Source organism: Coregonus clupeaformis, chromosome 22, assembly GCF_020615455.1.
Source record: "Coregonus clupeaformis isolate EN_2021a chromosome 22, ASM2061545v1, whole genome shotgun sequence".
In the NCBI taxonomy this organism is placed as follows: domain Eukaryota; kingdom Metazoa; phylum Chordata; class Actinopteri; order Salmoniformes; family Salmonidae; genus Coregonus; species Coregonus clupeaformis.
Window position 1 is genome coordinate 3,021,862 of NC_059213.1, and position 72,089 is coordinate 3,093,950.

Consider the following 72,089-nt stretch of genomic DNA (forward strand, 5'->3'; position numbering starts at 1 on the left):
AGAGAGGATAGGTTTTTAGACAGGTTGGATTTCTTGCGTTTATAGCCATGGTGATCAGCTGCACTGCACTTATAGAGCGGAAAACACAGAAATTAAAGATGTGGTAGTTGCAGCAGCAGAGAAATATTTGGGTGTGAGAGATTTTAGCACAGAAGATCTACATGGAGTTGAGAGAAGGGGTTCCATCCTCCCAGGCCGGCGGCCTGGTGTAGGATCTCTTAGGGCCAAAGTTGTGGGATGGGGTGGTGGGTTTTTGGGCATAGTGTATAGGTGCAGGGTTAGATGGTGGTGCAATTTAAACGTTAACCCTTTTCTCTTTTTTTGGGGACCAGAATGTGCAATTCGCACTCCGACCTGTGAATGGCAGCAATACCCAACACAGCGTCCAGTCTGCTGTAAAATCACACGGAGAAGAAGTAAACGACCCAGATAGTGGACATACATGAGCAGGCGTATACATTCCTGAATTAGATGTGCAAATACTGTATGTAGAAGACTAACAGATGAACTGTCTGTATACGCTGTTGAACTGTTGGTGATAGTAGTTGCCCTCCAGTGGGTGGAGGGTGTTCAACCTGTCAGAATTGTATGATGCTCAGATTATCTGTCTATTGAATAGTTTATCATCTGGCAAATCTAATAGGAGTGATCTACTATTGGAGCCATTAATATTATTGTGGAGAATCGAGAGACTGAGTGTAGTAGTGTGATTCTGCTGGGTCCCCGCCCACTCGGGTGTGGAAGGGAATGAAATTGTAGACCAAAGGGCTTTAAAACTAGATATAATTCATATTCATACCCCACTGGGTTGAGGCCAAATGTAAGATCAGAGCCATTTTGATAGATGTGTGGCAGAAGAGGTGGGACTCCGAGCCCAAGGGCCGGCATTTATATGCCTTCAAAAGAAAGGTTGGTGGACCAAGATTCAAAAGGTCAGATTAGGAAGGAAGAGGTGGTGTTTGGCAAGCATATTAATGCTTTGTGCCTGGAGTGCATGGTCGATATAACGGTGGAGCATGTGTTGTAAGTATGTTGAGGAGAGGGAGAGATTGATGTTGGATGGGGTTGGGGGATGGGAAATTGTCTGTTGGAAGTTAGTAGGGCTCTTTTTTATTTTCTCAGAAGTACTGAGTTAGGTAGGAGGATTTAGAAATGTGGAGCTAATGTTGTAAACCGTGATTGACCACACACTCCAGCACGGTAGGTGGTGGCATGCACCTTAAACGTTTGTTTGCAGACCGCCAATCTACCAAAGAAGAAGTAAACGGAAACGAACAGTGACCAAGAACAATTTCCACGTTAGCGTTTTTGTTGTTATTTAGACGTTTATTAACCTTGGAACTCAAAATATGACAGGACTTGGTTGATATATGTTATCTAGGTAACGCTAGCTAGCTTCTAACAATGGCTAACTGTGTGGTTTTTCACACTCAAATAGCCTCCGTTATGGAGGTGCTAGCGAATGCAGCCGTGGCAGAGATCTGTAAACTCGTAGACGACGACTATGCAGTGTTTCGATTGGAAATAACTCAAAGCCAGAAAGAAAACAGGACATTGCGGAGGAAACTACAGCTACTGGAACTGAAGGTGGCACGGGAGCGCGCAGAGAGGACAATGCGAGAGCGCGTCCTCGCCAGTCGTCCAAGTAGTGTCAAGATCCTCGACCAATACAGAGGGATGGCAAGAGGTACATTTTGCAGAAGGACGAGGCTTCGGGGCCTGTCGCCCCGTTTGCCTCTGCGCATGTGTGACTTTAGATGCGTTATGAACCACATATGGTTAACCAGAATTGGGTCTTGGACAGTTTTGGGATATTTTGCAATAATTCCCCTGATTACTTAGCTATCTTGCACAAAGACACTATCATATTCTAACCAGATTTGATTTACTGCATTTCTTATTATTTACTCAATGAAAACAAGATGATGCATGGAACATAATCAATCTATAAATAGTATATCAAATAGTTATGTGAAATGTTACCTTACATCCGTGACAATTCTAGACAGTGCCCGTGTCCGAATACCCATACTACATACTTTAAACTGCATACTGTTTACTCATCGTCGCATACAATTTAGCAAGTACCTTTAGTAAAAAAGTATGCAGTATGCTACGGCCGCAACGCAGTAGCTGCTCCTGACTCGCTGAGTAGGTGGGGCAGGCCGAGTGCGCATGGATTTTTACAAATTCAACAGACATTACATTAACCAACCTTATAATGGCTAATTTCCAATTCGTTTAATTTCTCTAAACTCTAAATAGAATAGGAATAGAGTTATAGGCCTACTCAGACTGGTTATAGGCAACTTAACAGTCGACCTACACTGTAGCCCAGGGGTCAGCTTGGTCTCATAGTCTAGACCTAACATAGTAAATGTAAATCTGGGGGACCAAATTAAAATCATATGTTATGTTTGGTATGGTTACATAAGGCAGATGGTTACTTAAGGCAAAAACGAAGGTGGGTTGGTTGGTCGGATAATGCAAACATCTAGCAATCCGAAGGTTGCGAGTTCGAATCTCTTTACGGTCAACTATAGCATTTTAGCTAATTGGCAACTGTAACTACTTATTACTTTTTAGGTACTTTGCAACTACATAGCATGTCCTCCCGAGTGGCGCAGTGGTGCCACTAGAGATCCTGGTTCGAATCCAGGCTCTGTCGTAGCCGGCCGCGACTGGGAGACCCATGGGGCGGCGCACAATTGGCCCAGCGTCGTCCAGGGTAGGGGAGGGAATGGCCGGCAGGGATGTAGCCCCCCTTATCAAGCGACACAATACCCCATAATGACAAAACAAAAACAGGTTTTTAGAAATGTTTGCAAATCTATTCAAAATAAAAAACGGAAATATCACATTTACATAAGTATTCAGACCCTTTACTCAGTACTTTGTTGAAGCACCTTTGGCAGCGATTATAGCCTTGAGCCTTGAGAATGACGATACAAGCTTGGCCAACCTGTATTTGGGGAGTTTCTCCCATTCTTCTCTGCAGATCCTCTCAAGCTCTGTCAGGTTGGATGGGGAGCGCCGCTGCACAGCTATTTGCAGGTCTCTCCAGAGATGTTAGATCAGTTTCAAGTCCGGGCTCTGGCTGGGCCACTCAAGGACACTTCACTCTGCGGGCAGAGTGGAGTGAAGGTTCACCTTCCAACAAAACAACGACCCTAAGCACATGTCTTGGTTGTGTGCTTAGGGTCGTTGTCCTGTTGGAAGGTGAACTTTCACCCCAGTCTGCCTTTTACTGAGGAGTGGCTTCCGTCTGGCCACTCTACCATAAAGGCCTGATTGGTGGAGTGCTGCAGAGATGGTTGTCCTTCTGGAAAGTTCTCCTTTCTCCACAGAGGAACTCTAGAGCTCTGTCAGAGGCCCTTCTCCCCTGATTGCTCTGTTTGGCCGGGCGGCCAGCTCTAGGAAGAGTCTTGGTGGTTCCAAGATCTGTGCCTCAACACGATCCTGTCTCGGAGCTCTACGGACAATTCCTTCGACCTCATGGCTTGGTTTTTGCTCTGACATGCATTATCAACTGTGGGACCTTATATAGACAGGGGTGTGCCGGTCTTAATACATTTGCAAAAATGTCTAAAAACCAGTTTTCGCTTTGTCATTATGGGGTATTGTGTGTAGATTGATGAGGGGAAATGTTTTTATTTAATCCATTTTAGAATAACCAAATGTGGAAAAAGTAAAGGGGTCTGAATACTTTCCGAATGCACTGTATATACAGTACCAGTCAAAAGTTTGGACACATCTACTCATTCCAGGATTTTCACACACCTCCAGGCTGTGAAAGGGCTATTTTACCAAGGAGAGTGATGGAGTGCTGCATCAGATGACCTGGACTCCACAATCCCCCGATCTCAACCCAATTGAGATGGTTTGGGATGAGTCGGACCGCAGAGTGAAGGAAAAGCAGCCAACAAGTGCTAAACATATGTGGAAAAGCATTCCAAGTGAAACTGGTTGAGAGAATGCCAAGAGTGTGCAAAGATGTCATCTAGGCTAAGGGTGGCTATTTGAAGAATCTCAAATATAAAATATATTTTGATTTGTTTAACACTTTTTTGGTTACTACATGATTCCATGTGTTATTTCATAGTTTACAATGTAAAAAACAGTAAAAAATAAAGAAAAACCCTTGAATGAGTAGGTGTGTACAAACTATTGACTGGTAGTGTAAATTAAATCAAATAGCCTCGTACACACACAAACTTTTCAAATGTTCAAATCAAAAGGCTATTGCACAGAAAAACGTGGACAGTCGGGTGCATCGCAATTTCCGAACCCCTGGACAGCAACATAAAACTAAAGCACTGATCATTGGGAACGAGATCATAATGACTGGTAAGGCTTCATCCATACATTAAATAATTAAATAGGTAGCCTAGCCTACAAAACTAAAACAATCCATATGTTAAAATCAAAAGGCCTGATTAACATGACGTCAATAATGCAGCCGCATCCCGAGTCTCCGGTGCCGACACGTTCAGAAATCAAAAGATGGTTTAGTATTTTGTTTAAAAGCCCTGACGAAGGCCAAGAAACACTTTTCAATGAGAAAACAGAAATCCACTTTGGCTGATAAAAATACTTGTTTTCAACGATGTAGTGCCTACGATTCAATACTCGATCATTTTAAGGATGACAAAATCTACTTAGCCTGCATTTGAACACCACCGCAGAAGCTTCGCTATTACATTTTGTCATCTTACCAATTAAGTAACTTAGTTTTGTTGTTTGGCTACTCAAAGAGAAATAGGGCTCTTCACTAGCAGCCCACCTCTTCCAATGCATTGTGGAAAAGTGTGCATCAAATTCTACTAGATGAAGAGCTGAGATGAGTATAACATCCTGGCATTTAAAACATCTCGATTTTCGCAAAATGCACATACTATAAAACGTTCTATTTTCACATACTGAGAATCCGTCATGCGCGATTGCCTTGTTTCCCTATATTCGTTGATTTCGGTAGCGCATCCCCTTATCTAATTGATCCGCTGTTGTCAAAGACGAAATTAGTATTTAAAGTATACTCGATTTTCGAAAAGTCGCATAGTATTAAACTTAATGTTTTCGCATACTCAAACGGCATACTATTTAGGACGCAAGTATGGGCATTCGGACATGTGTAACGGTAGCTAACGCACTTTTGTACATCTCGCTGTTCCGTACATTGAACCTTATTTTAGCGCCCCAAAAACGTAATACTTCCAGGTCACTGTAATATGAATACCATTGTAAAGCACAATTTCTCCCCTTTCCAGCAAAATCAATGACGAGACCTTCATGCTGCCGGTCTCTGCATGATTGAAGAAAGCAATGGAGCTCCGCCGGGTCTTTTAAAAAATGGCGGGTTGGGAAGCTAAAGCGTCTGCGTCATAGTGAAAGGGGGAGTTATGTCGTGGCTTTTTTCACCCGATTTGTCACCTCTAAAATGTAAATAAAACACTATAAAGAGTTTATATAATGTCTCATCACATACCTATTTGAAGGGTTGTGTCGAATTTGAATAGGGTTTTTAGGGCGGCACTAAATGTATCTTCAGAATTAAACTGTGGGTGTCATGGTTTTTGAGAGTCATGATGGCTTGCAGTAATTCCTCGAAAAATTAACAATTGATTGAATTAACTATTGATGAACTCACGAGTAATTAACTTTACACTCACCATTGATCATTTCTTGTTTTTAATATGCGAGAGAAGCGCTACACCTGGTGGAAAGAGGCTGTATGGCACAGAATGAGTTGAATAATGCGTGCCGTACATTAATGTGACACTTCAAAGTACAGCGTCAGCCGGGTCAGTTTGTTCAACTATTTACATTTACATTTACATTTTAGTCATTTAGCAGACGCTCTTATCCAGAGCGACTTACAGGAGCAATTAGGGTTAAGTGCCTTGCTCAAGGGCACATTAACGTCATTTAGCAGACGCTCTTAGCCAGAGCGACTCACAAATTGGTGCGTTCACCCTATAGCCAGTGGGATAACCACTTTACAATTTGGGGGGGTTAGAAGGATTACTTTATCCTATCCCAGGTATTCCTTAAAGAGGTGGGGTTTCAAATGTCTCCGGAAGGTGGTGAGTGACTCCGCTGTCCTGGCGTCGTGAGGGAGCTTGTTCCACCATTGGGGTGCCAGAGCAGCGAACAGTTTTGACTGGGCTGAGCGGGAGCTATGCTTCCGCAGAGGAAGGGAGCCAGCAGGCCAGAGGTGGATGAACGCAATGCCCTCGTTTGGGTGTAGGGACTGATCAGAGCCTGAAGGTACAGAGGTGCCGTTCCCCTCACTGCTCCATAGGCAAGCACCATGGTCTTGTAGCGGATGCGAGCTTCAACTGGAAGCCAGTGGAGTGTGCGGAGGAGGGGGGTGACGTGAGAGAACTTGGGAAGGTTGAACACCAGACGGGCTGCGGCATTCTGGATGAGTTGTAGGGGTTTAATGGCACAGGCAGGGAGGCCAGCCAACAGCGAGTTGCAGTAGTCCAGACGGGGAGATGACAAGTGCCTGGATTAGGACCTGTGCCGCTTCCTGTGTAAGGCAGGGTCGTACTCTCCGAATGTTGTAGAGCATGAACCTGCAGGAGCGGGTCACCGCCTTGATGTTGGCGGAGAACGACAGGGTGTTGTCCAGGGTCACGCCTAGGCTCTTCGCACTCTGGGAGGAGGACACAGCGGAGTTGTCAACCGTGATGGCGAGATCATGGAACGGGCAGTCCTTCCCCGGGAGGAAGAGCAGCTCCGTCTTGCCAGGGTTCAGCTTGAGGTGGTGATCCGTCATCCATACTGATATGTCTGCCAGACATGCAGAGATGCGATTCGCCACCTGGTTATCAGAAGGGGGAAAGGAGAAGATTAGTTGTGTATCGTCAGCGTAGCAATGATAGGAAAGGCCATGTGAGGATATGACAGAGCCAAGTGACTTGGTGTATAGGGAGAAAAGGAGAGGGCCTAGAACTGAGCCCTGGGGGACACCAGTGGTGAGAGCACGTGGTGCGGAGACAGCTTCTCGTGTCAACTATTACCATGTCAATCAACGCTGAATCGAAACTTGGCTCACACCACAGATTTTGATGCCAACACAATCGCTACAGTCCCATTAGTTTTCATTGTAGCCTCGTTTGAATGCCGCGGTTGCCCACATATGTACGGAACGGAGTTAGCTACCGTACAATATAGCATTGAGCATTGACAGTAGCTAACCTAACCACCTCTTTTCCCCCAATCCGTCTCCGGTGAAGGACATCTCACTGGAGGCCACAGGAGTTTTGTGAAGCCAGCGAGAGAAAACACATGGAGAGATGACCAACCAATCACAGTTGATGAGGGGAGTGGAACCTCAACCCAGCACGTTATTGTGATAGAGGTTAGTGTCATAGTGTAACATAAAAAATTACAGTACATGAAATGTGGCCAGCTTATTTTAGAAAGGCTCCCCTCAGCTATTCACTTGCTTACATGTACATCCTAATTTATAGCTTGCGAGACTTCCCTATGACATTGTTATCCAATTCAACTCATGTACCGGTAATAACCTCCTCTCTTCTTGTGTCAGTCTGAAGATGCAGAGGCTGCAGGTCCTGGAGGATTGTCTCTGGTCAAGCAGGAGAGGACTGAAGGAGAGGAGGACCCACGACACACCAGAGACATCCAGATTGGAGCAGCGGCTGGAGTGGCGCCCCCTGTAGCCACGAAGGACCACACCGCCTCGCCCCAGCCCAGGACCAAATGCAACATTACAGAGGACAGTGGAACGCTGAACACTGTCCTCAAGTCAGAGAAAGACACAGAGACTTTAACTGTAACACAAAGGCTTTTACACACAGGATCTGACCACAGGTCAGACTCAGAGAGATTGGGGCTGGGGCCACTGGGCTGTCCTCCTGCTCCCAGCTCAGAGTATTTACTTTACGGTAACCCGAGCCCAAGGACAGTTCATTCCCATCAGGACTCAGGTGACGCATTAGAGACTGGCAATGATCCGTCTTGCTCTTACACTACAGAGATAGAGCCTGGCAACATGCCCTTGGGTTTAGAGACTCATAATAATCTGTCTAGAGGGGACTGGAACCGGTACAGTAGTAGTGTATACTCTGAAGGGTGCCTAGATAAGAAAGAGGTGGTTATAGTCGTAGATGAGGTGAAAGTGGAGGGCGACGCTCCTCCCACATGGAATGTAGATAGTCATCTAGGAGACGGACACTCGCAGGGCAGTGATTTCTTAGATTACAGGGGAAGTTTAGGGACAAATCTAAATGTCGCCACCCACTCCCCTTTACACGCGTTCGGGGATCGCGACCCAGTGTCCACGACGATGGGGCCTTCCGATTCACATGGCAGCATCCTTTTCGATCAGGTATTGAACTCAAAGGACCAAAGGGCCAAGGCTCAGGGTGGGGAAGCAACATCAGACAATAGTAATGAGAAACGTTTCCTCTGCATGTTCTGTAACAAAGGCTTCAGCTGCCTCCAGAAGGTGGAGATCCACCAGAGGGTCCACACAGGGGTGAAACCATTCAGCTGTACCCAGTGTCATATGCACTTCTCCCACTCGTCCAGCCTTAAGAGGCACCAGAGGGTGCACACAGGGGTGAAACCATTCAGCTGTACCCAGTGTCACATGCGCTTCGCCCAGGCTGGTGACTTGAAGAGGCACCAGAGGGTCCACACAGGGGAGAAACCCTATAGCTGTACCCAGTGTCACATGCGCTTCGCTCAGGCTGGCAACCTGAAGATGCACCTGAAGGTCCACACGGGAGAGAGGCCGTTCGCCTGTACGGACTGCGGGAAGAGGTTCTCAGAGAGGAGCTACCTCATGATACACCAGCAGAAAAACCATTCCACTCTATAACATAGAAAGTAATCTTTCCACTCGTTAGACGTTTAGATCAAACCCTGCATTAAAGACAAAGATACATTTTAATTGATCCACAGATGCATTTGGAATAACGAGAGTAACAGATTTAAGTGTTGAATATTCCAGGGTAGAATATTGCAACCATACATAGGAGATACAGTGCATTCGGAAAGTATTCAGACCCCTTGACTTTTTCCACATTTTGTTAAGTTACAACCCTATTCTAAAATTGATTAAATAGTTTTTTCCCCTCATCAATCTGCACACAATAACCCATAATGAAAAAGCAAAAACAGGTTTTTAGACATTTTTGCACATTTATAAAAAATTACAAACTGAAATATAACATTTACATAATTATTCAGACCCTTTACTCAGTACTTTGTTGAAGCAGCTTTGGCAGCGATTACAGCATTGAGTATTCTTGGGTATGACGCTACAAGCTTGGCACACCTGTATTTGGGGAGTTTCTCCCATTCTTCTCTGCAGATCCAAGCTCTGTCAGGTTGGATGGGGAGCGTCGCTGCACAGCTATTTTCAGGTCTCCAGAGATGTTCGATCGGGTTCAAGTCCGGGCTCTGGCTGGGCCACTCAAGGACATTAAGAGACTTGTCCCGAAGCCACTCCTGCGTTGTCTTGGCTGTGTGCTTAGGGTTGTTGTCCTGTTGGAAGGTGAACCTTCAACCCAGTCTGAGGTCCTGAGTGCTCTGGAGCATGTTTTCATCAAGGATCTCTCTGTACTTTGCTCCGTTCATCTTTCCCTCGATCCTGACTAGTCTCCCAGTCCCTGCCGCTGAAAAACATCCACACAGCATGATGCTGCCCCCACCATGCTTCACCTTAGGAATTGTGCCAGGTTTCCTCCAGACGTGACGCTTGGCATTCAGACCAAAGAGTTCAATCTTGGTTTCATCAGACCAGAGAATCTAGTTTCTCGTGGTCTGAGAGTCCGTTAGGTGCCTTTTGGCAAACTCCAAGCGTGCTGTCATGTGCATTTTACTGAGGAGTGGCTTCTGTCAGGCCACTCTACCATAAAGGCCTGATTGGTGGAGTGCTGCAGAGATGGTTGTCCTTCTGGAAGGTTCTCCCATCTCCACAGAGGAACTCTGGAGCTCTGTCAAACTTCTTCCATTTAGGAAAGATGGAGGCCACTGTGTTCTTGGGGACCTTCAATGCTGCAGACATTTTTTGGTACCCTTCCCAGATACAGTGGGGGAAAAAAAGTATTTAGTCAGCCACCAATGTGTGCAAGTTCTCCCACTTAAAAAGATGAGAGAGGCCTGTAATTTTCATCATAGGTACACGTCAACTATGACAGACAAATTGTGAGAAAAAAAATCCAGAAAATCACATTGTAGGATTTGTAATGAATTTATTTGCAAATTATGATGGAAAATAAGTATGTGGTCACCTACAAACAAGCAAGATTTCTGGCTCTCACAGACCTGTAAATTCTTCTTTAAGAGGCTCCTCTGTCCTCCACCCGTTACCTGTATTAATGGCACCTGTTTGAACTTGTTATCAGTATAAAAGACACCTATCCACAACCTCAAACAGTCACACTCCAAACTCCACTATGGCCAAGACCAAAGAGCTGTCAAAGGACACCAAAAACAAAATTGTAGACCTGCACCAGGCTGGGAAGACTGAATCTGCAATAGGTAAGCAGCTTGGTTTGAAGAAATCAACTGTGGGAGCAATTATTAGGAAATGGAAGACATACAAGACCACTGATAATCTCCCTCGATCTGGAGCTCCACGCAAGATCTCACCCGTGGGGTCAAAATGATCACAAGAACGGTGAGCAAAAATCCCAGAACCACACGGGGGGACCTAGTGAATGACCTGCAGAGAGCTGGGACCAAAGTAACAAAGCCTACCATCAGTAACACACTACGCCGCCAGGGACTCAAATCCTGCAGTGCAGGACGTGTCCCCCTGCTTAAGCCAGTACCTGTCCAGGCCCGTCTGAAGTTTGCTAGAGTGCATTTGGATGATCCAGAAGAGGATTGGGAGAATGTCATATGGTCAGATGAAACCAAAATATAACTTTTTGGTAAAAACTCAACTCGTCGTGTTTGGAGGACAAAGAATGCTGAGTTGCATCCAAAGAACACCATACCTACTGTGAAGCATGGGGGGTGGAAACATCATGCTTTGGGGCTGTTTTTCTGCAAAGGGACCAGGACGACTGATCCGTGTAAAGGAAAGAATGAATGGGGCCATGTATCGTGAGATTTTGAGTGAAAACCTCCTTCCATCAGCAAGGGCATTGAAGATGAAACATGGCTGGGTCTTTCAGCATGACAATGATCCCAAACACACCGCCCGGGCAATGAAGGAGTGGCTTCGTAAGAAGCATTTCAAGGTCCTGGAGTGGCCTAGCCAGTCTCCAGATCTCAACCCCATAGAAAATCTTTGGAGGGAGTTGAAAGTCTGTGTTGCCCAGCGACAGCCCCAAAACATCACTGCTCTAGAGGAGATCTGCATGGAGGAACGGGTCAAAATACCAGCAACAGTGTGTGAAAACCTTGCGAAGACTTACAGAAAACGTTTGACCTGTGTCATTGCCAACAAAGGGTATATAACAAAGTATTGAGAAACTTTTGTTATTGACCAGATACTTATTTTCCACCATAATTTGCAAATAAATTCATTAAAAATCCTACAATGTGATTTTCTGGATTTCTTTTTCTTCTCATTTTGTCTGTCATAGTTGACGTGTACCTATGATGAAAATTACAGGCCTCTCTCATCTTTTTAAGTGGGAGAACTTGCACAATTGGTGGCTGACTAAATACTTTTTTCCCCCACTGTACGTGCTTCGACACAATCCTATCTCGGAGCTCTACGGACAATTCCTTCGACCTCATGGCTTGGTTTTTGCCCTGACATGCACTGTTAACTGTGGGACATTATATAGACAGTTGTGTGTCTTTCCAAATCATGTCCAATCAATTGAATTTACCACAGGTGGACTCCAATCAAGTTGTAGAAACATCTCAAGGATGATCAATGGAAACAGGATGCACCTGAGCTCAATTTCGAGTCTCATAGCAAAGGGTCTGGATACTTATGTAAATAAGGTATTTCTGTTTTTTATTTTTAATACATTTGTAAAAATTTCTATAAACCTGTTTTCGCTTTATCATTATGGGGTATTGTGTGTAGATCGATGGATATTTTATTTAATCAATTTTAGAACAAGGCTGTAACGTAACAAAATGTGGAAAAGGGGAAGGGGTCTGAATAATTTCTGAATTCACTGTATATAAGCCTAAAAAGTTTGTTACATATTGTGTTTGTACTGTGTAGGCTAGTTGATGTTCACAAATGCTTATTCCATTACTTTAATTAAATTACTAAAAATAATTCCCAAGACACTTTTAATGAGAATTCATGCAGTTTATTAAGTTCATGCAGATGTTTTGTTGAGACATGTATGTGTGGTTTTCATATGGTGTATTTCAAACTTGTTTATGTTTAATAAACACAAAATGGGACTTTTCATTCTAAGACTTTCATTGAGACTGATCTCACCCTTTTCTGCATACACAAAACAGTGCTTTATAAGCAAATATCTTACTAAATAATACTAACAAACCTACTGTACACATCAAAATAGTTTAGTCAGGTTTGTCTGACTTTTGACTTATCATAGCTGACTTATTTTTACTCACATCATATGTATGTCCTCCTGATTCCTGCTTATAAGCAAAAACTAAAGCAGGAAGCACCAGTGACTCGGTTAATAAAAAAGTGGACAGATGACGCAGATGCTAAGCTACAGGACTGTTTTGCTAGCACAGTCTGGAACATGTTCCGGGATTCTTCAGATAGCATTGAGGAGTACACCACATCAATCACTGGCTTCATCAATAAGTGCATCGATGATGTCATCCCCACAGTGACCATACGTACATACCCCAACCAGAAGCCATGGATTACAGGAAACATCCGCACTGAGCTAAAGGGTAGAGCTGCCGCTTTCAAGGAGCGGGACTCTAACCCGGATGCTTATAAGAAATCCCGCTATGCCCAATGACGAACCATCAAACAGGCAAAGAGTCAATACAGGACTAAGATTGAATCGTACTACACCGGCTCTGACGCTCGTCGGATGTGGCAGGGCTTGAAAACTATTACAGACTACAAAGGGAAGCACAGCCGCGAGCTGCCCAGTGACACAAGACTTCCAGACGAGCTAAACCACTTCTATGCTCGCTTCGATGCAAGCAACACTGAAGCATGCATGAGAGCACCAGCTGTTCCGGATGACTATGTGATCACGCTCTCCGTAGCCGATGTGAGTAAGACTTTTAAGCAGGTCAACATTCCCAAGGCCGCAGGGCAAGACGGATTACCAGGACGTGTACTCTGAGCATGTGCTGACCAACTGGCAAGTGTCTTCACTGACATTTTCAACATGTCCCTGACTGAGTCTGTAATACCAACATGCTTCAAGCAGACCATCATAGTCCCCGTGCCCAAGGACTACCGACCCGTAGCACTGACGTCTGTAGCCATGAAGTGCTTTGAAAGGCTGGTCATGGCTCACATCAACACCATTATCCCAGAAACCCTAGACCCACTCCAATTTGCATCCCGCCCCAACAGATCCACAGATGATGCAATCTCTATTGCACTCCACACTGCCCTTTCCCACCTGGACTAGAGGAACACCTACGTGAGAATGCTATTCATTGACTACAGCTCAGCATTCAACACCATAGTGCCCTCAAAGCTCATCACTAAGCTAAGGATCCTGGGACTAAACACCTCCCTCTGCAACTGGATCCTGGACTTCCTGACGGGCCGCCCCCAGGTGGTAAGGGTAGGTAACAACACATCTGCCACACTGATCCTCAACACGTGGGGCCCCTCAGGGGTGCATGCTCAGTCCCCTCCTGTACTCCCTGTTCACCCATGACTGCATGGCCAGGCACGACTCCAACACCATCATTAAGTTTGCCGACGACACAACAGTGGTAGGCCTGATCACCGACAACGATGAGACAGCCTATAGGGAGGAGGTCAGAGACCTGGCCGTGTGGTGCCAGGATAACAACCTCTCCCTCAACGTGACCAAGACAAAGGAGATGATTGTGGACTACAGGAAAAAAAAAAGAGGACTGAGCACGCCCCCATTCTCATCGACGGGGCTGTAGTGGAACAGGTTGAGAGCTTCAAGTTCCTTGGTGTCCACATCACCAACGAACTATCATGGTCCAAACACACCAAGACAGTCGTGAAGAGGGCACGACAAAGCCTATTCCCCCTCAGGAGACTGAAAAGATTTGGCATGGGTCCTCAGATCCTCAAAAAATTATACAGCTGCACCATCGAGAGCATCCTGACTGGTTGCATCACCGCCTGGTATGGCAACTGCTTGGCCTCCGACCGCAAGGCACTACAGAGGGTAGTGCGTACGGCCCAGTACATCACTGGGGCCAAGCTTCCTGCCATCCAGGACCTCTATACCAGGCGGTGTCAGAGGAAGGCCCTCAAAATTGTCAAAGACTCCAGCCACCCTAGTCATAGACTGTTCTCTCTGCTACCGCACGGCAAGCGGTACCGGAGTGCCGAGTTTAGGTCCAAAAGACTTCTCAACAGCTTCTACCCCCAAGCCATAAGACTCCTGAACATGGCTACCCGGACTATTTGCACTGCCCCCCACCCCCACCCCCCACCCCATCTTTTTATGCTGCTGCTACTCTGTTAATTATTTATGCATAGTCACTTTAACTCTACCCACATGTACGTATTACTTCAACTACCTCAACTAGCCGGTGCCCCCGCACATTGACTCTGCACCGGTACCCCACTGTATATATAGCCTCCCTACTGTTATTTTATTTTACTTCTGCTCTTTTTTTCTCAACACTTTTTTGTTGTTGTTTTATTTAACTTTTTTTTATTAAAAATAAATGCACTGTTGGTTAAGGGCTGTAAGTAAGCATTTCACTGTAATGTCTGCACCTGTTGTATTCGGCACATGTGGCCAATACACTTTGATTTGATTTGATTTGATTTGATGTCCACCATGATGGGTTTAACAACAATGAAGTCATTCTGTAACTACAGTACAGGACTCAAATGTAGTGGGGATGGGTAAACACTCCATGTTGAAAGTGTGTTTATTATCTATGTGTGTGTGTACGTACCTGAGGGAGTGTATGTCTCCTCTTCCAGGAGGAGGAGGGTCCAGAGGTGCTGCTGGTGAAGGAGGAGGGTCTGAGGAGGGTCTTGGGAACCATGGTCATGGAATCTTTATACAATTTAAGGTAATTTACTGCATTTCTACACAATTTAAAAACTCTAAAATGCAATTTGGAGAACAGCAAAAACAAATCTACATTTTCATCTTGTTGCTGTAGCTTCAAAGGGACTTAGGGTTAAGTGCCTTGGTCAAGGGCACATCAAGTAGACATGGAGGATGGGAAGCCTGATCTGCTGCTGGTTAAAGAGAAAACAATAGAAGGGCCAGAGGGAATTTATCTGCTGAGTGGACTAAAGATGGGGGAGCAAGGTAAGGGAGAAATACAGTACACTCACCAGCCAGTTTATTAGGTACACCCATCTTCTACCGGGTCTAACCCCCCTTTGCCTCCAGAACAGCCTGAATTCTTCGGGGAATGGATTCTACAAGTCGGAAACGTTCCACAGGGATCTTGGTCCATGCTGACGCGATGGCATTGCGCAGTTGTTGCAGATTGGACGGCGGTACACCACCGCTACCAGCCTGTACCGTTGACACCAGGAAGGATGGGTCCTTGGACTCATACTGCTTATGCCAAATCCTGACTCTGCCATCAGCATGATGCAACAGGAACCGGGATTAGTCAGACCAGGCAATGTTTTTCCACTCCTCAATTGTCCAGTGTTGGTGATTGCGTGCCCACTGGAGCCTCATCTTTTTGTTTTTAGCTGATAGGTGTGGTCGTCTGCTGCAATAGCCTATCTGTGACATGGATTGACGAGTTGTGCGTTGTGAGATGCCGTTCTGCACACCACTGTTGTACTGTGCCGTTATTTGTCTATTTGTGGCCTGCCTGTTTGCTTGCACGATTCTTGCCATTCTCCTTCGACCTCTCTCATCAACGATGTTTTCGCCAACATGACTGCTGCTGACTGGATGTTTTTTGTTTGTCGCATCATTCTCGGGAAACCCTAGACACTGTTGTGTGTGACAAGCCCAGGACGCCCAGGAGGCTCTTCCTGCAGGTTGGCTGGAGGTTAACAGAGGACACTGGGTGGCCATATTGGATTCCCAGACCCAGACGGGTGCAGCCAAGGGCCCAGGGGACGGCATCACCGAGCAGGCCAGGACCAGAGGCGACATAGTGGAGGTCAGTGGATGGGACAACTCTGGGCTGGGGAACAACAACACAACCAGAAACAGACAGTCAAACACAAAACAACATCCAAACTTAGTCTGCATGACAACAGACTGGCTGAGACCAGGGCGAGGCTGCCTTCAGCCTGCCTTCTATAGGATCTATCAACTGGAACATGGACCCTGTGACAACACTCCCTGGCCTTCATCCTCCTCACGCTCTCCTTATGTTAAACCAGACCTCAGACAATGCCAGTGCCTCAACACTAAATAGCTACACAAGCCCATTGACAAATGACAGTAGTAGTAATGCTATCAGTAGATCCGGTGGCAAAGAGAAGCACTTCCCATGTTCGTTCTGTGGGAAAGCCTTCAGTTTCCCCAAACAGGTGTAGATCCACCAGAGGATGCACGCAGTGGAGAAACCTTTCGGTTGCCACCTGTGTCCGGACAGTTTCTCCCACTCGTCCAGTCTGAAGAGGCACCAGAGGGTCCACACAGGGCAGAAATCCTACAGCTGTCCCCGGTGTGAGAAGAGGTTCTCCCACCAGCACCAGCTAAAGATACACATGAAGATCCACACGGGAGAGGCCGTTCGCCTGTACCCACTGTGGGAAGAGGTTCTCAGAGAGGAGCTACCTCAGGATACACCAGCAGAAAATGCACACGGCCCATGTATAGAGTATAGTGACATGTAATGTATTACTAGTTAGTTTGTAGTTAATTATGTTGGTTTTAGTTGTAGTAGGGAACTGGATGAAGTGAACTGAGGAAAGAATGAGTATGATGAGGCAGAGTAGATGATATGGTGATGGTTGGTGTGATGGCGTCTGTAAAAATGCTTCACTGATGAAAAGTGACAACCTTGTCCTGTTTGATGCTGGTGTTTTATAATGAGGAAATGATAGTGCCTTAATTCATGTTTACTTGACATGAAGTAGTGAAGATGTGTGTAATGTAATGTTGAACCTTTTCCAAAGTATTCTAAAATTAATTTGATCAAAGCGGGGGTAGAAGATTTACAGAAAATGTAAGTTATTCTACTTCTGTGTAATTCTACTTTATGTGAGTGCATGACCATTTTGTTGAAATTAAATACAAAATGGACTCTGTGCTGATTGACTTGGTTATTTTTGTATCATTGCAGGGACTGAGGTTTCCTTATCTCAGTCGAACCAAAACATTATACTTCATTCTTGAATGAACACATATGGAGCATTTTTTATAATAAACTCCAATGGCTCCATATTGTTAGATACTTGAATCACCGTGTTAGAGATCGGTATTGATTGTGGTTAATATTTTATAATATCATGTCATGTTTCTGTGTGTACATCAAAGACTATAAACCTTTATATGCTCTTCTGTACAATTTGTGTTTACAGTCTGCAGTCCATGAGGACCTGCTGATATTCGGTGTTACTGGTGGGATAGACTGGACCTCAGCTGGCTGGTCACAAACCCTGGCCCCGGATCAGAACCCTGGATCAGGAGCCTTCGCTCTTCCTTCCCGAGTCAGAACCAGGACCAAATCACGAGGGACAGAGAATCCACCACAACCACCACACAGAACACAACAGGTGGACTGAACAACCTCAGTCCTGGTGGTCATCAGAGAGACAGAGGGGTAAATCCATTTAAATTCAATAACTTTTTGACAGCATCCCTTTTGATTGAAACAAAACTTTCCATACATGTTTTCCAATGGAAGATGTGGTCAGAAAGTGACTTTTTGGACCTTAATGTCAAAACATTCAGGAGATAAAGGTGCTCAAAGTTTACCTATTTTGCATACCCCACCATACCATGAGACATCCATGTCTTCATCATTGGAAAAGTTTAACGGTTGAGTTTGATATTATTAAAAAGCTTACAAACAGTGCTGTCAAACTATTTTATTATTTCTATAAAAAAAATTGTTTTAATAAAAATTGTAATTTTTAAAACTAAAGGTAGACTGAGAAATAACGTAGATCCAAAGTAAACAGCATAGTGGGTCAATTTCCGCAACAACTAAGAGCGTTGAAGCGCAAAGGGTCAACTCCTCCGCTGTTTTGGTGCCCTGGCTATCACGCTGTGAACAACGTGAAATGAACCCTTGCGCATATGCAGATACTGTGTGTGACTGTGTGAGAGCGAAGTCTTGCATCTCGCTCATCTCAATATCTGTGGTCCTGGTGCTACTCGTGGCAACTTCATTTCGCTGAGTCTACCTTTAACGTAAATGATCTAAAAACGCGTAAACAAGCTTTTAAATTATATAAATCTCAACCGTTTATCTTTCGAGTGATGAAGACATGGATGTATGGAGCGAGAGTTGCACCCCTTCTCAAAAAACCAACACTCGATCCCTCTGATGTCAACAACTACAGACCAGTATCCCTTCTTTCTTTTCTTTCCAAAACTATTGAGCGTGCCGTCTTTAGCCAACTCTCTTGCTATCTCTCTCAGAATTACCTTCTTGATCCAAACCAGTCAGGTTTCAGGACTGGTCATTCAACTGAGACTGCTCTTCTCTGTGTCACGGAGGCTCTCCGCACTGCTAAAGCTAACTCTCTCTCCTCTGCTCTTGTCCTTCTAGACCTGTCTGCTGCCTTTGATACTGTGAACCATCAGATCCTCCTCTCCACCCTCTCCGAGCTGGGCATCTCCGGCGCGGCTCACTCTTGGATTGCGTCCTACCTGACCGGTCGCTCCTACCAAGTGGCGTGGCGAGAAGCTGTCTCCGCACCACGTGCTCTCACCACTGGTGTCCCCCAGGGCTCAGTTCTAGGCCCTCTCCTATTCTCGCTATACACCAAGTCACTTGGCTCTGTCATATCCTCACATGGCCTCTCCTATCATTGCTACGCTGACGATACACAACTAATCTTCTCCTTTCCCCCTTCTGATAACCAGGTGGCGAATCGCATCTCTGCATGTCTGGCAGACATATCAGTATGGATGACGGATCACCACCTCAAGCTGAACCTTGGCAAGACGGAGCTGCTCTTCCTCCCGGGGAAGGACTGCCCGTTCCATGATCTCGCCATCACGGTTGACAACTCCGTTGTGTCCTCCTCCCAGAGTGCGAAGAGCCTTGGCGTGACCCTGGACAACACCCTGTCGTTCTCCGCTAACATCAAGGCGGTGACCCGATCCTGCAGGTTCATGCTCTACAACATTCGGAGAGTACGACCCTGCCTTACACAGGAAGCAGCACAGGTCCTAATCCAGGCACTTGTCATCTCCCGTCTGGATTACTGCAACTCGCTGTTGGCTGGGCTCCCTGCCTGTGCCATTAAACCCCTACAACTCATCCAGAATGCCGCAGCCCGTCTGGTGTTCAACCTTCCCAAGTTCTCTCACGTCACCCCGCTCCTCCGCACACTCCACTGGCTTCCAGTTGAAGCTTGCATCTGTTACAAGACCATGGTGCTTGCCTATGGAGCTGTGAGGGGAACGGCACCTCCGTACCTTCAGGCTCTGATCAGTCCCTACACCCAAACGAGGGCATTGCGTTCATCCACCTCTGGCCTGCTGGCTCCCCTTCCTCTGCGGAAGCATAGTTCCCGCTCAGCCCAGTCAAAACTGTTCGCTGCTCTGGCACCCCAATGGTGGAACAAGCTCCCTCACGACGCCAGGACAGCGGAGTCACTCACCACCTTCCGGAGACATTTGAAACCCCACCTCTTTAAGGAATACCTGGGATAGGATAAAGTAATCATTCTACCCCCCAAATTTTTGTTTAAAAAAAGTAAAAATTGTAAAGTGGTTATCCCACTGGCTATAGGGTGAATGCACCAATTTGTAAGTCGCTCTGGATAAGAGCGTCTGCTAAATGACGTAAATGTAATGTAAATGTATGGTGGGGTGTGCAAAACAGTGTAACCGAAATTATTTTCCAATCGTTTCACTCTGAACAGAACCACTATTTTTTTCATTCCGTTCCACAGTTCCGACCAGCAAAAGAAAGTTCTGAACCCGTCAAAATAAAGTTTGAAAATACAGGTTTATATCGTTCCTTTCTGTTCCTTTTGAACTTGTGAAATCAACATAAATTATACATTTAGATTACTCCACCAATCAGAGCAGCTTGCTATAGACCAGGCAAGCTAATTGTTTACATGCTTGATGGACAGACAAGCGTAGGGATCAAGTGACATTTTGCGGGTGGGGAGAGAGCAAGAGAGATGGGTAGCCATCGAGGAGGCTTGGCTTGAAGCGCTTATCATCATGATATGACATGCATTATAACGTCTTTAAGATATTAGTAGTAGGCCTGTCATTCCTACTTCACTGAATTACATAATTATATACTAGCTAGTTTCCTATGGAGGAGCGGCTAATATGGAGGAACTTTGTGAAACGTGATAGCTAATAGTATCCTTAACTAGCCTAGAAAAAGCTGGCAGGCAGACACTGGAAGGATACGTTTCTGAGTGACAGTGAGTGCTTTGCATAGATGCTTTGATGCCATTTTCTGTGGGAATGAAAAACATACTGAGAACTTAAAATAATGTTATTAGCCGGTTCTCAAGATTTGAAAATAACGGTTCTGTTCCGGAACACTAGAGATTACTTTTCCCCCGATTCTGTTCATTTCCGGTTCTGTTCCCTGAACCGGTTCCAAACCTCTTGAATGTTTTTGCATTCAGCTCCAAAAAGTCACTTTCTGAGCACTTCTACATTGGGCAAATATGTATGGAAAGTTTCATTCCAATCAAAAGGGGTGCTGTCAAAAACTGATTGAATTCAAATGATTTACCCAGAGGCTCCAATCAGGTATTCAGTCTGCAGCCCAGACCCTTCTCTTCACAGTCAGTGGAGGGAGGAAGCTGATAGATATAGACCCTCCTGTTACTATGATACAAACACCACAGTATCCATGATGAACAGAGCTTAACAGGAAGTTGGTCTTCTCTTTCAGGATCTGATCTAATGCCTGGTGAATGGGTTCATACAAAGCCTGGGCCTGGATCTAACCTTCCTCAGCTACCTCAGAGTTACCCAACCAATACAGACAGGGTCAGGATGGGCGTTCACCACAAAAGGTACCTAGCCTATAACATATCACACAATCTCTACAACACCCAAACAATGGCTAGAGGTCAAGGAGGGAGCTTAACGACTAACCACCTGATTGTGGTGGCTCCTACTTCTACCTCCTCTGGTGTCATTTGGTCAAAATGTGGGAGGCCGAACATTAGGACAGACGCCGACAAGCCATAGTCCTACTCCATGTGTGGGAAGTGCTTCATTGAGGGGAACTATATGGAGACGCAGCAGACCGTTCACACCAAGGAGAGGCCCTTCAAGTACAAATTATGTTACAAGAGCTTCTCCTTCCTGACTAGCTTTACCAGACATAGGAGTGTCCACAATGGGGTGAAATTGTTGCAGTGTGGCTTGAGATGTACACAGGGGATATCTGGGAACCATTCTTTAGCTGACATATTATAGTTATCATGTGAAGTGTCTTGGGGTAAGAGGGTAATTAACCACATACCCCTTATTGACCCTTTGTTAACTTGTCATTTGAAACAGGCTTGTGTAAATACCTGTTTTTAGAGAGACAGTAAATCTAGGCTAGAACAAGGATAGTTTAATTACCTTACTGGGGTGATGTAGATGGAATAAAGTCAATATATTATTTTCTACTCTATTCTTGCTAACATGCTGTTTTTTTTAAAACAAGTCTGCTCTCATCTTGAAAGATACTGATTTAAGGAGATTTTATGTGTATTGTAATAGATGGGTTGGTTGTTTAGCAACAAAACCAACGCATGCACAACTATGGGGCAAAACAGATGGGGTTGGCTTAGATTGTTGACAACATGTAAGCTATATTTTGTCTCCAATGTTTATTGAAAACATAAATACATTTGTACAATGAGCACTTGTATCTCAAATACATCGTTACAGTTGTTGGTTAGCTAGCCAGGGACTTTTAGCCATATTAGTATTGACATGAAATAAGTCAAAACAACTCAAAACAAGACATGGTATCAAGAACAAGATGAAACGAGCTACTTATTATTCCACATAAGGCAGTTTCTTGTCATTCCTGGTAACAATCTGGCCATCCAGAATCACAACACGCTGACTTCTGCCCCATGGAAGCGCGCACATAGTTTTCGTGACTTTGTCAGCTAACTCGCCTATAAGCAGTACCGTAAATCAAATGACAGCGCGCGTACCTTTCTCATTTAACCACACCCTTTGAGCTATGACGCCTACCAATAAGGTCCTTTCTCTTCAGTTTAAACGGAAGTGAACATTGACCATGAACTATTTCCATGTTAGCGTTGTTATTTCGACGTTTATTGAAACCATGTAACTCCAAATATGACTAATTTAACTGCACAGCATCACATACTTTTCCCAGGTAGTGTTTAATTCGTGTTGGAGACAGGACTTGGTTGATAGACGGTAACGCTATCTAGCTGCTAACAATGGCTAACTGTATGGTTTTTCACACTCAAATAGCTTCCATCATGGAGGTGCTAGCGAATGCAGCCGTGGCAGAGATCTGTAAACTCGTAGACAACGACTATGCAGTGTTACGTTTGGAAATAACTCAAAGCCAGAAAGAAAACACGGCATTGCGGAGGAAACTACAGCTACTCGAACTGAAGGTGTCACGGGAGCGCGTCCTCGGCAGTCTTCCCAGTAGTGTCAAGATCCTTGACCGAAACAGAGGAATGGCAAGAGGTACATTTTTCAGAAGGCAGAACTGCCTATCGCCCCCTTCCCCTCTGCGCATGTGTGACTTAAAATGTGTTAACCAATATTGGGTCTTGCTCAGTTTTTGGATAGTATTCAATAATTCCCTTGATTAGTTAACTATATTGCACTAAGACACTATCATATTCTATCCACATTTTTGATTTACTAAGTTCCTATTATTTACTAATTGAAAACAATGACGCATGGAACATAATCAATCGATCTATAAATAGTATATCAAGAAGTTATGCAAAGTGTTACCTTACATCCTTGCCAATTCTAGACAGTGACAATAGTGTAGAACATACCAAAAACTGTTGATAGTGTACAATATAGCATTGACAGTAGTTAACCTAACCACCTCTCCTCCCCCCCCCCCCATCATTCTCTCAGGTGAAGGGCATCTCACTGGAGGCCACAGGAGCTTTGCGAAGCCAGCGGGACGCAATACATGGAGAGATGACCAACCAATCACTGTTGATGAGGGGAGTGGAACCTCAACCAAGAACGTTATCGTGATAGAGGTTAGTGTAATAGTGTTGCATAACAAATTCCAGTTACTTTGTAAATAAAATGTGGCCCGTTTTTTTTTCCAGAAGGGCTTCCATCACCGATTCACTTGCTTACATGTACATCCTAATTTATCTGCCATAGGGGAGCTTGTGAGACTTCCCTACCACATTGTTATCCAATTCAACTCATGTACCGATAATAACATCCTCTCTTCTTGTGTCAGTCTGCAGATGCAGAGGCTGCAGGTCCTGGAGTCAAGCTGGAGAAGTCTGAAGGAGAGGAGGACCCACGGCACAGCAGAAACATTCAGACTGGAGCAGTTGGAGCGCCCCCTATAGCCACGGATGACTCCACCACTGCCCCAGCACCGCCCAGCACCCGATGCAGCATCACGGAGGTCAGTGGAACGCCGAACGCGGTCCTCAAGTCAGAGACAGCCACGGAGACTTTAACTGTAACACAAAGGCTCTTATACACAGGATCTGACCACGGATCAGACCCAGAGAGGCTGGGGCCACTGGGCTGTCCTCCTTCTCCCGGCTCAGAATACTTTCCGGTATTTCACCAGAGCCAGAGGACGGTTAATTCCTGTGGTGATGGTGACACGTTAGGCCCTAGTGGTGATGATCTGTCTTGTTCTTACACTACAGAGATGGACTCTGGCAACATGCCCTTGGGTTTAGAGACACAGACTGAGACTGATCTGTCTAGAGGGGACTGGAACCGGTACAGTAGTAGTGTATACTCTGAAGGGTGCCTAGATGAGAAAAGGGAGGTTATAGTCGTAGATGAAGTGACTGTGAAAGTGGATGGAGACGTTCCTCTGACATGGAATGCAGACATGACTCACTTAGGAGAAGGACACTCACAAGGCAGAGATTTCTTAGATTATAGGGAAAGCTTAGAGACAAATCCAAATGTCGCCACCCACTCCCCTTTACACGCGTTCAGGGATCGCGACCCAGTGTCCACGTCAATGGGGCCTTCGGATTCACACAGCCGCGTCCTTTTCGATCAGGTATTAAACTCAAAGGACCAAAGGGCCAAGGCTCAGGGAGGGGGCGCAACATCAGGCAATAGTAAAGAGAAACGGTTCCTCTGCATGTTCTGTAACAAAGGCTTCAGTTGCCTCCAGAAGGTGGAGATCCACCAGAGGGTCCACACAGGTGTGAAACCCTTCAGCTGTACCCAGTGTCACATGCGCTTTGCCCAGGCTGGCAACCTAAAGATCCACCAGAGGGTCCACACAGGGGTGAAACCCTTCAGCTGTACCCAGTGTCATATGCACTTCTCCCATTCGTCTAGCCTGAAGAGGCACCAGAGGATCCACGCAGGCGAGAAATCCTACAGCTGCTCCCAGTGTGAAAATAGGTTTTCCCACCAGAACCAGCTGAAGATGCACCTGAAGGTCCACATGGAGAAAGGCTGTTCGCGTGTACGCACTGCGGGAAGAGGTTTTCAGAGAGGAGCTACCTCAGGATACACCAGCTGAAAAACCATTCCACTAGAACATAGAAAGTAACCATTCCACTCAATACCTGAAACCCTGCATTACAGTAGAATATTCTTTTTCATTTCATTGTCAGCAGAAAAGATCCACAGATGCCTTTGTAATAATGAGAGTAACAGATTTCAGTGATGAATATTCCTGGGTAGAATTCATTCAGCCATTGTGTGATATATAAGGCATATATATAAACATGTACACTACCGTTCAACATTTGGGGTCACGTAGAAATGTCCTTGTTTTTGAAAGAAAAGCAATTTTTTTGTCCATTAAAATAACATGAAATTGATCAGAAATACAGTGTAGACATTGTTAATGTTGTAAATGGCTATTGTAGCTGGAAACGGCTGATTTTTTATGGAATATCTACATAGGCGTACAGAGGCCCATTATCAGCAACCATCAGTCCTGTGTTCCAATGGCACGTTGTGTTTGCTAATCCAAGTTTATCATTAGAAAACCATTTTGCAATTTTGTTAGCACAGCTGAAAACTGTTGTGCTGATTTAAAGAAGCAATAAAACTGTCCCTCTTGAGACTAGTTGAGTATCTGGAGCATCAGCAATTGTGAGTTTTATTACAGGCTCAAAATGACCAGAAACAAATAACTTTCTTCTGAAACTCGTCAGCCTATTCTTGTTCTGAGAAATGAAGGCTATTCCATGCGAGAAAATGATAAACTTGGATTAGCAAACCCAACGTGCCATTGGAACACAGGACTGATGGTTGTTGATAATGGGCCTCTGTACGCCTATGTAGACATTCCATAACAAATCAGCCGTTTTCAGCTACAATAGCCATTTACAACGTTAACAATGTCTACACTGTATTTCTGATCAATTTGATGTTATTTTAATGGACAAAATGTTATTTTCTTTCGAAAACAGGGACATTTAAGTGACCCCAAACTTTTGAATGGTAGCTTGTGTGTGTGTGTGTGTGTATGTGTATATATATATATATATATATGAGAGAGAGTTTGGACACACCTACTCATTCAATAGTATTTCTTTATTTTTACTATTTTCTACATTGTAGAATAATAGTGAAGACATCAAAACTATGAAATAACACATATGGAATCATGTAGTAACTGAAAAAGTGTTAAACAAATAGCCACCCTTTGCGTTGATGACAGCTTTGCACACTCTTGGCATTCTCTCAACCAGCTTCACCTGGAATGCTTTACCAACAGTCTTTGAAGGAGTTCCCACATATGCTGAGCACTTGTTGGCTACTTTTCCTTCACTCTGCTGTCCAACTCATCCCAAACCATCTCAATTGGATGGAGCTCCTTCACTCTCTTTCTTGGTAAAATAGCCCATACACAGCCTGGAGGTGTGTTGGGTCATTGTCCTGTTGAAAAACAAATGATAGTCCCACTCAGCGAAAACCAGATGGGATGGCGAATCGCTGCAGAATGCTGTGGTAGCCATGCTGGTTAAGTGTGCCTTGAATTCTAAATAAATCACAGACAGTGTCACAAACAAAGCACCCCCACACCATAACACCTCCTCCATGCTTTACGGTGGGAACTACACATGCAGAGATCATCCGTTCACCCACACCGCGTCTCACAAAGACACGGCGGTTGGAACCAAAAATCCCCAATTTGGACTCCAGACCAAAGGACACATTTCCACCAGTCTAATGTCCATTGCTCGTGTTTCTTGGCCCAAGCAGGTCTCTTCTTCTTATTGGTGTCCTTTAGTAGTGGTTTCTTTGCAGCAATTCGACCATGAAGGCCTGATTCACACTGTCTCCTCTGAACAGTTGATGTTGAGATGTGTCTTGAACTCTGTGAAGCATTTATTTGGGCTGCAATTTCTGAGGCTGGTAACTCTAATGACCTTATCCTCTGCAGCAAATCTGGGTCTTCCATTCCTGTGGCAGTCGTCATGAGAGCCCGTTTCATCATAGCGCTTGATGGTTTTTGCGACTGCACTTGAAGAAACTTTCAAAGTTCTTGAAATGTTCCGTATTGACTGACCTTCATATCTTAAAGTAATGATGGACTGTCGTTTCTCTTTGCTTATTTGAGCTGTTCTTGCCATAATATGGACTTGGTCTTTTACCAAATAGGGCTATCTTCTGTATATCCCCACTACCTTGTCACAATACAACTGATTGGCTCAAACACATTAAGAAGGAAAGAAATTCCACAATGTAACTTTTAACAAAGCACACCTGTTAATTGAAATGCGTTCCAGGTGACTACCTCATGAAGCTGGTTGAGAGAATGCCAAGCTTGTGCAAAGCTGTCATCAAGGCAAAGGGTGGCTATTTGAATAATCTCAAATATAAAATATATATTTTGATTTGTTTAACACTTTTTTGGTTACTACATGATTCCATATGTGTTGTTTCATAGTTTTGATGTCTTCACTATTATTCTACAATGTAGAAAATAGTAAAGATAAAGTAAAACCCTTGAATGAGTAGGTGTGTCCAAACTTTTGACTGGTACTGTATAAGCCTAAAAAGTATGTTGCATATTGTTTGTATGATGTTCACAAATGCCTATTTCATTACTTCCATTCAACTACTTAATTATTTTCCCAAGAAAATTAATGCAGTTGATCAAGTTCATGCAGATTTTTAGTTGAGACATTACATTTAACATTTACATGTTAGTCATTTAGCATACGTTCTTATCCAGAGTGACTTACAATTAGTACATTCTTCTTAAAAATCCTCAAAGTAGTGCTAGTAGGAAAATAAAAATGTTTCCACTGGGAGGGGGCTTCATTTAAGATGGGATTTATTTAAGATACTCTTTGAAGAGATGTGGTTTCAAACATTTTCAGAAGATGGGCAGGGACTCTGGTGTCCTAGCTTCACGTGGAAGCTGGTTCCATTATTGGGGTGCCAGGACAGAGAAGAGCTTTGATTGGGCTGAGCGGGAGCTGATCCCCCGTAGGGGTGGGACAGTCAAGAGACAAGACGTGGCAGAACGGAGTGTTCGGGTTGGGGTGTAGGGTTTGAGCATAGCCTGAAGGTAGGGAGGGGCAGTTCCCCTTGCTGCTCTGTAGGCAAGCACCATGGTCTTGTAGTGGATGTGAGTTTTGACTGGAAGCCAGTGGAGGATTGGGGTGACTTGGGAAGGTTGAACACAGGCAGGCTGCGGCGTTCTGGATAAGTTGCAGGGGTTTGATGGCCCAAGCAGGGAGCCCAGCCAACAGAGTTCCATTAGTCTAGATGGGAGATGACAAGAGCCTGGATTAGGACCTGCGCCGCGTGAAGAAGGGTCGTACTCTACGGATGTTGTAGAGCATGAACCTGCAGGAGCGAGTCACTGCTTTGAGGTTTGCAGAGAATGACAGGGTGTTGTCCAGGGTCACGTCAAGGTTCTTTGCACTCTGGGAGGAGGGCACTGTGGTGTTGTCAACCGTAATGGAGAGGTCTTGGAGCGGGCAGGCCTTCCCTTGGAGGAAGAGCAGCTCCTTCTTGTTGAGCTTGAGGTGCTGGGCCGACATTAAGCTGGGATGTCTGCCAGGCACGCAGAGAGATGTGTATTTGTAGTTTTCATATTGTGTATTTAATACTTGTTTTATGTTTAATAAAGGCAAAATGGGACTTTTCATTCTAAGACTTTCATTGAGACTCTTACGTATACATCACATCTGATCTCACCCTATTCTGCATACACCTGACAGCGCTTTATAATCAATACACACTTTCTAAATATACCTACACATACCCACACACTAACAAACACCTACTGTACACCTCAACATAGTTTAGTCAGGTTTGTCTGATGATGACTTGACTTATCATAGCTGACTCATATTTACCCACAACATCATATTTATGTCCACCATGATGGGTTTAACAACAATGAAGTCATTCTGTAACTACAGTAAAGGACTCAAACATAGTGGGGATGGGTTAACACTCCATGTTGAAAGTGTGTTTATTTTCTGTGTGTGCGTACCTGAGGGAGTGTTTGTCTGTATCACTTGTCTCTTCCAGGAGGAGGAGGGTCCAGAGGTGCTGCTGGTGAAGGAAGAGGAGGGTGAGGTTCTGGGGAACACCACCTCCTGAACCCACAGAGGAACCAGCTGAGCAGCACTGAGGTGAGCCCACTGTGAACTACTGTCTGAATGGTATTAGGTCAGGGCCCGTATCCACAAAGCCTCTCAGAGTAGGAGTGCTGATCTAGGATCAGTTTAGCCTTTTAGATCATAATGAATAATGGGCTAGTGGCAACGCCCCCACATTTTTTAGATAGTAGTCAGTAGTTCCACCTACAGTTGAAGTCGGACGTTTACATACACTTAGGTTGGAGTCATTAAAACTTGTTTTTCAACCACTCCACAAATTTCTTGTTAACAAACTATAGTTTTGGCAAGTCAGTTAGGACATCTACTTTGTGCATGACACAAGTAATTTTTCCAACAATTGTTTACAGACAGATTATTTCACTTATAATTCACTGTATCACAATTCCAGTGGGTCAGAAGTTTACATACACTAAGTTGACTGTGCCTTTAAACAGCTTGGAAAATTCCAGAAAAAGATGTCATGGCTTTAGAAGCTTCTGATAGGCTAATTGACGTCAATTGGAGGTGTACCTGTGGATGTATTTCAAGGCCTACCTTCAAACTCAGTGCCTCTTTGCTTGACATCATGGGAAAATCAAAAGAAATCAGCCAAGACCTCAGAAAAACAATTGTAGACCTCCACAAGTCTGGTTCATCCTTGGGAGCAATTTCCAAACACCTGAAGGTACCACGTTCATCTGTACAAACAATAGTACGCAAGTATAAACACCATGGGACCACGCAGCCGTCATACCGCTCAGGAAGGAGACGCGTTCTGTCTCCTAGAGATGAATGTACTTTGGTGCGAAAAGTGCAAATCAATCCCAGAACAACAGCAAAGGACCTTGTGAAGATGCTGGAGGAAACGGGTACAAAAGTATCTACAGTAAAACGAGTCCTATATCGACATAACCTGAAAGGCCGCTCAGCAAGGAAGAAGCCACTGCTCCAAAACCACCATAAAAAAGACAGACTACGGTTTGCAGCTGCACATGGGGACAAAGATCATAATTTTTGGAGAAATGTCCTCTGGTCTGATAAAACAAAAATAGAACTGTTTGGCCATAATGACCATCGTTATGTTTGGAGGAAAAAGGGGGTTGTTGCAAGCCGAAGAACACCATCCCAACCGTGAAGCACGGGGGTGTCAGCATCATGTTGAGGGGGTGCTTTGCTGCAGGAGGGCCTGGTGCACTTCACAAAATAGATGGCATCATGAGGAAGGAAAATTATGTGGATATATTGAAGCAAAATCTCAAGACATCAGTTAGGAAGTTAAAGCTTGGTTGCAAATGGGTCTTCCAAATGGACATGTGTTCATGTTTTAAATCTCATTCACACACATACAGTATCAACAATGGGCAATTCTGCAAAATACAGTGCATTTGAAGGTTTTCAGAACCCTTGACTTTTTCCACATTTTGTTAGTTTTTTCCCCTCATCAATTTACACACAATACCCCATAATGATAAAGCAAAAACACGGTTTTAGACATTTTAGCAACTTCATTTAAAATAAAACACGGAATTATCACATTTACATAAGTATTCAGACCCTTTACTCAGTACTTTGTTGAAACACATTTGGCAGCGATTACAGCCTCGAGTCTTCTTGGGTATGACGCTACAAGCTTGGCACACCTGTATTTGGCAAGTTTCTCCCATTCTTCTCTGCAGATCCTCTCAAGCTCTGTCAGGTTGGATGGGGAGCGTCGCTGCACCTCTATTTTCAGGTCTCCCCAGAGATGTTCGATCAGGTTCAAGTCAGGGCTCTGCTGGGCCACTCAAGAACATTCAGAGACTTGTCCCGAAGCCACTCCTGCGTTGTCTTGGCTGTGTGCTTAGGGTCGTTGTCCTGTTGGAAGGTTAACCTTAGTCTACGGACAATTTCTTCGACCTCATGGCTTGGTTTTTGCTCTGACATGCACTGTCAACTGTGGGACCTTAAATAGACAGGTGTGTGCCTTTCCAAATCATGTCCAATCAATTAAATGTACCACAGGTGGACTCCAATCAAGTTGTAGAAACATCTCAAGGATGATCAATGGAAACAGGATGCACCTGAGCTCAATTTCGAGTCTCATAGCAAAGGGTCTGAATACTTATGTAAATAAGGTATTTCTGTTTTATCTAAAAACCTGTTTTCACTTTGTCGTTATGGGGTATTGTGTGTAGATTGATGAGGGAAAAAAATAATGAAATCCATTTTAGAACAAGGCTGTAATGTAACAAAATGTGGAGAAGGGGTCTGAATACTTTCTGAATGCACTGTAGTTACTGCTGTACAAGCCTGGTCTATTCATATATTGTCCATACTGTCTATACGCATCATTCACATACATATTTATTTATATTGCTGGGTTATGCATAAGGTTAGTAGTGTGGTTAAGGTTAATAGGTTTAAAATCAGATTTTAAGAAGAGAAATTGTAGAAATAGGCAGGGTTTATGACTTTGTGACTGTAATAAACAGAACCGTATTTCAAAGAACAGCGCGCATAACTTGTTTATTTAACCACACCCTTTAAGCTATGACAACAACCAATAGCTAAGATCCTTTCTCTTCAGTGTAAAAGGAGTTGGGTGAAGTTGAATCAGTGAAGGTAACCTGTAGTGGACTTGTGATATTTGTTTGTGTTTCTTCTGATCAGAGGGAGCAGGCGCTCCATGTCACGCAACTTGGGTCAAAATCTGTTTCTTGCTTTGCTCTTAGGAATAGGGCACCATTGAAAGGAGTGATTTCTGCGGTAGTGTTAAGTGTAGAGATGGAGCAATTGAAGTTGAACATTCCTGGTGTTTGTGACGCCCGCCATTTTGTGTGTCGCAGACCCGGTGGGGAGGGTGGTGAAACAGGAGTCAATGTCAGTCCTTTTTGAGTTTTGAGTCACTCTCCCCGACAAAGTCATGTTAGGATATATCAGTTATCTTGTTAGCGCTTTTGTGCTAAATCCACTGCGTTGTTTCCGGTGTAGCAGTGTGTAGGAAGGAGATTCCAAGATGTGGGAAGTGTGCAGGAGGGCATGGGACAGAGGATTGTGTAGTTGTGTGTGTTAACTGTAGGGGTGCCCATGTTGCTGTTGATCGGAAGTGTCCGGTGCGTGAGAGACCGATTGAAGTGGCCTGAGTCAGAGTAGTGCAGAGGTTGTCGTATGCTGAGGCAGTAAAGAAAGTGGAGGAGGATGGGTCAAGGGTGAGGTATCCTGAGAGGATCCCAGTGGGTAGTAGATTTGTTCAAGTACAGACGGATAGGGTAACGAGTGAGTTATGCTTCAGTAAGGTTGGCTTCTTAGCGATGGTTATCAACTGTACCACAGAAATGGAAAGTAAATTACAGAAAATAGATGTGGTGGTAGCTGCAGAGATGTATTTGGGTATATGAGATTTGACTTTAGAAGAGTTACTGGCAGTGTTGAGGGGTGGTGTCCTGTCCTCACAGGCCGTTAGTATGGTGCAGGAGACGATGGGGTCAAAGTAGTGGAATGGGGTAGTGGGTTTTTAATGAGTAGATGTGTAGGGCTATTTTTTACTTTCTTAGAGGACCCGGACTAATTAAGATCATTTCATTTAATGTAGCTAGGCTGTGACTGGCCTCACACTCCAGTACTGTAGGTGGCGGTGTAGGCACCTACAATTTGGATGTGATCCGCCAACCAAATTCCAAAGACGAAATAAACGGAAGTAAACGTGGCCAAGAACAATTTTCACGTTTGCGTTTTTGTCATTTAGACATTTTAACAACCATGTAATTCAAAATATGACTCATTTAACTGCACAGCACTACATACTTACCCCATATAGTCTTTAATTCGCGTTGGAGACAGGACTTGGATGATAGATGTTAACGTTATCTAGGTAAGGCTAGCTAGCTGCTAACAATGGCTATGGTTTTTCACACTCAAATAGCCTCCATCATAGAGGTGCTAGCGAATGCAGCCGTGGCAGAGATCTGTAAACTCGTAGACGACGACTATGCAGTGTTTCGTTTGGAAATAACTCAAAGCCAGAAAGAAAACACAGCATTGCGGAGGAAACTACAGCTACTTGAACTGAAGGTGGCACGGGAACGCGCAGAGAGGACAATGCGAGAGCGCGTCCTCACCAGTCATCCCAAAAGTGTCAAGATCCTCGAACGATTCAGAGGGATGGCAAGAGGTACATTTAGCAGAAGGCAGGGGCTGGAGGGGGTGTCTGTCGCCCGGTTCCCCTTTTCGCATGTGTGACTTTAGATGTGTTAACCAGAAATGGGTCTTGGTCAGTTTTGAGATGGTATGCAATAATTCTCCTGATTACTTAGCTAGCTAAGTTACAGTATCTTGCACAAAGACACTATCATATTCTACTGCATTTCCTATTATTTACATTTACATTTTAGTCATTTAGCAGATGCTTACTCATTGAAAACAATATGATGCATGGAACATAATCACTCAATATATAAATAGTATCTCCAGGGGTGTAGTGGTGCCTGGAGAAGTGGGTACACTCTAATTTTGCCCAAACGGCCAGCCCAGCGAAGGAAAGGTGCCCTTTGTGAAAAATGATGATAAACAGTGACATACACTCTGAATGACCTAAAATCATAAATCCCATATTGGTCTTTCACTGTCAGGCCAACCCAAGCTGTACTGTGCAGTAGGCTAATAGTAGGCCTACTATTGAAACCGATAAATGAGGCTGTCAACTGATTCAGAAATGACCAGGTTTCAGATTTCCCCCCCATTTTTTTTGCTCTCAAAGTCACACTTTTTTAAACAGGAAAACGACAATTGTATGTTCTAAGTCCATAACAATACTTGAACCACATCAGGAGACCACTTTCAAGGTCTGGGAAAAATCTAAGAAATGTATTATTTTTGTGTAGTTATCCTTTAATTCAAGTGTGCAGGCACCTAGCACTGTTTGGTTAGCTGTGTTTCTGTTGCACCTGATATGGAGAATAAAGGGCCAGTGGATTGATGCAAATATTCATATCACTCTGACAGGTAGGCATAGCCTACTTTGTAGCTAGTTAACATTTAATACAGAAGGTTTTTGGGAAAGCCTATCATTAGCATTGCTATATTTTTCCTGTTCCTTAGTTGTTTGACACCTGGACATTTTATTTCATACTATGCTTCAAAGTAGCTTATAGACAAAATCCCACCATAGGTGGAGGTAATTATTTTTTATAAAGACTTACTCGTATGCGTTCTCCTGTTCTATTGGTTTTCTTTCAACTTTATTTAATTGTCTAGCAGCCAAAGGCATTATCCTAGTCATATTAGCAACACATAATAGTTGTTGCATCGTTAAATCCCCCTCTTTCAGAATTTGTAATGGATATTTCCATTTCTGTCCATGAAACGGCTCAAATATGCAGCGCATTTTAGAACAGTGTTTTCCCACCATTACATATTGGAACATTCACGCATAGGCCTACCGCCGTGTGTACATTGCTGCGCCTAGAAGGTTAAGAAATAATAGTTTATCAACATTTTAAGCGAAACATTCTGATCTGTTCCATCAGCCTTATTAATTGATACGGCGTATACTTCCACTACACTACTTTGATACGTATCAGTGGGGATTAAGAAGTGAGTATATGCAATGCCCACTGAAAAATACGTGGGTATACGCGGATACCCTCCACTACACCACTGAGTATATCAAGAAGTTATGCAAAGTGTTACCTTACATCCTTACCAATTCTACAGTGTCAAAACTGTCAAAAGTGTTCACTGATTGTACAAAACATTAGGAACACCTGATCTTTCCATGACATAGACTGACCAGGTGACTCCAGGTGAAAGCTATGATCCCTTATTGATGTCACTTGTTAAGTCCACTTCAATCATGAAGGGTTAAAGAATGATTTTTAAGCCTTGAGACAAATGTGTTCCATTCAGAGGGTAAATGGGCAAGACAAAAGATTGAAGTGCCTTTGAACGGGGTATGGTAGTAGGTGCCAGGGGCACCGGTTTGAGTGTGTCAAGAACTGCAACGCTGCTTGGTTTTTCAAGATCAACAGTTTCTCGTGTGTATCAAGAATGATCCACCATCCAATGGACATCTAGCCAACTTGACACAACTGTGGGAAGCATTGGAGTCAACTGGGGCCAGCATCCCTGTGGAACGCTTTCGACACCTTGTAGAGTCCATGCATGCCCCGACGAGTTGAGGCTGTTATGAGGGCAAAAGGGGGTGCAACTCAGTATTAGGAAGGTGTTCCTAATGTTTTGTACACTCAGTGTATAATATAGCGTTGAGTATTTACAGTAGCTAACCTAACCACAACTTTTCCACCAATCACTCTCAGGTGAAGGACATCTCACTGGAGGCCACAGGAGCTTTGTGAAGCCAGCAGGACACAATACATGGAGAGATGACCAACCAATCACTGTTGATGAGGGGAGTGGAACCTCAACCCAGCACGTTATCGTGATAGAGGTTAGTGTAATAGTATTACATCCAGGGCCTAAAACATAATGTATTTGTATACTAGGCACTGTGGCAGGTAGATTTTTTTTTTTAGCCGGCAAAATATTTTTTGCGCCATTATAAATGTAATAAAACAGATGAGCATGCTTAGTAATGTTTCTAAAACAAGAAATGTATTACTAGTAAGTATTAATGTGGTATATTATTTGATTTAATGTAATATTATGTGACCAGAGTCTTCAGAGACAAAAAAATTTTGCAACCCTTGGTAACAGGGACACTGGAGTTGCCTGTGACAATCTCACTAGTAGAGACCGACCATGTCTCTTTTTGCAAGCAGTGGAAGCAAACTCAAACATTGAAAAGCAACCTAGCTAGTGAACAAAACAATGTAAATGGAAAAGAAACACGAGGACAAAGTCTCACTTTAGTAGACTTTCAAGTAAATTAGACCAACTTTTAAGGCTGACCAACCTTTAAACTTTTTGCTTCTAAAAACACATATTTCAGCACTTTACTCACAGCCCCCCAGACAGGCAGTGTTGCTTCACTGGGTGGGATAGCTATAACATTTTGATTTTGATTTATTTTTGCATTACCAGATATGAAACAAAACGGCAGAAATACTTTCAAAACAGCTACTGCAGCATGTATTTAGCTATAAATCACAACTCGCACTTGCGCCCATACTTGACTTAACTATTTTTATGAAATGCTCGCACTGTAGAGCCCTGAGTGTGACCACCCGCCAACGTGGCCGGTGAATTAGACATTGTTACCCGCCAATGTCAAAATCTACACGCATTTGGTGGGTGTTCATTTTAGACCCTGATTACATCAAAATTACAGTCAATCAAATGTGTCCCGTTTTATTTCAGAAAGGCTCCCCTCAGCTATTTACGTGCTTACATATACATCCTCACTTATCTGCCATAGGGAAGCTTGTGAGACTTCCCTAGGACACTGTTATCCAATTCTACTCATGTACCGAAAATGACCTCCTTTCTTCTTGTGTCAGTCTGAAGATGCAAGTCCTGGGGTCAAGCTGGAGAGGTCTGAAGGAGAGGAGGACCCACGGCACAGCAGAGACATCCAGACTGGAGTGGCTGGAGTAGCACCCCCTGGAGCCACGGAGGATCCCACCACCGCCCCAGCACTGCCCAGGGCCCAATGCAGCATCACGGAGGTCAGTGGAACGCTGAACCCCGTCCTCAAGTCAGAGACAGACACTGAGACTTTAACGGGGCTGGAGCGACTGGGCTGTCCTCCTGCTCCCCTCTCAGAGTATTTACTTCACGGTAACCTGAGTCCGAGGACGGTTTTGTCCCATCAGAACTCAGGTGACGCGTTACAGACTGACAATGATCCGTCCTGTTCATACGCTACAGAGACAGAGATGGTAGCTGGTGACATGCCTGTGGGCTTAGATACACAGACTAATCCAATGAAAGCGGACTGGAACCAGTACAGTAGTAGTGTATACTCTGAAGGGTGCCTAGATAAGAAAGGGGAGGTTATAGTCGTAAATGACGTGACTGTGAAAGTGGAGGATGACGCTCCTCTGACATGGAAAGCAGATGAGACTCACTTAGGAGAAGGACATTCACAGGGCAACACCAGTGACTTCTTAGACTACAGGGAAGGCTTAGAGACAAATCTAAATGTGACGACCCACTCACCTTTACACACACTCAGGGATCGCGACCCAGTGTCCACGTCGATGGCACCATCCAATTCACATGGCCACATCCTTTTCGATCAGGTATTGAACTTAGTGGTCCAAAGGGCCAAGGCTCAGGGAGGGCGAGCAACAACAGTCGGTAAAGAAAAGAGGTTCCTCTGCATGTTCTGTAACAAAGGCTTCAGCTGCCCCCAGAAGGTGGAGATCCACCAGAGGGTCCACACAGGGGAGAAACCCTTCAACTGTACCCAGTGTCACATGCGCTTCGCCCAGGCCTGCAACCTGAAGAGGCACGAGAGGGTCCACACAGGGGAAAAACCCTACAGCTGCCCCCATTGTGAGAAGAGGTTCTCCCACCAGCACCATCTGAAGATGCACCTGAAGGTCCATACGGGAGAAAGGACATTCGCCTGTACGCACTGTGGAAAGAGGTTCTCAGAGAGGAGCTACCTCAGGATTCACCAGCAGAAAAACCATTCCACTCTATAACATAGAAAGTAACCATTCCACTTGAAAGCTTCTGACATTTAGATCAACCGCTGAATTAAAGACAAATATGAATTTTCAGTGTTGTCAGCAGAAAAGATCCACAGATGCCTTTGGAATAACGAGAGTAACAGATTTCAGTGTTGAATATTTCTGGGTAGAATATTGCATCCAGACATTGTGTGATATATAAGGCATATACAGTTGAAATCGGAAGTTTACATACACCTTAGCTAAATACATTTAAACTCAGTTTTTCACAATTCCTGACATTTAATCCTAGTAAAAAGTCCCTGTCTTAGGTCAGTTAGGATCACCACTTTATTTTAAGAATGTGAAATGTCAGAATAATAGTAGAGAGAATTATTTATTTAAGCTTTTATTTCTTTCATCACATTCCCAGTGGGTCAGAAGTTTACATACACTCAATTAGTATTTGGTAGCATTGCCTTTAAATTGTTTAACTTGGGTCAAACGTTTCGGGTAGCCTTCCTCAAGCTTCCCACAATAAGTTGGGTGAATTTAGGCCCATTCCTCCTGACAGAGTTGGTGTAACTGAGTCAGGTTTGTAGGCCTCCTTGCCCGCACACGCTTTTTCAGTTCTTCCCACAAATGTTCTATAGGATTGAGGTCAGGGCTTTGTGATGGCCACTCCAATACCTTGACTTTGTTGTCCTTAAGCCATTTTGCCACAACTTTGGAAGTATGCTTGGGGTCATTGTCCATTTGGAAGACCCATTTGCGACCAAGCTTTAACTTCCTGACTGATGTCTTGAGATGTTGCTTCAATATATCCACATAATTTTCCTTCCTCATGATGCCATCTATTTTGTGAAGTGCACCAGTTCCTCCTGCAGCAAAGCACCACCACAGCATGATGCTGCCACCCCCGTGCTTCACGGTTGGGATGGTGTTCTTTGGCTTGCAAGCCTTCCCCTTTTTCCTCCAAACATAACGATGGTCATTATGGCCAAATAGTTCTATTTTTGTTTCATCAGACCAGAGGACATTTCTCAAAAAAGTACGATCTTTGTCCCCATGTGCAGTTGAAAACCGTACTCTGGCTTTTTTATGGCGGTTTTGGAGCAGTGGCTTCTTCCTTGCTGAGTGGCCTTTCAGGTTATGTCGATATAGGACTCTTTTTACTGTGGATATAGATACTTTTGTACCTGTTTCCTCCAGCATCTTCTCAAGGTCCTTTGCTGCTGTTCTGGGATTGATTTGCACTTTTCGCACCAAAGTACGTTCATCTCTAGGAGACAGAATGCACCTTGAGCAGTATGACGGCTGCGTGGTCCCATGGTGTTTATACTTGCGTACTATTGTTTGGACAGATGAACGTGGTACCTTCAGGCATTTGGAAATTGCTCCCAAGGATGAAACAGACTTGTGGAGGTCTACCATTTTTTTTCCTGAGGTCTTGGCTGATTTCTTTTGATTTTCCCATGATGTCATGCAAAGTGGCACTGAGTTTGAAGGTAGGCCTTGAAATACATCCACAGGTACACCTCCAATTGACTCAAATGATGTCAATTAGCCTATCAGATGCTTCTAAAGCCATGACATAATCTTCTGGAATTTTCCAAGCTGTTTAAAGGCACAGTCAACTTAGTGTATGTAAACTTCTGACTCACTGGAATTGTGATACAGTGAATTATAAGTGAAATAATCTGTCTGTAAACAATTGTTGGAAAGATTACTTGCATCATGCACAAAGTGGATGTCCTAACTGACTTGCCAAAACTATAGTTTGTTAACAAGAAATGTGTGGAGTGGTTGAAAAACAAGTTTTAATGACTCCCGACTTCAACTGTATAAGCCTAAAAGGTCTGTTACATATTGTGTTTGTACTGTGTAGGCTATATGATGTTCACAAATGCCTATTTCTTTGCTTCCATTCAACTACTTACACTGACCAAAAATATAAAGGCAACATGCAACAATTTCAAAGATTTTACTGAGTTACAGTTCATATAAGGAAATCAGTCAATTTAAATAAATAAATTAGGCCCTAATCTATGGATTTCACATGACTGGGCAGGGGCGCAGTCATGGATGGGCCTGGGAGGGCATAGGCCCACCCACTGGTGGTCCTTGGCTGGCGTAGTTACACATGGTCTGCGACTGTGAGGCCGGTTGGCCGTACTGCCAAATTCTATAAAACGACATTGGAGGTGGCTTATGGTAGAGAAATTAACATTCAATTCTCTGGCAACAACTTTGGTGGACATTCCTGCAGTCCGCATGCCAATCGCACTCTCCCTCAACTTGAGACATCTGTGGCATTATGTTGTGTGACAAACCTGCACATTTTAGAGTGGCCTTTTATTGTCCCCAGCACAAGGTGCACCTGTGTAATGATCATGCTGTTTAATCAGATTCTTGATATGCCACACCTGTCAGGTGGATAGATTATCTTGGCAAGGGAGAAATGCTCACTAACAGGGATGTAAACAGATTTGTGCACAAAATTTGAGACAAATAAGCTTTTTGTGCGTATGGAACATTTTGGGGATCTTTTATTTCAGCTCATGAAACATGGGACCAACACTTTACAAGTTGTGTTTATATTTTTGTTCAGTATATATGTGTGGTTTTCATATGGTGTATGTAATGTTTATTTTTAATAAACACAAAATGGGACTTTTCATTCTAAGACTTTCAATGAGGCTCTCTTTAGTATACATCATCACATCTGATCTCACCCTATTCTGCATACACCCAACAGCGCTTTATAACCATTATACACATACTAAATATACACTATCGTTCAAAAGTTTGGGGTCACTTAGAAATGTCCTTGTTTTTGAAAGAAAATCATTTTTTTGTCCATTAAAATAACATAAAATTGATCAGAAATACAGTGTAGACATTGTTAATGTTGTGAATGGCTATTGTAGCTGGAAATGGCTAATCTTTAATGGAATATCTACATAGGCGTAGAGAGGCCCATTCTCAGCAACCATCAGTCCTGTGTTCCAATGGCACGTTGTGTTTGCTAATCCAATTTTATCATTTTATAAGACTAATTGATCATTAGAAAACCCTTTTGCAATTATGTTAGCACAGCTGAACACGGTTGTGCTGATTTAAAGAAGCAATAACACTGTCCTTCTTGAGACTAGTTGAGTATCTGGAGCATCAGCAATTGTGGGTTCGATTACAGGCTCAAAATGGCCAGAAACAAATAACTTTCTTCTGAAACTCGTCAGTCTATTCTTGTTCTGAGAAATGAAGGCTATTGCCAAGAAACTGAAGATCTCGTACAAACGCTGTGTACTACTCCCTTCACAGAACAGCGCAAACTGGCTCTAACCAGAATAGAAAGAGGAGTGGGAGGCCCCAGTGCACAACTGAGCAAGAGGACAAATACATTTGTGTCCAGTTTGAGAAACAGATGCCTCACAGGTCCTCAACTGGCAGCTTCATTAAATAGTACCCGCAAAACACCAGTCTCAACGTCAACAGTGAAGAGGCGACTCCAGGATGCTGACCTTCTAGGCAGAGTTGCAAAGAAAAAGCCATATCTCAGACTGGCCAATAAAAATAAAAGATTAAGATGGGCAAAATAACACAGACACTGGACAGAGGAAGATTGGAAAAAAGTGTCATGGACAGACAAATCGAAGTTTGAGGTGTTCGGATCACAAAAATAACATTTGTGAGACGCAGACCAAATGAAAAGATGCTGGAGGAGTGCTTGATGCAATCTGTCAAGCATGGTGGAGGCAGTGTGATGGTCTGGGGGTGCTTTGGTGGTGGTAAAGTGGAAGATTTGTACAGGGTAAAAGGGATCTTGAAGAAGGAAGGCTATCACTTCATTTTGCAACGCCATGCCATACCCTGTGGACGACGCTTGATTGGAGCCAATTTCCTCCTACAACAGGACAATGATCCAAAGCACAGCTCCAAACTGTGCAATAACTATTTAGGGAAGAAGCAGTCAGCTGGTATTCTGTCTATAATGGAGTGGCCAGCACAGTCAACGGATCTCAACCCTATTGAGCTGTTGTGGGAGCAGCTTGACCATATGGTACGTAAGAAGTGCCCATCAAGCCAATCCAACTTGTGGGAGGTGCTTCAGGAAGCATGGGGTGAAATCTCTTCAGATTACCTCAACAAATTGACAACTAGAATGCCAAAGGTCTACAAGGCTGTAATTGCTGCAAATGGAGGATTCTTTGACGAAAGCAAAGTTTGAAGGACACAATTATTATTTATGTTAAAAATCATTATTTCTAACCTTGTCAATGACTACATTTCCTATGCATTTTGCTATATTTCCTATTCAAACTCATATCATGTATGTTTTCATTGAAAACAAGGACATTTCTAAGTGACCCCAAACTTTTGAACGGGAGTGTACCTACACATAAAATAAAATGTTATTTGTCACATAACATGTGCTTCGTAAACAACAGGTGTAGACTAACAGTGAAATGCTTACTTACGGGCCCTTCCCAACAATGCAGAGAGAAAAATGTACATAGATATTAACATGAGGAATAAATTCACAATGAGTAGCGATAACTTTGGTATATACATGGGGTACCAGTACAGAGTCAATGTGCAGGGGTACGAGGTAATTGAGGTAGATATGTACATATACAGTGGGGAAAAAAAGTATTTAGTCAGCCACCAATTGTGCAAGTTCTCCCACTTAAAAAGATGAGAGGCCTGTAATTTTCATCATAGGTACACGTCAACTATGACAGACAGAATGAGAACAAAAATTCCAGAAAATCACATTGTAGGATTTTTTATGAATTTATTTGCAAATTATGGTGGAAAATAAGTATTTGGTCAATAACAAAAGTTTCTCAATACTTTGTTATATACCCTTTGTTGGCAATGACACAGGTCAAACGTTTTCTGTAAGTCTTCACAAGGTTTTCACACACTGTTGCTGGTATTTTGGCCCATTCCTCCATGCAGATCTCCTCTAGAGCAGTGATGTTTTGGGACTGTCGCTGGGCAACACAGACTTTCAACTCCCTCCAAAGATTTTCTATGGGGTTGAGATCTGGAGACTGGCTAGGCCACTCCAGGACCTTGAAATGCTTCTTACGAAGCCACTCCTTCGTTGCCCGGGCGGTGTGTTTGGGATCATTGTCATGCTGAAAGACCCAGACATGTTTAATCTTCAATGCCCTTGCTGATGGAAGGAGATTTTCACTCAAAATCTCACGATACATGGCCCCATTCATTCTTTCCTTTACACGGATCAGTCGTCCTGGTCCCTTTGTAGAAAAACAGCCCCAAAGCATGATGTTTCCACCCCCATGCTTCACAGTAGGTATGGTGTTCTTTGGATGCAACTCAACATTCTTTGTCCTCCAAACACGACGAGTTGAGTTTTTACCAAAAAGTTCTATTTTGGTTTCATCTGACCATATGACATTCTCCCAATCCTCTTCTGGATCATCCAAATGCACTCTAGCAAACTTCAGACGGGCCTGGACATGTACTGGCTTAAGCAGGGGGACACGTCTGGCACTGCAGGATTTGAGTCCCTGGCGGCGTAGTGTGTTACTGATGGTAGGCTTTGTTACTTTGGTCCCAGCTCTCTGCAGGTCATTCACTAGGTCCCCCCGTGTGGTTCTGGGATTTTTGCTCACCGTTCTTGTGATCATTTTGACCCCACGGGGTGAGATCTTGCGTGGAGCCCCAGATCGAGGGAGATTATCAGTGGTCTTGTATGTCTTCCATTTCCTAATAATTGCTCTCACAGTTGATTTCTTCAAACCAAGCTGCTTACCTATTGCAGATTCAGACTTCCCAGCCTGGTGCAGGTCTACAATTTTGTTTCTGGTGTCCTTTAACAGCTCTTTGGTCTTGGCCATAGTGGAGTTTGGAGTGTGACTGTTTGAGGTTGTGGACAGGTGCCTTTTATACTGATAAGTTCAAACAGGTGCCATTAATACAGGTAACGAGTGGAGGACAGAGGACCCTCTTAAAGAAGAAGTTACAGGTCTGTGAGAGCCAGAAATCTTGCTTGTTTGTAGGTGACCAAATACTTATTTTCCACCATAATTTGCAAATAAATTCATTAAAAATCCTACAATGTGATTTTCTGGATTTTTTTTCCTCCATTTATCTGTCATAGTTGACGTGTACCTATGATGAAAATTACAGGCCTCTCTCATCTTTTTAAGTGGGAGAACTTGCACAATTGGTGGCTGACTAAATACTTTTTTTCCCCACTGTATGTAGTAGTGATTGGGGGAAAATATTAAGTTACATATCGGGAGATTATCTTTGACAATATTGCAATATTTTTGCACTAGTTAGCTGTACCTGCACCAAAATGCCAGTATTCTTCCCTCAAAGCTTGTTCTCCATCTTCTTTTTAAATAGGGAGCCAATTTGATTTCAGCACTTTTATTTCCATGACTGATCAAAACTCGTTTTCTCGTGGCACTATCTTGTCCCTCTGCAGCAGACATATGGTGAGCAATATGTTTGGAAAATCGAATCGCAATAAAATCACAGTATCGAATCAAAATACATATAGAATCGTGAGAATTGCAATACATACAGTGCCTTACAAAGTATTCATCCCCCTTTTATTTGGATTTCATGTAATGGACATACACGAAATAGTCCAAATTGGTGAAGTGAAATGAAAAAAATAACTTGTTTAAAAAAATTCAAAGAAATAAATAACGGAAAAGTGGTGCATGCATATGTATTCACCCCTTTGCTATGAAGCCCCTGAATAAGATCTGGTGCAACCAATTACCTTCAGAAGTCACATTATTAGTTAAATAAAGTCCACCTGTGTGCAATCTGAGTGTCACATGATCTGTCACATGATCTCAGTAAATATACACCTGTTCTGAAAGGCCTGAGAGACTGCAACACCACTAAGCAAGGGGCACCACCAAGCAAGCGGCACCATGAAGACCACAGAGCTCTCCAAACAGGTCAGGGACAAAGTTGTGGAGAAGTACAGATCAGGGTTGGGTTATAAAAAAATATCCGAAACTTTGAACATCCCACGGAGCACCATTAAATCCATTATTTAAAAATTGAAAGAATATGGCACCACAACAAACCTGCCAAGAGAGGGCCGCCCACCAAAACTCACAGACCAGGCAAGGAGGGCATTAATCAGAGAGGCAACAAAGAGATCAAAGATAACCCTGAAGGTGCTGCAGAGCTCCACAGCAGAGATTGGAGTATCTGTCCATAGGACCACTTTAAGCCGTACACTCCACAAAGCTGGGCTTTACGGAAGAGTGGCCAGAAAAAAGCCATTGCTTAAAGAAAAAATAAGCAAACACGTTTGGTGTTCGCCAAAATGCATGTGGGAGACTCCCCAATCATATGGAAGAAGGTACTCTGGTCAGATGAGACTAAAATTGAGCTTTTTGGCCATCAAGGAAAACACTATGTCTGGCGCAAACCCAACACCTCTCATCACCCCGAGAACACCATCCCCATGGTGGTGGCAGCATCATGCTGTGGGGATGTTTTTCATCGGCAGGGACTGGGAAACTGGTCAGAATTGAAGGAATGATGGATGGCCCTAAATCATTTTACATTTTAGTCCTTTAGCAGACGCTCTTATCAAGAGCGACTTACAGTTAGTGAGTGCATACATTTTTTCATACTGGTCCCCCATACAGGGAAGTTCTTGAGGGAAACCTGTTTCAGTCTTCCAGAGATTTGAGACTTGGAGGGAGGTTCACCTTCCAGCAGGACAATGACCCTAAGCATACTGCTAAAGCAACACTTGAGTGGTTTAAGGGGAAACATTTAAATGTCTTGGAAAGGCCTAGTCAAAGCCCAGACCTCAATCCAATTGAGAATATGTGGTATGACTTAAAGATTGCTGTACACCAGCGGAACCCATCCAACTTGAAGGCGCTGGAGCAGTTTTGCCTTGAAGAATGGACAAAACTCCCAGTGGCTAGATGTGCCAAGCTTATAGAGACATACCCCAAGAGACTTGCAGCTGTAATTGCTGCAAAAGATGGCTCTACAAAGTATTGACTTTGGGGGGGGTGAATAGTTATGCACGCTCAAGTTTTCAGTTTTTTTGTCTTATTTCTTGTTTGTTTCCTTTTTTTTTTGCATCTTCAAAGTGGTAGGCATATTGTGAAATCAAATGATACATACCCCAAAAAAATCCATTTTAATTCCAGGGGCGGTGAATACTTTCGCAAGCCACTGTATGTGATGAGTCGAAAGAGTTAGTGCAAAGGGGGGTCAATGCAGATAGTCCGGGCAGCTATTTGGTTAACTATTTAGCAGTCTTATGGCTTGGGGGTAGAAGCTGTTCAGGGTCCTGTTGGTTCCAGACTTGGTGCATCAGTACCACTTGCCATGCGGTAGCGGAGAGAACAGTCCTGGGTGGCTGGAGTCTGACCATTTTTAGGGCCTTCTTCTGACACCAACTGGTATAGAGGTCCTGGATGGCAGGGAGCTCGGCCCCAGTGATGTGATGGGCCGTACTCACTACCCTCTGTAGCGCCTTGCGGTTGAATGCCAAGCAATTGTAATACTAAGCGGTGATGCAGCCAGTCAAGATCCTCTCAATGGTGCAGCTGTATAACTTTTGGAGGATCTGAGGGCCCATTCCATATCTTTTCAGCCTCCTGAGGGGGAAAGGTGTTTTGGTGTGTGTGGACCATGTTAATTCCTTAGTGATGTGGACACCGATGAACTAGAAGCTCTCGACCCGCTCCACTACAGCCCGTCGTTGTGGATGGGGGCGTGCTCGGCCCTCCGTTTCCTGTAGTCCACGATCAGCTCCTTTGTCTTGCTGACGTTGAGGGAAAGGTTGTTGTCCTAGCACCACACTGCCAGTTTACTGACCTCCTTCCTATAGGCTGTCTCATCGTCGTCGGTGATCAGGCCTAACACCGTCGTGTCGTCAGCAGACTTAATGACGGTGTTGGAGTAGTTCGCACCCGCGCAGTCGTGGGTGAACAGGGAGTATAAAATGGGACTAAGCACGCACCCCTGAGGGGCCCCCGTGTTGAGGGTCAGTGTGGCGGATGTGTTGTTGCCTACCCTCACCACCTGGGGACTGCCTGTCAGGAAGTTCAGGAGAGGGGAGGGTGTTCACATACCCACACACTAACAAACATCTACTGTACACTTCAAAATAGTTTAGTCAGGTTTGTCTGATGGATTTTGACATAGCTGACTTATTTTTACCCACAACAATATTTATGTCCACCATGATGGGTTTAACAACAATGAAGTAATTCTGTAACTACAGTATAGGACTCAAATGTAGTGGGGATGGGTAAACACTCCATGTTTAAAGTGTGTTTATTATCTGTGTGTGTGTGTACGTACCTGAGGGAGTGTATGTCTGTGTAATCTGTATCACCTGTCTCTTCCAGGAGGAGGAGGGTCCAGAGCTGCTGCTGGTGAAGGAGGAGGGGTGTGATAAGGGTCTGGGGAACCCTGAGGGAAGCATGGTCATGGAGGACAACCAGACTACACCTCCTGAACCCACAGAGGAACCAGCTGAGCAGCACAGGACCACACACAGTCTCACTGAGGTGAGCCCACTGTGAACTACTGTCTGAATGGTATTAGGTCAGGGTCCGCATCCACAAAGCCTCTGAGTACAAGTGCTGATCTATGATCAGTTTTGCTTTTTAGATCATAATGAATAAGACTATGTAGACAGGCAGGGACCTGATCTTCAATAAGCATTTCTACTCTGAGACTCTTTTCGGATACGGGCCCAGGTCTTGATTCATTTTGTCTTAAGTGTGGGACCATGCCTTTGAATTATCAAACCATTTTAAAGAGTGTCATGTAATCAAATCAACTAATTTGTTTGCATAATACTCATAGCAATCCTTCATTGCCCAATCAGAATATGCTCCATAGCAGGGTGCTCATGTCAGATTTCTTGTCCAACATCCTCTCACTCTGTATCTCTTACAGTCAGTAGACATGGAGGATGGGAAGCCTGATCTGCTGCTGGTCAAAGAGGAGACAATAGAAGACGGACCAGAGAGCATTGACCTGCTGAGTGGACTAAAGATGGGGGAGCAAGGTAAGGGAGAAATACATATAGCCTACACACAGTAATAGATCTTCAAGGGCAAGAGTGATGCGCCTGGCTATTATTCTATCTTCATTTATCAAATTTAATCAATACCACTTATGTTTACATACAAAAACACACATTATAATGTATGAACTTGACCAGGTAATTGACAGAAAAGTCACACTCGCGACTCCGGTTGAAAGACCTAACAAGGCCAATGAAATCCGTACCTCGCTGGAAGCCCCGCCTTCCACAGGTGATAAGCGTCAGGTGATTCATTCCTTCAGTTATTCTGCTCTTCACCTCGGTGTGAACAGGAAAGATTCACGCTACTAAAACAAACAGTTGAAAAACGACACTCTTTCGTTGCGCCAACTAAACTGTCCCATAGTGGTAGAGCGTGCTCACCCTCTGGACGTTGTGTGCTTTAGTTTGTATTTGTTCTCATACATTTCCTAATCACGAACAATTAGTTATTTGTCAATTTGCTGGAAGAAAATCTGTGAAATGGTTAAGAAAGCGACTGAGACGAAGATGGCTAAGCCAGTTTCAGTGTCACGATCATTCCCCCAGTCTTGCAGTTATAGTATTTCTCTGAAAGATACTCACGATTTATGTGTAGTTTGTCTCGGCTTGGAACACGCTCAGGCGGACCTCGCTCGAACACGCTCAGGCGGCCCTCGCCTGGGACTGAGGTGCAGGAAGCAGAGAGAGACTTGGGGCTTTGGTGGAACTAGCTTTCCAGCTAGGAGATAGTGAGCCGGCTGGTTCGTAATGATGCTGCATGGTGATGCCCTCTTCATGGATCTGGATGGAGGGGGCGGGGCTGGTGCACATGCCTCCAGTTGATAGCAAGCTAGCTGGCTACCTAGCCTGTTGGCTAACAAGGGTGTGGCTAATGCGGATCCTACGCTTCCTAACAAGCACTGTCGCTTTTCAGCTGCTCAGCTGGATAAGGTGTATCTTGCAGAGAGGGTGGCTGCCCGATCCCTGTCGTCTGTCACTATACTGCAGGTCTACCAGACAGAGTTGCTGCCGGAGCTGGACATGGCTTTTGCCGCAGGAGAGCCCCACGCAGAGCTCCTGGATGAGATTCGTGTTACGGCCGATACTGTGCATGTCCCGATGCACCACTCTGGCATTCGGGAAGAGCAGGGGAGCTACTGTGGTGGTACACTGTCATCTTTGGCTGATGCTTTCGCAGGTGATGGAGAGGGACAGACAAATGTACTTTGATGAGCCGATTTGTCCTACGGGGTTGTTCGGTTCGGCCCTGGAGGCCATGCAGGCCTGGTTCAAGACCAGAAAGAAGCAGGAAGAGGCGTTGCACGCTTTTCTCCCTCTGAGGTCCTTTGGGGATGCTGGGCCAGCTAAGCGGGCTGTCCCGGGGGCCCGGCCCAGCACCACGTCGGCACAAGCGCCGCACCGCTTCCAGGGGCGACATGGTCCTGCCACGGCGTGGGGAAGGTGACTTCAGGCAAACTTTTCCACCTAAACACATTGTTTCAACCCCATTGTTTGCAGGTTTCAAGAGTGTTGTGTATTCCACATGTGAGTTCAATAAAACATGTCCCTCCTCCACATTCAGAGACAAGTTTGTCGAGAGGGGTGCATATTTTTCCCAGGGCACTGCTGGGGGCGTCGTGCCCCCTCAGATGGCACTTTAGAGGAGACTCGCTGCCTGCTCCGACCAATGGCGTGCATGGGCAGTGTCGCCCTGGGTCATGCTAACAGTGACGTCAGGCTACAGGCTACAATTCGTTGAACGAATCCCCACCACGTTTTTGCGGCGTCATCATGTCAACTGTTCCCCTGGAGTCAGTGCCAGTATTAAGGGAGGTAATATCCTCCCTGCTCCAGAAACAGGCAGAACGAGTGGTTCTTCTGTTGGAAGCCCAGAACAGCTGGTACAGTCTGTATTTCCTGGATCCAAAAAGGGACGGGGTTTAAGCCCTATTCTAGACATGCATGCCCTGAACAAGCATCTGAGTTCGTAAGTTCAAAATGCCACAAACCAGTGGCTGTTACGGTCCGTGCGTCCCGGCGATTGGTTCACCCACCATCGGCCTAAAGGATGCGTACTCATCCTGTGGGGATGTACCCACAGAATGTTCCCGAGGTTCCATTACGAGGCGATAGCCTACAAAGTTTTTGGTACTCCCGTTCGGCTTGTCCCTCTCGCCTCTCGTCTTGTCCCTCTCGCCTCTCGTCTTGTCCCTCTCGCCTCTCGTCTTTTCACAGGTGGTGGAGGCGGCTCAGGCCAAAACCCTCAGCCCCTGATGGGAGTCAATCTGGACGATTTGGCGGATAGCAGTCAAAGGAACAAGCAGTGTTACACACATTGAGGCTAATGCCCCATGTTCATTCTCTAGGTTTTATTGTAACCCAGAAAAAGAGCTTTCAAACCCCATTGCAGTGCATTCCATTCCTGGGTCTCTAGTTAGACTCATCCTTAAATTGCGCTTTTCTATTCCCGGAGAGGGTGTTTGGGTTCCAGCTCTGCTTGGCCCAATTTTGGTTTGGGTTCACAGTACGTTTTCGCATTGTTTCTGCGCCTATTGGGGATGATGGCTTCTATGATGGTGGTCATTTCCCTGGAACTATTATTGATGCGGCTGTTCCAGTGCTGGTTGCTAGCAACGTGCTTGGAAGCATCTCACCACCTAAACCGGTCAAGTCAGGTGTCCCCGACATGCCTTCCGGCACTGGCCCAGTTGAGGGATCCCCAGCTACTGTCGCAAGGGGTTCTCATGGGCCAGGTGTTGTCCTGCAAGGTGATCACAACAGACTCATTCCCCCCCAGGGGTGGGGGCGCGCTGTGCGAGGGTTACTCAATTCGGAAAGTACGGACAGTGTCACAGTGCCCGGCATATCAATTACCTGGAACTTCTGACGGTGTACTTGGCGCACAGGAGTGGAGACTAGGGCCAACGTAGATTTTTATGCATCGTCTATTTTACTCATTGAGGGACATGAGTGCCCCGTTGAAAATGGTAGCTCTGGTGCACCGGTGGCCTCAAACCCTCCTTTACGCATTTCCGCCAGTGGTTCTGATTCAGCACACGTTGGAGAGGATGCGCCAGGAGAGTTTATCATTGATTCTTGTGGCTCCCTGTTGGCCCAGGCAGCTTTGGTTCGCGGACATCATTTGCCTTTTAGGCGGGGACCGGTTGTCCGAGGTACACAGGCAGGTTTGGCACAGGAGACCGGATGTTTGGTTCCAATGGGCCTGGCCCCTGAGAGGGCCAATCTGATGGCTAGAGGTTTACCGCCAAATGTTATTGCTACCATTCAGTCTGCAAGGGCACCCTCCACAACAGGGCTGTATGCGTATAAGTGGTAAGCATTTGAGCTCCGGGGCCAAGATAGAGGACTTGTTCCTTATCAGTGCTCTTTGAGGGACATCCTTATGTTCCTACAGGAGCTTTTTGAGCAGGGGCGGGCATTCTCCACGTTAAAAGGATACATGGCCGCTATCTCAGCGTGTCATGTGGGAATTGACGGAGCCTCACCGGGGGCCCACCACCTGATTGTGCGGTTCCTGAAAGGTGTACATCGTCTCAGCCCGGTCTCTAAACCTATTGCGCCCATATGGGACTTGGCGCTGGTTTTGGAGGCACTATGTACGGCCCCCTTTATGCCTCTGGAGTCGTTGGATCTGAACATCCTCTCCTACAAAAGGTCCCTGCTCATGGCTTTGGCCTCAGCTAAAGTTGTTGGGGACCTCAACACGTTATCCGTACACCCTTCCTGTACTCAGTTCACCCTGTGCGACTAAGGTGACAATGCGGCCTTCGCCCTGAAAGTCATGTCCTACAAGTCCTTTAGCTTTTGAGCTATTTCCCTTTTCACGTCCTCCTTTTGCTTCTGAAGATCAACAGAGGTTCCGTGCCCTGTGTCCGGTGTGAGCTTTATGCTTGTAAATTGAACTGACCCGGGAGATCCGGTTATGTGACCAGCTTTTTGTATGTGTTGCTAATCCAGCTCGCGGCAGGGCGCTCTCTAAGCAGCGTCTCTCCCACTGAGTTGTGGAGGCTATCTCCCTGGCATATAGCAGCAAGGGTTACCTAGCTGTGGCAGCTCCCACTTCACAAGGGGTCTGGCAGCGTATTGGGCATTGTTTAAAAGGTTGACTATAGGAGATATTTGTGCTGCGGTGAGTTGGGCATCACCACACATTTTTAGGTTTTAACGCTTGGATGTCACTGCTCCCAGTGTAGCCCACAATGTGCTTACGGCTGGGACAGGGGAAAGTCACTAGGCAGCGCGCAGTGTGTGCAATACCCAGACTGCCGCATCTGGCAGGGTCAGGCCTAGGCGGTCTGCCATGGGCCGTTTAATTTAGTATCCGTTAGGGTCGGCTTGGGGCGTGAATATATTTCCCCATAGTATGTTAAACCGAAGTGGACTGACTGAAAGGGAAGGTAATGTTATGACTATAATACTGTTCCCTGAAGGAGAGAAATGAGGTACAACATCTGTTTGGCCCCGCACCGCCCGTTCCTGGGCTCGGTGAAGAGCGGTATTAAATTGAAGGAATTAATCTGTTTCACTCCTTCAGGGAACAGTAGTTATAGTCATAACGTTATGTTTTCTCTGCCATGTTTGTAAAGTCTATTTTGTTACCTCTTCCTGCAGGTGGTTGGCTGGAGGCTAACAGAGGAGACTGGGTGGCCATTTTGGATTCCCAGACCGGTGCAGCCAAGGGCCCAGGGCAGAACGTCACTGACCAGGCCGGGACCAGAGGCGACATAGTGGAGGTCAGTGGATGGGACAGCGCCCTCAACTCTGGGCCTGGGATCAACACTGTTAACCACAACCAGAAACAGACGGTCGAACACAAAACCACAACTGAACTTAGTCTCCATGACAACAGACTGGCTGAGACCACGGCGGGGCGTAGAGTTGGTCTGCGGGGACGGGGAGGTGTCTGTATGCGGCTGGAGAGAACAGATACAGACTCCGCTAGCGATGCTCCGTCCTGCTCCTATAGTTGTGATTCAGAGAGACTGATGGTGCCTCAGGTTAACTCCCTTACAGGTGCTGCCTTCAGCCTGCCTTCTATAGGATCTATCAACTGGAACATGAACCCTGTGACAACACCGACACTCCCTGGCCTTCGTCCTCCTCACACTCTCCTAATGTTAAACCAGACCTCAGACAATGTCTGTGCCTCAACGCTAAATGGCTACACAAGCCCATTGACAAATAACAGTAGTAGAGACGGAATCAGTAAAGAAAAGCGTTTCCCGTGTTTGTTCTGTGGGAAAGCTTTTAGTTTCCCCAAACAGGTGGAGATCCACCAGAGGATACACACGGGGGAGAAACCGTTTGGCTGCCACCTGTGCCGGGCCCGTTTCTCCCGATCGACCCACCTGAAGAGGCACCAGAGGGTCCACACAGGGGAGAAACCCTACAGCTGCCCCCAGTGTGAGAAGAGGTTCTCCCACCAGCACAATATGAAAGTGCACCTGAAGGTCCACACGGGAGAGGCCGTTCGCATGTACGCACTGCGGGAAGAGGTTCTCAGAGAGGAGCTACATCAGGATACACCAGCAGAAAATGCACACGGCCCATGTATAGAGTATAGTGACATGTAATGTAGTACTAGTTAGTTTGTCAAATGCCTGGTGACTGGGTTCATAGAAAGCCTGGGCCTGGGTCTAGCTTTCCTCAGCTACCTCAGTGTTACCCCACCAATACAGACAGGGTCAGGATGGGCGTTAAACACGAAAGTTACCTAGCCTATAACACAGCACACAATCCCAACAACACCCATAACAATGTCTAGAGGAGGGATCTCAAAGACTAACCACCTGAGGGTGGTGGCTCCTGCTTCACCCTCCTCTGGTGTCATTGGGTCACAACGTGGGAGGCTGAGCATTAGGATGGACGCTGACAAGCCGTACGGCTGCCCCACGTGTGGGAAGCACTTTACTGAGGCGAACTGTGAATAAGCACCAGACCGTTCACACCAAGGAGAGGCCCTTCAAGTGCAAACTATGTTACAAGAGCTTCTCCTTCCTGACTAGCCTTATCAGACATAGGAGTGTCCACAATGGGGAGAAATCTTAGCAGTGTGGCTTGAGATGTACACAGGGGATTTCTGGGAGCCATTCTGTGGTGACATATTATAGTTATCATGTCTAGTGTTTTGGGGTAAGAGGGTAATTAATCACATACCCCTCATTAACCCTTCGTTAACTTGTCATTTGAAACAGGCTTAAAGAAATACCTGTTTTTAGAGAGATAGTAAACCTATGCTAGAACAAAGACTGTTGAATAGTTACCTTACCAAAGTGATGTAGATGGAATAAAGTCATTCATTCTAGTATTTTCTACTCTAGTCTTGCTAAGACACTGTTCTTTAAAAATAAAAATAAAAGTCTGGTCTCAGCTTGAAAGATACTGATCATAGGAGATTTGGGGCTCTATTTTAACAAACCTAATGGTAAATCTTAGCGAGGCCGTAGTAGTAGCGCTATAGGTGCAGGGGTGTGTCAAATATTTGTGTTATTTTCACAATTGGAATTATGGGTGCAGTAGCTGGCGCAAAAGGGCTGGGTTTTGATGAATAAACAAGATGTAGGTGTTGAGGCTTGACCAAAGTTGTCACTAATTACATAAGCCAAAACCACAACAAAATTGGCTATATTGTAAAAATTCATGAAAACAAAAATGAGCTTCTTGGTCTTAATTTAAAGGTGCAATATGCAGAAATCATTCTGCCATTTCCTGGTTGCTAAAATTCTAATAGTTCACATAATTTCAGTTTATGTGCCAAAACAAGCAGTGTAGAGAATCATTGTACCATCTAAACCGCTGTGAAATATATTTTCAATAACCCAAAATATTGTATTTTCAGCTGTTTGAAGCTGGTGTATGAAACCGAAAGTAAAACACAAAAACGAAACTTAAGAACAGGAAGCATAGAAATAGTGTACATAGAACAGATCTACAGCTTCTTAGACTTGCTTTCAATGTGAATGACATCTATAGCTCATATTTCTATGTGAATTTGGTGGGGTCCCACAAACAATAACAAATAAATAAATAAAAAGTTACATATTGCAGCTTTAAGGTTAGGCAAAAGGTTAGCAGTGTGGTTAAGGTTAGAGTTAGGTTTAAAATCAGATTTTAAGAAGATAAATTGTAGAAATAGGAAGGGTTTATGACTTTGGGGCTGTGGTAAGTAGTGACGATCCTTGACCCCTCACTGGCCAATCGGAACGTGCTCCATGGCTAAATATGTGGTTGCTTCAAGTTGTGTAGTTATGGTCTTTCATGTATTGCATTCTCATCAACTCCAATTCGAACGTTAGTCCGTTATAGCCTAGTTTGTTAAATAGCCTACAGAAACAAAATAATTCAATGTAGGCCTATCACATCTTTGCTAAATATGTTTAACATGTTTGCAGTCCACATTGTTCTAAGTAATTGCATGGCTTCAATATGGAAATATATTGTTAAACATAGCATTCGCACTGAAATGCATTCATTATGTCTGAGCCATGGACATGCCAATTGTTGTCAATAAGCAAGTTTAAATTCACTAGGTTATTGATAAGACCTAAAAAGACGGTGAATAATTTGAATACAATTCTAATAAAATGAAACAACAACTTGTTTTAAATAGGCTATCTCTAATTGGTTACAGACACCAGAATTGCTCACCAGAATAAGACACTCGATATTTACTGGAAAGGAGCATCAAGCTCATCACCTTGCACATTCACCACTCTGTGAAATTCATCATAATTTATTTCATCTGTAGACTAATAAGCAGTGGTGTAAAGTACTTAAGTAAAAATACTTTAAAGTACTACTTAAGTAGTTTTGGGGGGTATCTATACTTTACTATTTATATTTTTGACTACTTTTACTTCACTACATTCCTAAAGAAAATAACATACTTTTTTCTTAGTATGAAAAAAAATAATGTATGCACTCACTAACTGTAAGTCGCTCTGGATAAGATCTAAAATGTAAATGTAATACTTGACACCCAAAAGTCTCCTTACATTTTGAATGCTTAGCAGGACAAGAAAATTGTCCAATTCACGCACTTATCAAGAGAACATTCCTGGTCATGCTAAACAAACATGCTTCCTTTGTAAATTATGTCTGAGTGTTGGAGTGTGCCCTGGCTATTTGTACATTACAAAAACAAAACAAATGGTGCTGTCTGGTTTGCTTAATGTAAAGAATTTGAAATCATTTGGACTTTTACTTTTGATACTTAAGTATATTTTAGCAATTACATTTTGATCCTTAAGTGTATGTAAAACCAAATACTTTTATAATTTTACTCAAGTAGAATTTTACTGGGTGACTTTCACTTTTAGTTTAGTAATTTTCTATTAAGGTATCTTTACTTTTACTCAAGTATGACAATTGGGTACTTTTTCCACCACTGCTAATAAACTGCATGCTTTCCCGAGTCGTAGTGGGAGGACAACACAACATATCATCGCATGACTCCAAGTTTACTTCGATATGATTGTTATTATATCAATATGTATTTCCACTGCTATTTCTCGCATCATTTATTTTACTGACACAAAAAGATCCCACCATGTCGAACGAACAAATTGTCTGTCGGCATTAATAAAAGTGTACCGGCATTTCATGTTTCCATCAGCCCAGTCGTTGCTTTTTTAATGCATCAGGTAATTCATCCGCATGAAATGGTTGGATGGAAACGTGGTTACTGACTAATTTCTCTGAACAGGGGGGAAAAAACATCAGCAAATTCACTAATACATTACATAGGATGAAGAAACAATACTCTGTGCGGCAACTCAGAGAACTGATAATGTATACCTACCTGGTCTCAGAGCATTTTGTATTATTCTGTACGTAAATCCGAGACACTCCATTTAGTATGATATGTTACGTTTGGTATGGTTACATAAAACAGATGGTTACTTAAGGCAATATAACGCGAACATCTAGCAACCCAACGGTTGCGAATTCGAACCTCATCACAGACAACTTTTGCATTTTAGCTAATTAGCAACTTTTCAACTACTTACTATTTTTTTGCTACTTTGCAACTACTTAGCATGTTAGCTAACCCTTCCCCTAACCCTTAACCCCTAACATTTTTACCTAACCCCTAAACATAACCCTAACCCCTAACCTAGCTAACATTAGTGAGCTACCTCATGTTAGCACCTAGCTAGAATTCGTAACATACTGTATCATACATTTTGCAAATTCGTAACATATTGTACATTTAGAAAATTCGTAACAGTACGTTTTTGCAAATTCGTAACATATAATACGAATTAGTAACATATCATTCAAATGGGTGATGGAAATCCACACATTAATACATACCATACGAAACGTAACATACCATACTAAATGGAGTGTCTCGGATTTACATACAGTGCCTTTAGGCTAGTGAGTCTACATGATGAGATTATTATGGATAAGAGCCAGAATATTTTTATTTGTCAAACAGCAGTCAAGCATCGATCAACATGTCACCAGAATAAGACCCTCAATATTTATTGGAAAGGAGCATCAAACTTACTGTATCAACATGCACTTTCACCACCCTGTGAAGTTCAGAATAATTTATTGAATCTGTAGTTTAATAAACTGCATGGTTTCCCGAGTGGTAGTAGGAGGACCACATCATCATCTCGTGACTCCCAAGTTTACTTCGATATGATAGTTATTATATTAATATTTGCGCATAAAGTTGTTTCCACCGCATTTCCTCATATATTCATTTTAATGACACAAAAAGATCCCACCATGTCAAACGAACAAATTATCTGTGGCATTTATAAAATTGTACCGAAACGTCCTGCTTCCATCACAGCTGTTGTTTTATATATATATATATATATGGTATGACTTTACTCGCATAAAAACTGTGGATGGAAACGTGGTTAGAGTTCGAAAAAAGTTTGGTTCAAATCGGATGTTAGGTACTATATTTATTGAATATTATATGAATCCTATAAATTAAAATGGCCAATTTGGGTGCAATCAATTACCTTTATTTCAAATTATATTTAATCAAAATAATGTTGCAGGAATGGTAATCTTATATGTTTCTAACTACAGAAAGGACTTCTGGAAAATCTGAGATGGTGTGTGTCATGGCTTGCTGAATGACATGGAACGACCCCTATGAGATAATATCAGTCAGTTAACATGACCTTTATGAATTATTAAGCCTTTATGTGCATGCATTGATTACATACATGTTTCAAGTCTCAAATGCTTTAAAATGTACAAAAAGTTACGTTAGCTGATTTAAGAATATCTCACAGAAGACGTAGAAGATCTCCTAAGCATGTTTCCCACAGACATGATTTTCTTCGGCGTTTACCCAAAACCCCGACAATTTCCCCTTGGGCATTGCCCAACATCGCAGTTTGTGCCTCCAAAAGACCCCATTATGTAATAAGCAGTACCGTATTTCAAAGAACAGCGCGCATACGTTTTCTCTTTAACCACACCCTTCCAGCTATGACGCGCCCCAATAAGATCCTTTCATTTTAGTGTAAACGGAAGAGAACAGTGACCAAGAACAATTTCCGCCTTAGCGTTTTTATTGTTGTTATTTAGACGTGTATTAACACCCTGGAACTCAAAATATGATTAATTTGACTGCACAAAACACTTATTTTTTCCCCAGGTAATGTTTAATTCGCGTTGGAATTAGGACTTGGTTGATAGATGTTATTTAGGTAACGCTAGTTAGCTAGAAGCTGCTAACAATGGCTAACTGTATGGTTTTTCACACTCAATTAGCCTCCATCATGGAGGTGCTAGCGAATTCAGCCGTTGCAGAGATCTGTAAACTCGTAGACGACGACTATGCAGTGTTTCGTTTGGAAATAACTCAAAGCCAGAAAGAAAACAGGGCATTGCGGAGGAAACTACAGCTACTGGAACTGAAGGTGGCACGCGAGCGCGTCTTCGCCAGTCGTCCCAGTAGTGTCAAGATCCTCGACCGATACAGAGGAATGGCAAGAGGTACATTTAGCAGAAGGCAGGGGCTATCGCCCCTTTCCCCTCTGCGCATGTGTTCAGATTTGTTACCTAGAATTGGGTCTTGGTACAATTTTGGATAGTATCCAATACTTCCCCTGATTATCTAGCTTTTTATTTTTTTTGCTTTATTTGACCAGGTAGGTCAATTAAGAACAAATTATTCTTGCACAAAGACAATATCATATTCTAACCAGATTCTTGATTTACTGAGTTTCCTATGATCATACTCAATTAAAATAATGTGATGCATGGTACATAATCAATCCATCAATAGTATATCAAGAAGTTATGAGAAGTGTTACCTTACATCCTTGCCAATTGTAGACAGTGTACAATATAGCGTTGAGCATTGACAGCACCTAACTTAACCACCCTTTTCCCCCCCAATCACTCTCTTAGGTGAAGGACATCGCTCTGGAGGCCACAGGAGCTTTGTGAAGCCAGCGGAACACAACTCGTGGAGAGATGACCAACCCATAGCTATAGATGAGGGGAGTGGAACCTCAACCCAGCATGTTATCGTGATAGAGGTTTGTGTCATAGTGTGACATAAAAAATGACAGTACATTAAATGTGGCCCATTTTATTTCAGAAAGACTCCCCTCAGCTATTAATTTGCTTACATGTACATCCTCATTTATCTGCCATAATGGAGCTTGTGAGAGCTCTGACATTGTTATCCAATTCCACTCATGTATGTGTAATAACTTCCTATTTTTTTGTGTCAGTCAACAGAGGCTGCAGGTCCTGGGGTCAAGCAGGAGAGAACTGAAGGAGAGGAGGACTCAAGACACAGCAGAGACATCCAGACTGGCGCAGTGGCTGGAGTGCTGATACCTGTAGCCATGGAGGACCTCGCCACCGCCGTTGCGCCGCAGGCCAGGCCCCGACGCAGCATCACGGAGGTCAGTGGAACGCCGAACACCATCCTCAAGTCATTGACGGACACAGAGACTTTAACTGTAACACACAGACTCTTACACACAGGATCTGACCACCGATCAGACCCAGAGAGACTGGAGCTGGGGCCACTGGGCTGTCCTACTGCTCCCGGCTCAGAATACGTACCAGTATTTTACCAGAGCCAGAGGACGGTTCATTCCTGTGGAGATGGTGACACGTTAGACACTGGCAGTGATGATCTGTCTTGTTCTTACACGACAGAGATGAACCCTAGCAACATATCCTTGGGTTTAGAGACACAGACGGATCTGTCTAGAGGGGACTGGAACCAGTACAGTAGTAGTGTATACTCTGAAGGGTGCCTAGATAAGAAAGAGGAGGTTATAGTCATAGATGAAGTGACTGTGAAAGTGGAGGGCGACGCTCCTCTGACATGGAATGCGGACGAGACTCACTTAGGAGAAGGACACTCACAAGGCAGAGATTTCTTAGATTATAGGGAAAGCTTAGAGACAAATTCAAATGTCGCGATAAACTCCCCTTGCCCCCAGAAGGAGGAGATCCACCAGAGGGTCCACACAGGGGTGAAATCCTTCAGCTGTACCCAGTGTCACATGCGCTTCGCCCAGGCTGGTGACCTGAAGAGGCACCAGAGGGTCCACACAGGGGTGAAACCCTTCAGCTGTACCCAGTGTCACATGCGCTTCGCCCAGGCTGGCAACCTGAAGAGGCACCAGAGGGTCCACACAGGGGAGAAACCCTTCAGCTGCCCCCAGTGTGAGAAGAGGTTCTCCCGCCACCACCAGCTGAAGATGCACCTGAAGGTCCACAAGGGAGAAAGGCCATTTGCTTGTACGCACTGCAGTAAGAGGTTTTCAGAGAGGAGCTACCTCAGGATACACCAGCAGAAAAAACATTCCACTCTAATATAGAAAGTAACCATTCCACCCGATAGCTTCTGACATTTAGATCAAACCCTATATTAAAGACAAAGATGAATTTTCATTGTTGCCAGCAGAAAAAATCCACAGATGCATTTGGAAAAATGAGAGTAACAGATTTCAGTGTTGAATATTCCTGGGTAGATATAAGGCATACAGTATATAAGACTAAAAAGTCTGTTACATATTGTGTTTGTACTGTGTAGGCCAGGGGTCTCTTGTAGGTTTTCGCTCCAAGCCCAGTTGTTTCTAGTCTGGTTCAGCTTCTCAACCAGCAAATTATTAGAATCAGGTGTGCTAGATTAGGGTTGGAGTGAAAACCTACAGGACGATAGCTCTCCAGGAACAGGGTTGGAGAGCCCTGGTGTAGGCTATATGATGTTCACAAATGCTTCCATTCAACTACAATTTTTTTTGCCCAAGACACTTTTATTGAGAAAATGTATGCAGTTTATCAAGTTCATGCAGATTTTTAGTTGAGACATTTGTGGTTTTCATATTGTGTATTTAAAACTTGTTTATGTTTAATAAACACAAAATTGAACTTTTCATTCTAAGACTTATTATACTTTTTAGCCAGTAGTTCTGAAAGTAGCGCCCACGAGCCAAAAGTGGTCCCCTTAAAATTGCATACAACCTCACATTCACTACATGACCTAAAGTATGTGGACACCTGCCCGTCGAACATCTCTTTCCAAAATCATGGGCATTAATATGGAGTTGGTCGCCCCCTTTACTGCTGTAACAGCCTCCACTCTTCTGGGAAGGTTTTCCACTAGATGTTGGAACATTGCTGCGGGGACTTGCTTCCATTCAGCCACAGGAGCATTAGTGAGGTCTGCCACTGATGTTGGCCGATTAGGCCTGGCTCGCAGTCTGCGTTCCAATTCATCCCAAAGGTGTTCGATGGGGTTGAGGTCAGGGCTCTGTGCAGGCCAGTCAAGTTCTTCCACACCGATCTCGACAAACCCCATTTTTTTTGTATTTTCTTCTCCCCAATTTCGTGATTACGATCTTGTATCATCGCTGCAACTCCCCAACAGGCTTGGGAGAGGCGAAGGTCGAGTCATGCGTCCTCCGAAACATGACCCGCCAAGCCGTGCTTCTTACCACCCGCTCGCTTAACCCGGAAGCCAGATGCACCAATGTGTCGGAGGAAATATTGTTCATCTGACGACCGAAGTCAGCCTGCAGGCGCCCGGCCCGCCACAAGGAGTCGCTAGAGTGCGATGAGCCTAGTAAAGCCCCCCCCGGCCAAATCCTCCCCTAACCCGACGCTGGGCCAATTGTGCGCCGCCATATGGGATTCCCGGTCACGGCCGGTTGTGACACAGCCTGGGATCGAACTCCGGCTGTAGTGACGCCGCAACACTGCGATGCAGTGCCTTAGACTGCTGCGCGTCTCGGGAGGCGACAAAACATTCTGTATGGACCTCGCTTTGTGCATGGGGGCATTGTCATGCTGAAACGGGAAAGGGCCTTCACCAAACTGTTGCCACGAAGTTGGAAGAACAAAATCATCTAGAATGTCATTGTATGCTGTAGCATTAAGATTTCCCTTCACTGGAACTAAGGGGCCTAGCTCAAACCATGAAAAAACTGCCCCAGACCATTATTCCTCCTCCACCAAACTTTACAGTTGGGACTCTGCATTGGGGTAGGCAGCGTTCTCCTGGCATCTGCCAAAACCAGATTTGTCTGTCGGACTGCCAGATGGTGAAGCGTGATTCATCACTCCAGAAAATGTGTTTCCACTGCTCCAGAGTTAAATGGCGGCGAGCTTTACACCACTCCGCTCCAGCCGACGCTTGGCATTGCGCCTGATGATCTTAGGCTTGTGTGCAGCTGCTTGGCCATGGACACCCATTTCATGAAGCTCCCGAAGAGCAGTTGTTGTGCTGATGTTGCTTCCAGAGGCAATTTGGAACTCAGTAGTGAGTGTTGCAACCGAGGACAGACGATTTGTACATGCTTCAGCACTCAGCAGTCCCGTTCTGTGAGCTTCAGTCCAGTTCTGTGTGGCCTACCACTTCGCTGCTGAGCCGTTGTTGCTCCTTGACGTTTCCGCTTCACAATAATAATAACTTACAGGTGACCGGGGCAACTCTAGCAGGGCAGACATTTGACAAACTGACTAGTTGGAAAGGTGGCATCCTATGACGATGCCACGTTGAAAGTCACTGAGCTCTTCAGTAAAGCCATTCTACTGCCAATGTTTGTCTATGGAGGATGCATGGCGTTGTGCTCGACTTTATACACCTGTCAGCAATGGGTGAGGCTGAAATAGCAGAATCCACTAATTGTAAGTAAGGGGTGTCCACATACTTTTGAATATATAGTCTATGTGCACCATGTCATTGCTCTCTCTCTTCCTCTGCTGTGTGTGATTCTTGCAAGCTGTCACTCAAATGGCGAGGGGCTGGATGTCATTGGCTGGAACTCGAATTGCTAGGGGGCTGGTCCATGTGGGGGAAATGTAGGGAAAATGGCACAGCACAGCTTCAAGAAAACTGTTTGTCGCTTTCAAACTAGGGATTTCGTGGCTAATTGAGGTAAGACAGTAATTCTGATCATAGATTATGCATGTATGAACCACACATTGACACATCCAGCCCAAAGCGGGAAGTTTACTAGTCACCAAAGTACCGGAGCATGTCTAATATACATCACATCTGATCTCACCCTATTCTGCATACACCCAACAGCGCTTTATAACCAATATACACTTACTAAATATACCTACACATACCCACACACTAACAAACACCTACTGTACACGTCACAATCGTTTAGTCATGTTTGTCTGATGATGACTTGACTAATCATAGCTGACTCATATTTACCCACAACATCATATTCATGTTCACCATGATGGGTTTAACAACAATTATGTAACTACAGCATAGGACTCAAACGTAGTGGGGATGGGTAAACACTCCATGTTGAAAGTGTGTTTATTTTCTGTGTGTACGTACCTGAGGGAGTGTATGTCTGTGTAATCTGTATCACCTGTCTCTTCCAGGAGGAGGGTCCAGAGGTGCTGCTGGTGAAGGAGGAGGGGTGTGAGGAGGGTCTGGGGAACCCTGGGGGGACCATGGTCATGGAGGACAACCAGACTACACCCCCTGAACCCACAGAGGAACCAGCTGAGCAGCACAGGACCACACACAGTCTCACTGAGGTGAGCCCACTGTGAACTACTGTCTGAATGGTATTAGGTCAGGGCCCGTATCCACAAAGCCTCTCAGAGTAGGAGTGCTGATCTAGGATCAGTTTAGCCTTTTAGATCATAATGAATAAGATTATGTAGACAGGTGAGGACCTGATCCTCGATCAGCACTGCTACTCTTAGACTCTTTGTGGATAGGGGCCCAGGTCTTGATTCATTTTATCTTAAGTGTGGGACCATGCCCTTGAATTATCAATCCAAATCAAATCAAATCAAATTTTATTGGCCACATGCGCCGAATACAACAGGTGCAGACATTACAGTGAAATGCTTACTTACAGCCCTTAACCAACAGTGCATTTATTTTTAACAAAAAAGTAAAAATAAAACAACATTAAAAAAAAGTGTTGAGAAAAAAAGAGCAGAAGTAAAATAAAATAACAGTAGGGAGGCTATATATACAGGGGGGTACCGGTGCAGAGTCAATGTGCGGGGGCACCGGCTAGTTGAGGTAGTTGAAGTAATATGTACATGTGGGTAGAGTTAAAGAGTGTCAAGTAATCAAATCAACTAACATTTTTGCATAATACTCATAGCAATCCCTAATTTCCCAATCAGAAGATGCTCCATAGCAGGGTGCTCATATCAGATTTCTTGATCCAACATCCTCTCACTCTGTATATCTTACAGTCAGTAGACATGGAGGATGGGAAGCCTGATCTGCTGCTAGTCAAAGAGGAGACAATAGAAGACGGACCAGAGAGCATTGATCTGCTGAGTGGACTAAAGATGGGGGAGCAAGTTAAGGGAGATGTACATATGCAGAACTTAATATACAGTGTCTTCAGAAAGTATTCATACCCCTTGACTTATTCCACATTTTGTTGTGTTACAGCCTGAATTGTAAATTGATTAAAATGATTATTTTTCTAATCCATCTACACACACTACCCCATAATGACAAAGTGAAAACATGTTTTTAGAATTGTTTTCACATTTATTGAAAGTGAAATACAGAAATATCTCATTTACATACACTACTGGTGTAGGGATTCTTTAGTGTTACTATTTTTTACATTGTAGAATAATAGTGAAGACATCAAAACAATGAAATAACACATATGGAATCATGGTGTAACCAAAAAAGTGTTAAACATAGCCACCCTTTGCCTTGATGACAGCTTTGCACACTGATTTGTTTAACACTTTTTTGGTTACTACATGATTCCATATGTGTTATTTCATAGTTTTAATGTCTTCACTATTATCCTACAATGTAGAAAATAGTAAAAATAAAGAAAAACCCTTGAATGAGTAGGTGTGTCCAAACTTTGGACTGGTACTGTAAGTTTTCATACCCCATTTGCTATGACACTCCAAATTGAGCTCAGGTGCATCCATTGTCCTTCGATCATCCTTGAGATGTCACTACAACATGATTGGAGTCCACCTGTGACCAATTCAATTGTTTGGACATGATTTAGAAAGAAACACACCTGTCTATATACACTGAGTGTACAAAACATTATGAACAACTTCCTAATACTGAGTTGCACCCCCTTTTGCCCTCAGAACAGCCTCAATTCGTCAGGGCATGGACTCTACAAGGTGTCGAAAGCGTTCCACAGGGATGCTGGCCCATGTTGACTCCAATGCTTCCCACAGTTGTGTCAATTTGGCTGGTAGTGGATCTCTACTCTGAATAGCTCGTTCCATCTCATCCCACAGATCCTCACTTGGATTGAGATCTGGTGACTGGGCAGGCCACTGCAGTAAGCTGAATTCACTGTCATGTTCATGGCACCATTCCTAGACAATCCTAGCCTTGTGGCATGGGGCATTATCCTGCTGAAAAAATCTATTTGCAGATGGATACACTGCTGCTATGAAGGGATGCACCTGATTGGCAATGATGTTCAGATATCCTGTGGTATTCAAATGTTGCTCCACTTTTATCAAGGGCCCAAATATGTGCCATGAACACACCATCACCACAAGCCTGCAATGTTGACATGCGGTATGATGGATGCATGTACTCATGTGGTTTTCTCCATACCCTAGTCCTCCCATCAGTGTAAAACAGCAGCAACCGGGGATGCATCAGACCAGGCAATGTTTTTCCAATTCTCCAGTGTCCAGTGTTTTCGTTCCTTACCCCATTGCAACCGCAGTTTCTTGTTTTTTGCTGAAAGAAGTGGAACTCTGTAAGGTTGTCGGGCAGCCATAACCCCTTAGTACCTTGACACGATGAGCTGTGCATTATTTTGTGGTTCTTTGGGCACCAATGTTGTACTGGACTGTCAGTTAACTAACTGTAGCCCGTCTGTTGCTCTGCTTAATTTGTGTCATCCTCCTTTGTCCCGTTTCATCAATGACCCGTTTTCGACCAATGGCCTGTCTTTGGCTGGATGTCCTTTGGGTGGTGGACCATTCTTGTTACACACGGGAAACTGTTGAGCATGAAAAGCCCAGCAGCGTTGCAGTTCTTGACACACTCAATCCGGTGTGCCTGGTACCTACTACCATACCCCGTTCAAAGGCACTTAAATATTTTGTCTTGCCCATTTACCCTCTGAATGCCACACATACACAATTAATGTCTCAAGGCTTAAAAATCCTTCTTTAACCTGTCTCCTCCCCTTCATCTACACTGATTGAAGTGGATTTAACTGGTGACATCAATAAGGGATAATTGCTGTCACCTGGATTCACCTGGTCAGTCCATGTCATGGAAAGAGATGTTCCTGATGTTTTGTACACCCAGTGTAAGGTCCCACAGTTGACTGTGCATGTCAGAGCAGAAACGTTATCATAAAGTCCAAGGAACAGTCCGTAGATCTCTGAGAATTGTGATGAGGCGTTTATCTGGGGAAGGTTATAAAACAATTTCTAGAGTGTTGAACGTTTCAGAGAGCACATATGGAAGTACCCAGACTCTACCTAGAGCTGGCCATCCAACCAAACTGAGCAACCGCGCAAGAAGGACCTTGGTCAGAGAGGTAACCAAGAACTCAATGACCACTCTTGAGAAAAAGGCACATGACAGCACGCCTGGAGTTGGCAAAAAGGCATGTGAAAGACTGAGATTCTGTGGTCTGATGAGACAAAAATGTTCATCTTTGGTCTGAATGCAAAGCGCTATGTTTGGAGAAAACCTGGCAGGTCGCAGTTGTAAATGAGAACTTGTTCTCAACAGGCTTACCTGGTTAAATAAAGGTAAAATAAAATAAAAAGGGGTTCTCAGAGAGGAGATACCTCAGGATACACCAGCAGAAAAAGCACATAACCCATGTATAGTGACATCACTGCGATGGATTTCAGTCATATGGATTCTGGATTGGAGATGACAGCCTAATACAGACAGAAGCATGTCAGTTCTACAAAATATATTCCCAAACATGTTGTTTTCTCTGTTAAGCTGTGTGCACTGAACTGACATGCATAAGTGTTGATGACACTCCGATGTTCAAATGAAGGGAATTAAATAGTCTATAATGCACACCTCAGTAGCACTCAACTCAGACAGCGGTGTGTAGCCTACTGTCGCTGCTGGCAAAGTCATTCAAAGCCTATACTTTATCACTCAGCACTGGAAAGTAACGTCCTACTATTTTTGCCATGTAATGTTATTATTAAAACAAAATTAGACAACCCCATTGTAGAATAGTTTACCTATTCAGTACTTCATTTGTAAATCGGGAGGTGCCGGAACAAAAAGTGAGCGCTAGAGGGGGGGTGACCTTGGGAGTTCTGAGGTACCAGAACGTATGAGAAAAGAATCACCTTTATAATAAAGCGTTGCAAGCATATCATCGCATTTGAGTAGTGGCACAGAGCAGTAGAGTAGAGGCACTTACAGAAGTTGCACACATGGGGAAACATTTTTAGTAGCCTAGGGTCCGGGAAAATGTTGGCCTTTTATAAACGCATTTCACTGATTGAAGTGGATTTAACTGGTGACATCAATAAGGGATAATTGCTGTCACCTGGATTCACCTGGTCAGTCCCTGTCATGGAAAGAGATGTTCCTGATGTTTTGTACACCCAGTGTAAGGTCCCACAGTTGACTGTGCATGTCAGAGCAGAAACGATATCATGAAGTCCAAGGAACAATCCGTAGATCTCTGAGAATTGTGATGAGGCGTTTATCTAGGTAGCTTAGTGGTTAAGAGCGTTGTGCCAGTAATCGAAAGGTCGCTGGTTCTAATCGCCGAGCCGACTAGGTGAAAAATCTGCCGATGTGCCCTTGAGCAAGGCACTTAACCCTAATTGCTCATGTAAGTCGCTCTGGATAAGAGCGTCTGCTAAATGACGTAAATGTAAATCTAGCGCTCATTTTACATGACTGGAGACTTTGGCAGAATCTTTTTTAATACCGCACAAATGATCGAAATGGCAGGCTACTTTGACACTGACAATCTGAGATCAATAAAAACAGCCTTGTCTTGAATCCATCAATAGCCTAGGCCTAGGTGTGGAGACACATATTGTAGGCTACTATATGAGGAGGAAATTATAGTCCTAAAAATGCTTTCCAGTTTCACTGACTCACCCAATGATGCGCAGCTCACTCGCTGGTGATTGTCGATGTGCTCGTGCCAAAAGCCTATCTCTCTCTCTCTCTCTTTTGTAAACAATATTTGGAAGTTGATCGAATATTTTGGTAGCCTACAGCATAGTCTTATCTTTTCAGCATGAGCCATTGGCTTTCCAACCTGTGTTTGCCTTCGATTGTATTTGAAATATTGCGAAAGGCCTGTTTTATCTGCATGCTGTTTGCTCACTGACAGATTTGCCACGCGTTCCCGACTGTAGGCTATTCCTTGTTTTTGGGCTACAATTCACAGCTAGGCTATTTAAAAACATAAGCTAATGATCCATAGGAGGGATACATGCATTCTGGAAAGCAGTCAATGCACAACAATTCTTAGTGCAATCGCGGGAAAACACTTTTGAAAGCAGTTTTGTAAAATGTATTTTCAAAGCAGTTTTGGCATTTGTTAAAAAATGCTTCAGCCTATGCATATTTTATAGCCTCTATGCTGCATCAGTTGGCCTACAGGTAATAATGCTTATTGATTGTAGCACATCTTATAATATAGACCATGCATAGGCTAAATGCATGGTCCAATATGTTAAAACATTTATATCATTTTTACCTAAATGTTATTGGGCCATTTCTGGAGGTGGAAATTATATTTTAGATGGAGTCAGAATCATTTTATTTTATATAATTTTGGAGTAGGATGGCCTTTTAAAAAGTGACCAGAACTGAGCTTCTCAGTCTTTCTACATACCAATTATCACAGGGAGGACCCCGGACCCCTAAGCAAGGGGACTGGAATTGGTCAAACTCGCAGTTTAATACATGTACAAAATTATCCTCTTTCCCTAAAAGCATGATGGTCGTGACTTTTTTTTACATGAAAGGGAGATTAACTTGGCCCAAGGCAATCGATCTGAGATCGACTTGAGTTTTTGTCATGGGATTACTTTTTGCTTTAACCCCTGCACATAGTGTAGTACAAGTTTGTTTCTTAGTAGTTAATTCTGTTGGTTTTGGGTGTAGTAGGGAACTGGATGAGGTGAGCTGAGGAAAGAATGAGTATGATGAGGCAGAGTAGATGGTATGGTGGTGGTTGGTGTGATGGTGTCTGTAAAAATGCTTCACGATAAAAAGTGACAAATTTGTCCGGTTGCATTTAGCAGGAAAACACTGTTCTCAAAAGTGCACTGCAAATGCGAGTAAAAATATTTTTGAAAAATCCTTTAGAAAGGGGGAAGATCTAAAGATGCAACAACAAGCATGGGTTGTTAATATGACTAGGATTGTGTCTTTGGCTGCTGGACAATGAATGAAAGTTAAGGACATGAGATAAATAGGTCCTACTGGTTTCAATGGGATATGAGTAAGTGTTTATTAAATAATCCCCTTAACATTCCTATGGTTGGAACATGGTAAGACATGCCTCATAAAATGACAAAAAACATCCAGGTTTTAAACAGTTTATGGTTAAATCGTTTCAAAATATTGACTGCCTCCACTCAGATTGCAAGGTGGGTGATGTTGCAGTGCACAACAGGCAGTGCCTCAAGTATGTCGACAGAATCAAGCCTTTAGATAATAATAATGATCACCTGCACTTTCACATGTAGGCAAATTATTTATGTACATTTACATACTTATGTTTTTCTTAACAGAATAGCTATTTTTTTGTGGTTTTCAAATCAATTTAATTGGCTGCTTTGGTTAATGGCCTTGGTGAACTGGCAGATTGGGCACCTCCTGAAGGCCAAATGGCCATGCCCCTAAAATCACGAAATTCCAGGCCTGGTCTCAAACGATGTTGGGCACCACACAAAAACCTTAGATGATGTAAAGTAGATAGATAATTGACGTTAAAAAAGACAGTTTTTATAAAATAAAATAAAAACGATGAAATAGTTTGACAACCCCGTTTGTAAGCTTTTAAATTATATGCATCTCAACCGTTTATATTTTCCTGTGATGAAGACATGGATGTCTCATAGAATGGTGGGGTATGCAAAATGGGTCAAATTTGAGCACCTTTATCTCTTGAATGTTTTGGCATTCAGGTTCAAAAAGTCACTTTCTGAACACTTCTACAATGGGCAAATATGTATGGATGGTTTCGTTCAAATCAAAAGGGTTGCTTTAAAAAAGTTATTGAATGTAAATTATTTTACCCAGAGGCTCCAGTCAGGGATCCAGTCTGCAGCCCAGACCCTTCTCTTCACAGTCTCAGTGCAGGGATGAAGCAGGGCCTGGGGCTGATAGAGATAGACCCTCCTGTTCCTATGATACAAACACCACAGTATCCATGATGAACAGAGCAGGTCACCCTGGGCTTCAGCCTTCACAGAGAGTGGTGGGAGACCCCCCCTGTGGGGAGTCTATCAGGAAGTCTGTCTTCTAATGCCTGGTGAATGGCTTTATAGAAGGCCTGGGCCCGGACCTTGGTCTAGCCTTCACAGCTACCTTATGGTTACCCCATGAATACAGACAGGGTCTGGATGGGCGTTCACCACAAGAGGTACCTAGCCTATAACACATCATACAACACCCAAACAATGGCTAGCGGTCAAGGAGGGAGCTCAAAGACTAACCACCTGAGTGTGGTGGCTCCTGCTTCTACCTCCTCTGGTGTCATTGGGTCACAACGTGGGAGGCCGAGCATTAAGACGGACGCCAATTAGCCGTACGCCTGACCCACGTGTGGGAAATGCTTCGCTGTGGCGAACTATGTAATAACGCCCCAGACCGTTCACACCAAGAAGAGGCCCTTGAAGTGCAAACTATGTTACAAGAGCTTCTCCTTCCTGAGTAACCTTATCAGACATAGGAGTGTCCACAATGGGGATAAATCTTAGCAGTGTTAATTAAACACATACCCTCCTTAACCCTTTTAACTGTGTAAATACCTGTTTTTAGAGAGACAGTAAATCTAGGCTCGATAAAGGACAGTTTAATATTTACCTTACTGAGATGATGTAGGTGGTCATTCAATTGTATTGTATTTTATTTTCTACTCCATTCTTGCTAACACACCGTCTTTAAAAAACCGCTAGCTAGAGCTTGTCTGAGTGGTTGGCTTCTGAGCCCTCACCCGCTAGTAAACTTCATGCTGACTCGGGGTCTGATCCTCTGCAGGATCCCCGGTAAGAACAAGGCGGATGCTTCTCCTTTCAGGGCTTTTATTCCTTTTCTTCGTCACCACACACACTTCGGTTATTAACAATGGATCTTGGAATAACTGCTGTGATACTCTGAATGACTAGTGTATATATCCTATTTATATTGCATATTTATAACGCTTTAACTAATACTGTTTACATGTGCAAATTCTTGCCTTATAGAACCACAACAGTTCAACTGCTGTCCATTCCAAATTGTAACCATGAAGATCACTTTTAGTCTGTGTGTGTGCTAATGTGTGGTGGTGACCAAGAGCCAATAAAACATCTGCCTTGTTCCTGCCGGAAAGCCTGCAGTGAGACAGAACCTTAACAATCAGCATTAAGTACTAGCGGGTGAGGGCATTCACAGCCGACCGCTCAGATGAGCTCCAGCTAACCGTTATTTCAGGGTCCTAAGTATTGCCTGATTCTGGCTACAGTGAAGAGGTTCCAGTCTCCAAAAGACTGTTATCGTTGTCCAAAGGGAGAAGATGCACGTTTTTCGGAGGACTTTTTATTGTGGACATTAACACGAATACCTGAATGTTGTGCGTGCATTGAAATGTAAGTTGCATGGGTTCTTATCGGGGGGTTTGACATGCTGTGTAATAGTGAGTAATTACTTAGTTACTTTGATAAGCTTGCAGCCATATTTTCTACTGTACTACCAAACTAGTCTGTAATGTAAGTATGTTGCCAAAACTGCTATGCATATTGTCTATAGATACACTGAACAAAAATATAAACGCAATATTTAACAATTCCAACGATTTTACTGAGTTACAGTTCATAT

General features: G+C 44.0%; 4 protein-coding genes across 4 annotated transcripts; all 4 read left to right on the plus strand.

Annotated features, from left to right (window-relative positions):
- The first annotated feature begins 1,503 nt into the window (after positions 1 to 1,503).
- Positions 1,504 to 9,067, plus strand: LOC121535939 (zinc finger protein 566-like). Its single transcript, XM_045206367.1, has 3 exons — positions 1,504 to 1,687; positions 7,242 to 7,366; positions 7,556 to 9,067. The coding sequence occupies exons 1-3, from the start codon at positions 1,615 to 1,617 to the stop codon at positions 8,849 to 8,851; spliced, it is 1,494 nt and encodes a 497-aa protein (XP_045062302.1). The 5' UTR covers positions 1,504 to 1,614; the 3' UTR covers positions 8,852 to 9,067.
- A 14,351-nt stretch (positions 9,068 to 23,418) lies between these two features.
- On the plus strand, positions 23,419 to 25,170 carry LOC121535941 (zinc finger protein 879-like). The gene is made up of 2 exons (XM_041843158.2): positions 23,419 to 23,425; positions 23,638 to 25,170. The coding sequence occupies exon 2, from the start codon at positions 24,067 to 24,069 to the stop codon at positions 24,904 to 24,906; it is 840 nt and encodes a 279-aa protein (XP_041699092.2). The 5' UTR covers positions 23,419 to 23,425; positions 23,638 to 24,066; the 3' UTR covers positions 24,907 to 25,170.
- A 10,181-nt stretch (positions 25,171 to 35,351) lies between these two features.
- LOC123481648 (zinc finger protein 235-like) lies at positions 35,352 to 37,673 on the plus strand. Its single transcript, XM_045206372.1, has 2 exons — positions 35,352 to 35,387; positions 36,397 to 37,673. The coding sequence occupies exon 2, from the start codon at positions 36,775 to 36,777 to the stop codon at positions 37,546 to 37,548; it is 774 nt and encodes a 257-aa protein (XP_045062307.1). The 5' UTR covers positions 35,352 to 35,387; positions 36,397 to 36,774; the 3' UTR covers positions 37,549 to 37,673.
- Positions 37,674 to 39,658: 1,985 nt separating this feature from the next.
- Positions 39,659 to 53,974, plus strand: LOC123481616 (B-cell CLL/lymphoma 6 member B protein-like). The gene is made up of 3 exons (XM_045206308.1): positions 39,659 to 39,671; positions 47,537 to 47,572; positions 52,205 to 53,974. The coding sequence occupies exons 1-3, from the start codon at positions 39,659 to 39,661 to the stop codon at positions 53,164 to 53,166; spliced, it is 1,011 nt and encodes a 336-aa protein (XP_045062243.1). The 3' UTR covers positions 53,167 to 53,974.
- Positions 53,975 to 72,089: the final 18,115 nt, after the last annotated feature.

Bases quoted from the DNA above. Each gene is read 5' to 3' on its own strand.
- LOC123481648 (XM_045206372.1), top strand. From the start codon at position 36,775: ATGGTAGCTGGTGACATGCCTGTGGGCTTAGATACACAGACTAATCCA.
- LOC123481616 (XM_045206308.1), top strand. The intron at 47,573-52,204 runs GTAAGGGAGAAA...CTCTTCCTGCAG, and splicing joins ACTAAAGATGGGGGAGCAAG to GTGGTTGGCTGGAGGCTAAC.
- LOC121535941 (XM_041843158.2), top strand. From the start codon at position 24,067: ATGGACTCTGGCAACATGCCCTTGGGTTTAGAGACACAGACTGAGACT.
- LOC121535939 (XM_045206367.1), top strand. From the start codon at position 1,615: ATGCGAGAGCGCGTCCTCGCCAGTCGTCCAAGTAGTGTCAAGATCCTC. The intron at 1,688-7,241 runs GTACATTTTGCA...TCTCCGGTGAAG, and splicing joins ATACAGAGGGATGGCAAGAG to GACATCTCACTGGAGGCCAC. The intron at 7,367-7,555 runs GTTAGTGTCATA...TTCTTGTGTCAG, and splicing joins AGCACGTTATTGTGATAGAG to TCTGAAGATGCAGAGGCTGC.